Raw genomic sequence first — 72,089 nt, 5'->3', positions numbered from 1 at the left:
TCACGTGAGACCGCCCTTGCTGTAATAAACATGAAGTTTATTGATAGGAACCAGTGCACTGGAGTTGAGACTCATATCCCATGCAGGGGCACAGGAGTTTGACCCCGAGAGGCTGGGAGAAAGGGTATTTAAAGGGAGAAACCACAACCCAAGGGGGCAGGGATAGCGTCATTGGAAAGTGTCGAGAATACCAGTGAAATATCACAAGGAAGAGCTTCCTGTTTCTCAAGATTGTTCTCTAAGGGCCTTATCCTTTTATCTAGTTCCTGGGAGAGCAGGCTCAAGAAATGTGACCTTTTACTTACAGGTAGAGGGCAGGTTCTGGAATTGAGGTATTTAGGGCTTTTTTAAACTTCTGACTTCTTAGCTGCATTTTTTATTCTTTCACCTCCCCTCCCCTCTCTCCATTTTCCCCCATCCCTTCCCTCTTCTCCCTCTAGATATCATGGTTTCCATGAGATAAAGGGCTCTGTCACGATGGTCATAAATCATGGAGACGGTGTGTTATGACATGTAATGTGGCAAGGGGGTCTCTTTGGCAGGCCCATGTGAAGTTATACCCCTGAGAAACTGTACCATGCAAAGATCTGATGCAAAAGGGGTTTATTGGGAGAAGGATAGAGCCAGGCATGCAGTCATGTAGACACACATACAGATGAAAGACCCCCAAAGAAGGGAGACCCTCACTCAAGTCTCCGGATGATGTGACCCCCCCCCAAGAACTCACGTAAGACCATCCTTGCTGTAAAAACACGAGGTTTATTGATAGGAACCAGTGCACTGGAGTCGAGACTCATATCCCACGCAGGGCCAGAGGAGTTCAACCAAGAGTAGCTGGGAGAAGAGGTATTTAAAGGAAGAAACCACAACCCAACCCAAGGGGGTAGGGAGGACGTCATTGGAAAATGTCAAGAATATCAGTGAAAAATCACAAGAAGAAGTTTCCTGTTTCTCAAGATTGTTTAACTTTTATGTTCAACTAGTTCCTGGGAGAAGCTTCCTGTTTCTCAAGATTGTTCTTTAAGATTTTAATCTAACTTTATGATCAGCTAGTTCCTGGGAGAGAGTTGTTGAACTGGCTGGTGTAATAATCAGTTCTGTGGTCAGTCAAGTTCCTGGAACAGAGTCACTGAACTGGCTAACCTACATTTTTGGCTCTACTCTGTTTGCTAGGGCATCTGAATTTTTCCTGATCCTTCACAGACAGGGAACAGCAAAAAAGCCATAGGGCAGAGAGTAGGCAGAGAGGGAAAGAAAGGAGGTAAGCACAGAGAACAGATGGCTGAGCTGGGGTGGCTGGAGGTCCATTTTATCCCAGCATGCACCTGGACCACCTGCCCGTGACAGCAGGTGTTAGAGGCAGGTGATGACCAGGCAATTGCTAGGTCCCTGAGAACAGGCCAGTGGAATTGCCTGTACACTAACACAATGAGCAATAAATGTCCTTCCCTTAAGCCACTTTGGTCACAACAGCAAAAAGTCTAACACATTTGTAAGGAAGTGAGAATTGAGGAGGGTTGCTATAGAAAATGTTGTCTTTGAACTGAAGGGAGAACATAGCAGGACAATCTGAAAAAAGAATGCAGGTAGTTGTGGAAGCAACTAGTGAATTATCCTAAGAGATGTGAAACCTGAAGACCAAGTTTGGAGTTAATGTAGAGGAGGCCAAAAGGGCATAAGAAATGACTACCATCTCCGATGCACTGAACACTTGTTTCCTTGGCCACCATGTTTGTGAGGTACTTCTTATCTGGTCTCCACAGAGAAGGCACTTGAGGCCACTTCCATTCTTTCTCTAGTCCCTCCCTGCTTTAGAAACTTCCTTAGTCCCTGAGGAGCACAGGTTCACAACTGACCAGAACCCAAGGTACAGATTTCATTATTTCTTGTTTCTCTAGTTCCATTCTTGATGGTGTTGATGGATATAGTTTAAGGGTGTAATATTCCAGCTTAGAAAAAACAAGATATCCTAGAACCCAACGAGGCTCACTCAAAGTCTGCTCTTGATGAGCAAACGCTCCAGGTGTCATGAAGTCTGACTGCTTAGGTCAGCATTGCCTAAGTTCCTATTTCCTTCAGAGAGTTCACTTGCAAGGATAAGTAATTATTGGAGTTTCAAGTATTCGTAGGTCCTCTGGCCAAGTCTTTATCAGTAACAAAGACCACTTCAACACTAAATGTCTCTGATTCCTAGCACTTCCTGTCTCGCACTTGCTGTCTCTGTAACTATCTATTGATACAGATATTTTCAGCCCCAGTAGAGTCTTGAATAAAGAACTGCACTTGAGTCTTTTCAAGCACTCTAATTAGGCCCATGGAGGAGTTATTCTCTGAGAGTTCCTAGTCAGTTTATCAGCATCCAAATGGGAACAAAAGATACAAAAACATCTGAATGTGTCTCAGCTATTCAAGACTTAAACATGGTAGAAAAAAAGCACAGGAAGCAGAAGTGATCGGAAAAGGTCAAGTGTGAAGAAAAGTCAAAGTCTCTAACAAGAAAGACAGATAGTAAACTGGCAGTCTTCTTTAACCTTTCAATCTCACCACCCCCTATTCTGGTGAAGTAACCACTTTCAGCTTGGTGAGGAGAATGTTTCTTTCTGTTACAAAGTTAACAGTCTTAGAAAGCTATTTCCTTTCTTCATTCTGCACGCAAATCCATTACAAAGCTTAAGGCCATCTCTCTACTCCAGAGAGAAAGAAAAAGTATTTGGGAAGAAGGCAGAAGGTTGTCTACACAGGCAGACACAGACACAGACACAGACACAGACACAGACACAGACACAGACACACACAGACACACACACACACACACACACACACACACAGACACACAGACACACACACACACACACACAGACACACAGACACACACACAGACACACACACACACACACACACACACACACACACACACCAGAAGACCAATTAAAGCTCTCAATGGGGGAGAGTTTTGTGAGCTTCTTGATGTCAGAAATATAAAAGCTTTGTGCTCCCCTTAGGTTGGGAATAGTCTTGAGACATAGATATAGGAGGGCCGAAGAGCCCATTAGAATTTAGCATCCTGTGACTCTCCTCTGCCCTCATGTTCTAGGACTCAGTCATGAAGGTGCCAGACAGCAACCCAATCAGAGCAGGCAACAAAATATCAGGGAGTGGCACTATTAGGAGGTGTGGCCTTGTTGGAGTAAGTGGGCATCACTGTGGGCGTGGGTTTAAGACCCTCACTCTAGCTGCCTGGAAGTCAGTATTCTCCTAGCAGCCTTCAGATGAAGATGCAGAACTCTCAGCTCTTCCTGCACCATGCTTGCCTGGAGGCTGCCATGTTCCTGCCTTGATGATAGTGGACTGACCCTCTGAACCTGTAAGCCATCCCCAACTAAATGTTGTTCTTAGGAGTTTCCTTAATCATGATGTCTATTCACAGCAGTAAAACCCTAACTAAGACAGAAGTTGGCACGAGGGGCTGAGGTATTGCTATGATAGGCCTGACCATGCCTTTCTCTGAAAGAATGTGGATTTGGGGACTTTGGATTTGGAAAGAAATGGAATGCTTTAAATGGGGTTTAATGGGCTATCCAAGTAGGAGTAAGGAAGTCTTTGTTTCTGAGGATGATTTGAACTGTGGAAGCCTGGTTCTAGAGGTTTCAGAAGAGAAGAATTTTAGTATGTGGCTGAGAGACTGTTCTTGTGATGTTTTGATTAAGAATGTAGATTTTTTTTCCATTGTCTAAAGAATCTGACTGAGGCTAAGGTGAGAAGACTCAGATTAATTGCATGGACAAAGGAAGTCTCATAAACACCCATCATAGGCTTTGTTCTCTGGTTAAGTCTCATGAAGGGCATTTTGAAGAAGCATAGCAAGCTTAAAAAGAAAAAAATATGAAATATATGGTTTGAGTATTAAAGAGGCACCAGGAAGTGAAATGGAGCTGAATTCCGTGTTGTAGGAGATAGCAGATTAAGGGATGGGACTTTGGGGACAAGATCCTACCCAGCTGTCTGCAGATATGAATGTAGAACTCTCAGCTCCTTCCTCAGTATCATGTCTGTCTGTGCTGTCATGCTTCCCACCATGAAGATAATAAACTAAACCTCTGAGCCTGTAACCCTGTCCAATGAAGTGTTCTTTATAAGAGTTGCTGTTATCATGGAATCTCTTCATACCAATAGGAACCAAGACTAAGACTCTCCCACAAATTAGACTCTACAAAACTCATTTACAATAAATTATGAGCCATGAGCTGGGAGCTTCAGCAATGATTCTAGGGCTCTACCACATATCCTCTGGTGATTTCACCTATTCTGACCCACTTCAGCTTTCCCAGTGTCTTCAGTTTCTACCTGCTTCTCTCTGTGTTTCCATTTTTAATTTTGTGCTCACAATTTAATGACCTGCCTTGGAGATGATAGTCTGACTTGAGTTGGTATTTCCTCTCATTTCATCTAGAATTTGATATTTGGTTTTGCCTCTGCAAGTCAAGCTCTAGTTAAGTAATAATTCTGTAAACACACACACACACACACACACACACACACACACACACACCAAAGGTAATTGCATATGAATTATAGGTAGATACTCAGAACAGAGAAATCTTGATAAATCTTCATAACCCATATTTTCCTGATATCTTCCTTACTCTTACCCTACGTAAGCTATACAGTATAAGGAAGTTTTTTATCAAAAGTCTACCAGTACCATCTATCTTGTCTCTGAAATAAAGTCAGGGCATCATTGATGGAAGAGTGGAGATATTTGGTTTTTGCTTTTATTGTTGTTGTTTGCTTGTTTGTTTTTGCTTTTCAAAAAGCAGAAGGAGGAGGAGGAGGAAGAGGAGGAGGAGACTTGGCCCTGCACTGTGCCTGTTTGACAATTAAGAATTGTTGTCAACTGAGAAGTGAGGTTGAAAAAGTGAGATTTTATGTATATCATAAACCAGCTCAAAATAAGTTGGTGCAACAATAGAGAGAGTAAAGTGGGGTTTCCAGGTCAGGTTTTGCCCCACCCCCACCCCCTCTCTCTTCATTTCTCTAGGCCTTAATCTATACTTTGGTGAGTTTACACCAGACTCCAATGTTTTTCTGACATTAAATTTATAGTGAATCTCCTAGACAGGATATCTAAGCTGTGTTGCAGTAGCAAACTGTGAATTGCAATGGTTCAGGGCTTAAAGTTTATTTCTCACTCATAAAAGCCACTGTTGTGGATTCTCTTCTACATTCAGTCTGACAGGGACCTCCCTCCTTTTATAGCTATTCCCACCAGAAGACATGGCCTCAAGGTCTTTGCAGCAAGCAGAAGAGAAATTTAAGGTTCACGCATTCATTTGGAAATGCTGGGTCCCAGGTGTGACGTGCATTATTCCCACCACAGCCTCTTGACAGTTAGTACTGTCTAACTGCAAAAGGGTGGGGCACTCGGGACCTTAGACTAAGGTCATATGCTCACTTCGTGTCTGGTCTGCTTAGGCGAACACAGATTTTCCAGTAACCACAGACAGTGCCTCCAAGAACGAGCTGCCATGTTATGTTGCAGGAATGGCTAACATACTAGAAAGTGAATGGCTCCAAGCAAATAACTACTTAGAAAAAACAACCTGAACACAAAGTCTAATAGCGGGGAAAGTACAGGGCATCTGTCTGGAACTCAACTGGAGGTGGGGTGCAGAAAGACCTTGTATATGGAGCTGATAGTCATATAGTGACTGAAAATGTGTCTCAAGGCTTGTAGTCTACTGTTGAATCATGTACTGGGAGAAAATACATAAAAACAAGTGGCTTAAAGAGTTCATTTTCATTCAACAAGACGTGTCCAGATGCAAACTAACCACACAGGAGACAGGGAAGAGTCTTGAACTTAGCAATGTGTTCCTTGGTTAAATGATAGTTGGCTCAACTCAAATTCAGGAATCAGGGCACACTTCCCCAATAGCCCCCACTGACCTCAAACATATTGATTGTCTTCCATGGATCCTTTGAAACCTTGATGATTTGGGAGATAGAAATCAAAGGATATCATTGCAAAATGATATCCTTTATAGGAGGTAAAAGGCCATTTGGGGTTCTATTACATGGCATCATAGTCTGACAGGGCAAGACAGTGCCCTTGTTTTCTTGCTTAGACTATTTTAGGTTTTACTAAAAGTTGATCTCATTAATGGAGAATCTCATAGAAATTACCCAACTCTACTCTAGAAACCCAAGGTCAAGATGCCATAGCTAACTCAGCTTCTGTTAAACTGCCTGTTTATGTGGAACCCCCTCCAGCTAACCACCTACCTAGAGTAGTGGTAAATATTAGAAATAGAGATCAAGACACCAACCCATGCTATTGCCGGCACCGTTGGGCCCCATGGCATCTGTGAGGTATTTTCATCTCAGTCAGTCAGACTCTGAAGACTCCACCCGACTCGCTAAGTTCCCAATTTCCATCCCACACTGCCACCAGCTACTCTCTAGGCCCTGTGCTGCCATGGCTAGCCCCATCAGCAGCCATCTAACTAGTTCCCAAGGCAGTCGCTGCCAGGCCATTCCCATGCAGAGACCGTCTATCTTGAGGCTCTCTTGCTGAGGACTCTGCTCACATTCCCAGCAACCTGGTAAAATCAAAACTCAATAAGCTTGCAATTTATCAGTTAGACTTATGTCAATAAATTCTCACTCCACAAAATGTTCACACAATAAACTCAGAGCCCATTAATATTGATATAACCTGCCCACCTAGATAAGACAAAATCGATCCCTATAAAAATCCATCCCTTCATATCTGCCCGTGGCTATTTAAAGCCACCCAGGGGTGGGCCATCCTTCTCCTCCTCCATCTTCCTTTCTCCTCTTCCTTCTTCTCTCTCTCCTTTCCAAAACTCTGCACCTGCCTTACTTTTTCACTGCCCATAACAGGCCTTGCTTCATCTTGTGCCTGCCCTCACCTGACAATAATCCACAACCTAGCTTCTGTTAAATTGCTGGCTTACACAATGCTCCTTTTGCAGATACCGAGCAAGATGCCAGAACATGGTTTCTTCCTTTAAAAAAAACCAGTGCTCTGGACACTCGGGGCTCTACTTAGATCCCTGGATACTTGGGTATACTCCCAACCTGCTGGAATAAGGGCTTTCAGCTGGCACTAAACTGTGTCTGGATGGTCATCTCTGATGGGCTTCCTATAACAATAGAAAATGCAGAAGTCTTCCTTCCAAGCCTTGGAATATATTTCACTGGATGCTAACTTCATAATAAGAATAAATTTGATTTCACGAGGCATTAAAAAGTCCAGGAGATGTGAGGAAGAAAGGAAGAAAAATGGAGTGATCTTTCAGGTTGGACTTCAGCCAGCTCTTTATCTTTCAAAATATCCCCTGGAGAATGTTTTCAAAGGGTAAACTCCCTTTGGCTTTACTGAATCCCCATCTTGAAAACTACGTCTCCCCAAATAATACACAGTTTGTCTAGATGACTTCACCTGTAGTTTTTCTGAGGGGAAAAAAAAACCACTTGCAAGGTAGGAGAAAATCTCAACTGTGGGACTCCTCTGAGTGCGTTTGCTGAGACTGTAGGTTCCCAGGTTTTCTCCCTATTCATGCTCTCTGAAAGTCCCTCCACCAATTAAAGCACACCTAAGGTGGGGAAGGCCAGCCAGAGGTTCCCTGAACTCACGAAGAAAGCAATTCTGCTGGGAGGTCATTCATTCTGGGGGGAAAAAGACTCAAGAACAGCTAGCTGCATTCTCAAACAAACCAAAACACAAAAACAAGAAACCCTTAGTGATCAGAGAAGGCTCTGGGTTTATTTTACAGTCACCTGTTATATTTCGTTTCCCACAAAGTAATAAAGCTAATCTTTCCCTAAACAGTTATGTGTTGGTCACTAGTCACTACACTGAGTGTTTTAAATTCTTTTTCTGACTTAATCCTCAGAACTAGTTAAGACTTTCTAAGATGAAGAGTCTTGTGTTCTGGAAGTAACTGGCCTGGGCTCCAGGGTTGGCAATATCAAGGAGTTCTCCCACACAGGAAGAGGTGCAGGAGAACTCAAGTGCAATGTGGCATAAAACAGGCTTCGGGGAAGCTCTGGGCACACCGTTTTACTTGTTATAGTGATTTCCAGACAGAGCATAGATGTCGAAAGGTAGCGGGTGTCTTAAGGGTTCAGCGCAGGAGAGGGATATGGAATGGTGGGGAACATGACTGTGAAATCATTCTCCTTGGGTTTGGTTAATTTACTAATTATCTGTCATCTTAGCTGAAATGCTTAAATAAACCCCTTTGTTCTCAGATTCCCTATCAATAGATTACAATCTGCCTCTGCCTTGTTCAGAGACCAAGCTCTTTCCATTATTCTATATGTTGCAAATTATAAGACAAAATGTAACACAGAAGGGAAGCAAGGTATTGTTTTTAACTTCTCCACAATGCACTTGGACACTTGAGCTCCTAAGTGATGAGATAGAAGAAGAAAGAACCTGAAAGTCACAGTGTTGTCCAAAGGAAAGCAGGTATACTAGGACAGTGCCATGCCTTGCAGAAGCAGACATGTTGATAAACATGAGAAACATTTCTGTTCTCTACCTCCCAAAGCATGTGGGACCTCTTACAGGGTCCTGAATGGGCATCTAGGGCAAACATCCATCAAAGCAAGTTACTATCCCTGTGACGATACCATTAATTCTCCCCACCCCCCCCATTTTAAGTGTGTGCGCCATGGTCATAGTGTCTCTTCACATCAATAAAAATCTAACTAAGATGGGAGCTATAAGCCATAATGACCTCTCCATTAAATTGCTTTTGGTCACTACAGCAACACAAAAAGTAACTTGTACAGGTGCTCAGTTCCACAGACCTGGAAGGAATTACTAAGTTACATATGCCTGTTCCTAGAGATATAGTATGGCTCACAACAGTGTGTACACATACACACTGCATGCACACACACACACACACACACACACACACACACACGTATGCATACACACACAAATATATAGTTCTAAGGATTTGTTTTTAATTTTAATTTTGTGTCTGTGTGGGAGTATGTAAATGTGAATGAAGAAGTTGCCCCAGAAGGCCAGAAGAAGGCATCAGATCCCCGGGAGCTGCAGTTTGGAATTACAATCAGTTATAATCTGTCCTACATGGGTGCTAAGAACTGAACTCAAGTCCTTTGCAAGAGCAGTACTTGCTTTTAACAGCCAAGCATTCTCTCCTGCCCCAGGATACCAGCTAGCTCCTAATAACACGTCAAGCTTACAATTAAAGATCATCCAAAGGTTGGGTGCTTTTGAGCAGTTTTTGGAGTTTTCTGAGCACTCTCCTGTGTAGACAGACAGGCTTTCTCACACCATTCAGTGTGTGGCTAAGGCTCTTATCACACATGTAATTGTGAAGAGAGCGGATGCATGGAGGTTTGGGAGAATGACTGTGTATTAGTGAATGCACTGTCACTTTTGTATTGAGGAGAGTTTTTAATTGGCCATCTTGTGAATGAATTAGGTATCAGCAGAGTCCCCTTACTAATCACATAGCCCACGCTGTGTTGTTTGCCATGTTATCATCGCCATCTCCACTGCATTGTTAGCACAGAGTTCTTTCTCTACTTGAAAATGAGATCAAGTAAGGATTATTTTGTCCCATTTGGGCCTCAGAGAAGAAGGAATCTAATGAGAAATAGCTCTGCAAAGAGACAGACAGCCCCGTTTCACAAGGGGAAGTGATTTGAAGCAAAACGAAAATGGATTTCTGAGCCTCTCCTATGTGTTATGCCTAGATAGAGTTAAAAGGAATAGACGTAGGTGGGAAAAATGCAGCTACAGCATAAGTACAAAATTTAACCTCAGCTTCTTGTGCCCAACTCCATATTGTCTACAGCTCTGTGTGGTATTTCTGCCCTGGCTCTCTAGCCTCCCTAAACCTGTCCCAATTGTTTTACTCGTTGGTTTATTACTCCATTACTCTTCTAGTCCCCTAGGCCGCTAACCTTGGATTCATCTTTGAGTGTTCCTTTCCCCGTAACAATCAATCAATTATCATGTCCCTTAGATTCCACCACTGTCCCCCCATGATTATCATCGTTTAAACCCACATTAATCCTCATCTGAAATATTCTGGCACTTTTCTCTCTCCCATATCACTCTCTGCTAGCCACCGATGAGAATAATTATCCTTCCCTAAGCACAGCTATGACTAGAGATTCCTTCACCGAACCTCCAATAGCTCCCCACTGACTGACAAATTAAGTACAAATCGCTCACCCCAGCATTTAAGGTCTTTTATAACAGAGCACTGTTCTATGTTACCCGGTCCCAACTCTTCCCCCATACCTTGCACATCAATCACACTGGATGACCCCAGGTGCTTCTTCCTCATCATGGTTCTGCTCAGCATTCTCTCTACTTAAAAATCCCAGAATACTTTTTCTAGTTCCTCTGGGTCCATTAGATAAAATCGTATGCACCATCCTTTAATGGCCAGCTTGAACATCTTTCCCTTCCCATGGTCCTTCCTCCAGGTGGGATGCCTGCCCACCCTCTCTGACCTCCCACCACCCATGGTCTGTGCCCTTTGGAGCTTGGCTGCATCTGTCTCATTTGCATTCTTGTCTTCATAGTTGCCGATGTCCAATCCATCATGACAGAGAGCTCATGTCAGCTTCATGGAACTTGTGACATTCTAGAAGTGTCAATACTATAGAATATAAGGATATTCCTAAAAGCTCTATGTTAAAACACAGACGAGAGATCTGGATCCAAGATGCCATAATGACTTCTCATTTTAAGGTTTAGTGTAATCTAAAAGGAAAGGAAAATAGTTTTATAAAAAGTTTTTCTTACAAAATGAAACTATAAAAACAACAGCCAGGTGTTTCAATTGTATCATTTCCTCTAATCCTCACTAAACACCTTTTGCTGGTTGTTGGAGATTGGTTCTAATGCTTTGATTCAACAGGAATCTGCATGCCCAATCACTAATGGTCCTTGTCCCTAACTGGTTTTTGATCGATCAATAAAGATGCCACAATGGCTAGACAAAGTTGCCACTGACCACTTTCTCAGTTGGGCCTAGGGTAGCAGGTGGAGCATTAGAACTGCCCAGCCATTGAGGGCATATTAAAAATAAATGTTTGTGTGTGTGTGTGTGTGTGTGTGTGTGTGTGTGTGTGTGTGTGTGTATGCATGCCCAGGGAGCTGCTGGGCAGATAGCTGGAGGAGCATGACCTGTAGGGAGAATAAAGCAATGTAGCTGAAAACTCATGTTACAGCTGGTGAAGAATCTCTAAGCACAAAACATTTTATCCAAGCATCCTGCCAAAGACTATAGATAATCAGTGCATGGAAACAATTATGTATACCTGTTTCATAGTCCATGTTCTTAACCACTACATCTCTATCTTTATCCATTTCATGAAAACAAGGTAGTCTCCTCTCCCAGAACTGTGTTGAATGCCTATGGTACATGCCACCCTTCAGTATGCAAGCTTTTATCCAAGAACTCCTCGTAACAAGTGAAGCAATGTCCCCATAGTTTTCTTAGAGCCTTTTTCAGACCCTGTAGCACTGGAGAGATCATCCGAGGCTCTACATGGGTTTCTCCAAGTATGGACCCAGAGCTCTGACCAAAGAATAGACACAATAGGGTATATGGCTTAAGTGCTCTGAGAAAACATCCCCCAAGTTTAAATTTACAGCAGGTAGCTAGCTGCCTAGCAGGCTCTATTTCTGAGAACCTGCTTCTCTCCAATTCCTCTCCTCCAGATCCCAGTTCATAATCTGGTTCACTTTTAGTGCCTTGTGAGAAGAGAAACTATGGCAGGGCAGGGTATACATATGCTATGGGCAGAAGCCCTGCTATATTCATCTCTAGGAATCATACAAGCTCCCGTTTTATGGAAGGCACTACTCTAAGACCTTTTCAATGTAATAGGTACCAGTCTCAGTAGAGTTAGTGTACTCGCTCTGCCCCTGCAATCCTTCCCATAGACACACATGAGAAACCCTGAGACACAGAAAGGTGCAGTGACCTTTGCAAGATTATACAGCTAGGCAGTGGAACGGCCAGGATTCCATCCAGAGTCCTTGCTCTCAAGCACCACTCCATACCATCTATTTTGTCCCAGCTAGGACATTGGTGACAGACAAAACACAATTCTACCCAAGTCTACCTTGGTGAACTGATGAGTTCATTGGGTCTATTTACAGGACTATGGATGACTCAAGTCAGCTCACCGAAGCACCTGCCTCAACAGGGTGATAACTCACAAAAGCTGGGAGTTATCATTTGGAGCTCCATGCTCAGCTTGTGAGCATTGTGATGAAGAATCTCCTGGGCTCCTGAGAGTAACCCTCTCACCCTCACTCCTTTAAGTAACCCAATAGACCTAGACATAGATGGAATCAGTTCTTCAATCTGTCCTCAATGCCTAGCTGGCACAAACAGATGTTTGCTCATCTCCCCAGGAGAAGCCGTACAACAGAATCTGTCAACCTGAACATGGGAGCTCTAAGAAATACAGAAAATGTATCAGGACACTGACTTATTAAATAAGTTAGATGTATTTGTTTAAAACCAAGCATGCACCCCTGCAGGGCAGTAATTTAATTTAGAAACTCTGCTTTTCTCATTTTCATATTTCACACAATTTTATCCAAGCTTCTCACACATAGCATCTATGATTCATGCCTTCACATCCCTGAAGCCCCATGGAGTGTCATCTGCAAAAGTTTCTGGAACATGTCAGCAGCAATAACTAGTTTTTCCATACCTGCATTGCATGGTTGCTAAGAATTTTGTCCCCATTACACAGGCACCCACAGAAAAGCATCGGGACAGTCAGTTGTTCATGTGAGGATTAAGCAAGAGCAGTACCTGGCTTATCCCTCGTTCACTTCAAACTTCTACGTGTATGTATCTTGCTCTAATCATATTAGATATTCTAGATCTTCTTCTGCCTGTGGCCATCGTTAGGAAAATGCAGCAAAGGTGGCTCCTGTCAAGGTTTGCTGCTAAGAAATAACACCACGCAACAGATCTACTGTAAGAGGTTGATGGGAGGAGAAGCAGGGAGAGCAAAAGGCCATCTTGGAGTAAGGATAGGAGACAGAGAGGATGAACATTATGGAGAACAAGGAAGAGACAGAATGGGGGAGAGAGAATGAATAAATCAGGGGGAGAGAGATGGAGAGAGAGAGAGAGAGAGAGAGAGAGAGAGAGAGAGAGAGAGAGCGAGCGCATCAGGTGGTCCGGATGATGAAGACTAAGCTGCTGCTAGGTCCCTGAGGACAGGCCCATGGAAATGCCTGATTCCTAACAGTCATGTTCCTGAGTTTCACAACCTACAACCTCTTGCTAGAGTGCTGCCTTTAAGGATCTTAAAAGTGGAGTTAGAAGATTGTATCAAGGTTCCTGAGTAAAACTGCCTGAAGAAGAACTTCGCTGGTCGTGTCTTCCTTGCTGGTCGAGGTTGGGCGCGACATATTTGTATCAAGACACAGGCCCACAGGAACAGCTGAAGACCTGTAGAGAGGAAAAACTACACGCCCGAAAGCAGAACACTCTGTCCCCATAACTGGCTGAAAGAAAACAGGAAAACAGGTCTACAGCACTCCTGACACACAGGCTTATAGGACAGTCTAGCCACTGTCAGAAATAGCAGAACAAAGTAACACTAGAGATAATCTGATGGCGAGAGGCAAGCGCAGGAACCCAAGCAACAGAAACCAAGACTACATGGCATCATTGGAGCCCAATTCTCCCACCAAAATAAACATGGAATATCCAAACACACCAGAAAAGCAAGATCTAGTTTCAAAATCATATTTGATCATGATGCTGGAGGACTTCAAGAAAGACGTGGAGAACTCCCTTAGAGAACAAGTAGAAGCCTACAGAGAGGAATCGCAAAAATGCCTGAAAGAATTCCAGGAAAACATAAATAAACAAGTAGAAACCCATAGAGAGGAGACACAAAAATCCCTGAAAGAATTCCAGGAAAACACAATCAAACAGTTGAAGGAATTAAAAATGGAAATAGAAGCAATCAAGAAAGAACACATGGAAACAACCCTGGATATAGAAAACCAAAAGAAGAGACAAGGAGCTGTAGATACAAGCTTCACCAACAGAATACAAGAGATGGAAGAGAGAATCTCAGGAGCAGAAGATTCCATAGAAATCATTGACTCAACTGTCAAAGATAATGTAAAGTGGAAAAAGCTACTGGTCCAAAACATACAGGAAATCCAGGACTCAATGAGAAGATCAAACCTAAGGATAATAGGTATAAAAGAGAGTGAAGACTCCCAGCTCAAAGGACCAGTAAATATCTTCAACAAAATCATAGAAGAAAACTTCCCTAACCTAAAAAAAGAGATACCCATAGGCATAAAAGAAGCCTACAGAAGTCCAAATAGATTGGACCAGAAAAGAAACACCTCCCGTCACATAATAGTCAAAACACCAAACGCACAAAATAAAGAAAGAATATTAAAAGCAGTAAGGGAAAAAGGTCAAGTATCATATAAAGGCAGACCTATCAGAATCACACCAGACTTTTCGCCAGAAACTATGAAGGCCAGAAGATCCTGGACTGATGTCATACAGACCCTAAGAGAACACAAATGCCAGCCCAGGTTACTGTACCCTGCAAAACTCTCAATCAACATAGATGGAGAAACCAAGATATTCCATGACAAAACCAAATTTACACAATATCTTTCTACAAATCCAGCACTACAAAGGATAATAAAGGGTAAAGCCCAACATAAGGAGGCAAGCTATACCCTAGAAGAAGTAAGAAACTAATCGTCTTGGCAACAAAACAAAGAGAAGAAAAGCACACAAACATAACCTCACATCCAAATATGAATATAACAGGAAGCAATAATCACTATTCCTTAATATCTCTCAACATCAATGGCCTCAACTCCCCAATAAAAAGACATAGATTAACAAACTGGATACGCAACGAGGACCCTGCATTCTGCTGCCTACAGGAAACACACCTCAGAGACAAAGACAGACACTACCTCAGAGTGAAAGGCTGGAAAACAACTTTCCAAGCAAATGGTCAGAAGAAGCAAGCTGGAGTAGCCATTCTAATATCAAATAAAATCAATTTTCAATTAAAAGTCATCAAAAAAGATAAGGAAGGACACTTCATATTCATCAAAGGAAAAATCCACCAAGATGAACTCTCAATCCTAAATATCTATGCCCCAAATACAAGGGCACCTACATACGTAAAAGAAACCTTACTAAAGCTCAAAACACACATTGCACCTCACACAATAATAGTGGGAGATTTCAACACCCCGCTCTCATCAATGGACAGATCATGGAAACAGAAATTAAACAGAGACGTAGACAGACTAAGAGAAGTCATGAGCCAAATGGACTTAACAGATATTTATAGAACATTCTATCCTAAAGCAAAAGGATATACCTTCTTCTCAGCTCCTCATGCTACTTTCTCCAAAATTGACCATATAGTTGGTCAAAAAACGGGCCTCAACAGGTACAGAAAGATAGAAATAATCCCATGCGTGCTATCAGACCACCACGGCCTAAAACCGGTCTTCAATAACAATAAGGGAAGAATGCCCACATATACGTGGAAATTGAACAATGCTCTACTCAATGACAACCTGGTCAAGGAAGAAATAAAGAAAGAAATTAGAAACTTTTTAGAATTTAATGAAAATGAAGGTACAACATACCAAAACTTATGGGACACAATGAAAGCTGTGAGGAAAACTCATAGTGCTGTGTGCCTGCAGAAAGAAACAGGAAAGAGCATATGTCAGCAGATGACAGCACACCTAAAAGCTCTAGAACAAAAAGAAGCAAATACACCCAGGAGGAGTAGAAGGCAGGAAATAATCAAACTCAGAGCTGAAATCAACCAAGTAGAAACAAAAAGGACCATAGAAAGAATCAACAGAACCAAAAGTTGGTTCTTTGAGAAAATCAACAAGATAGATAAACCCTTAGCCAGACTAACGAGAGGACCCAGAGAGTGTGTCCAAATTAACAAAATCAGAAATGAAAAGGGAGACATAACTACAGATTCAGAGGAAATTAAAAAAATCATCAGATCTTACTATAAAAGCCTATATTCAACAAAACTTGAAAATCTACAGGAAATGGACAATTTCCTAGACAAATACCAGGTACCGAAGTTAAATCAGGAACAGATAAACCAGTTAAACAACCCCATAACTCCTAAGGAAATAGAAGCAGTCATTAAAGGTCTCCCAACCAAAAAGAGCCCAGGTCCAGACGGGTTTAGTGCAGAATTCTATCAAACCTTCATAGAAGACCTCATACCAATATTATCCAAACTATTCCACAAAATTGAAACAGATGGATCACTACCGAATTCCTTCTATGAAGCCACAATTACTCTTATACCTAAACCACACAAAGACCCAACAAAGAAAGAGAACTTCAGACCAATTTCCCTTATGAATATCAACGCAAAAATACTCAATAAAATTCTGGCAAACTGAATCCAAGAGCACATCAAAACAATCATCCACCATGATCAAGTAGGCTTCATCCCAGGCATGCAGGGATGGTTTAATATACGGAAAACCATCAACGTGATCCATTATATAAACAAACTGAAAGAACAAAACCACATGATCATTTCATTAGATGCTGAGAAAGCATTTGACAAAATTCAACACCCCTTCATGATAAAAGTCCTGAAAAGAATAGGAATTCAAGGCCCATACCTAAACATAGTAAAAGCCATATACAGCAAACCAGTTGCTAACATTAAACTAAATGGAGAGAAACTTGAAGCAATCCCACTAAAATCAGGGACTAGACAAGGCTGCCCACTCTCTCCCTACTTATTCAATATAGTTCTTGAAGTTCTAGCCAGAGCAATCAGACAACAAAAGGAGGTCAAGGGGATACAGATCGGAAAAGAAGAAGTCAAAATATCACTATTTGCAGATGATATGATAGTTTATTTAAGTGATCCCAAAAGTTCCACCAGAGAACTACTAAAGCTGATAAACAACTTCAGCAAAGTGGCTGGGTATAAAATTAACTCAAATACATCAGTAGCCTTCCTCTACACAAAAGAGAAACAAGCCGAGAAAGAAATTAGGGAAACGACACCCTTCATAATAGACCCAAATAATATAAAGTACCTCGGTGTGACTTTAACCAAGCAAGTAAAAGAGTTGTACAATAAGAACTTCAAGACACTGAAGAAAGAAATTGAAGAAGACCTCAGAAGATGGAAAGATCTCCCATGCTCATGGATTGGCAGGATTAATATATTAAAAATGGCCATTTTACCAAAAGCGATCTAGCGATTCAATGCAATCCCCATGAAAATACCGATCCAATTCTTCAAAGAGTTAGACAGAACAATTTGCAAATTCATCTGGAATAACAAAAAACCCAGGATAGCTAAAACTATCCTCAACAATAAAAGGACTTCAGGGGGAATCACTATCCCTGAACTCAAGCAGTATTACAGAGCAATAGTGATAAAAACTGCATGGTATCGGTACAGAGACAGACAGATAGACCAATGGAATAGAATTGAAGACCCAGAAATGAACCCACACACCTATGGTCACTTGATTTTTGACAAAGGAGCCAAAACCATCCAATGGAAAAAAGATAGCATTTTCAGCAAATGGTGCTGGTTCAACTGGAGGTCAATATGTAGAAAAATGCCAATTGATCCATGCTTATCACCCTGTACAAAGCTTAAGTCCAAGTGGATCAAGGACCTCCACATCAAACCAGAGACACTCAAACTAATAGAAGAAAAACTAGGGAAGCATCTGGAACACATGGGCACTGGAAAAAATTTCCTGAACAAAACACCGATGGCTTATGCTCTAAGATCAAAAATCGACAAATGGGATCTCATAAAACTGCAAAGCTTCTGTAAGGCAAAGGACACTATGGTTAGGACAAATCGGCAACCAACAGATTTGGAAAAGATCTTTACCAATCCTACAACAGATAGAGGCCTTATATCCAAAATATACAAAGAACTCAAGAAGTTAGACCGCAGGGAGACAAATAACCCTATTAAAAAATGGGGTTCAGAGCTAAACAAAGAATTCACAGCTGAGGAATGCCGAATGGCTCAGAAACACCTAAAGAAATGTTCAACATCTTTAGTCATAAAGGAAATGCAAATCAAAACAACCCTGAGATTTCACCTCACACCAGTGAGAATGGCTAAGATCAAAAACTCAGGTGACAGCAGATGCTGGCGAGGATGCGGAGAAAGAGGACCACTCCTCCATTGTTGGTGGGATTGCAGACTGGTACAACCATTCTGGAAATCAGTCTGGAGGTTCCTCAGAAAATTGGACATTGAACTGCCTGAGGATCCAGCTATACCTCTCTTGGGCATATACCCAAAAGATGCCCCAACATATAAAAAAGACACGTGCTCCACTATGTTCATTGCAGCCTTATTTATAATAGCCAGAAGCTGGAAAGAACCCAGATGCCCTTCAACAGAGGAATGGATACAGAAAATGGGGTACATCTACACAATGGAATATTCCTCAGCTATCAAAAACAACGGCTTGGGGTTGGGGATTTAGCTCAGTGGTAGAGCACTTGCCTAGCAAGCGCAAGGCCCTGGGTTCAGTCCCCAGCTCTGAAAAAAAGAAAAAAAAAAGAAGCATAACTACAAAAAAAAAAACGGCTTTATGAAATTCGTAGGCAAATCGTTGGAACTGGAAAATATCATCCTGAGTGAGCTAACCCAATCACAGAAAGACATACATGGTATGCACTCACTGATAAGTGGCTATTAGCCCAAATGCTTGAATTACCCTAGATGCCTAGAACAAATGAAACTCAAGACGGATGATCAAAATGTGAATGCTTCACTCCTTCTTTAAAAGGGGAACAAGAAAATCCTTGGCAGGGAAGAGAGAGGCAAAGATTAAAACAGAGACTGAAGGAACACCCATTCAGAGCCTGCCCCACATGTGGCCCATACATATACAGCCACCCAATTAGACAAGATGGATGAAGCAAAGAAGTGCAGACCGACAGGAGCTGGATGTAGATCGCTCCTGAGAGACACAGCCAGAATACAGCAAATACAGAGGCTAATGCCAGCAGCAAACCACTGAACTGAGAATAGGACCCCCGTTGATGGAATCAGAGAAAGAACTGGAAGAGCTTGAAGGGGCTCGAGACCCCATATGTACAACAATGTCAAGCAACCAGAGCTTCCAGGGACGAAGCCACTACCTAAAGACTATACATGGACTGACCCTGGACTCTGACCCCATAGGTAGCAATGAATATCCTAGTAAGAGCACCAGTGGAAGGGGAAGCCCTGGGTCCTGCTAAGACTGAACCCCCAGTGAACTAGACTGTTGGGGGGAGGGCGGCAATGGGGGGAGGGTTGGGAGGGGAACACCCATAAGGAAGGGGAGGGGGGAGGGGGATGTTTGCCCGGAAACAAAAAAACAAACAAACAAAAAAAAAAATGTGGCTTAGTTATAACAGTGGCCACACATATGAGGTCACACACTGAGCACTAATTATTAAAACTGTATTGGTTTTCTTTCCCTCTTGTTTCTTTTTCCAGTGCTACCCACGTGATTTATCCTGTTGTTCTGGGTGGTGTCTCCCACATTCTGGTTTCAACCAGATGTGTCTGCTGTCACAGAACAGCACATAAAGGATTCCATTACAAGGAGACTGGCTCTTTCAAAGGGGATTCTGAGGGGGCGCAGGGGAATCTGCTTTCGTCCACGCTTAGACCCCTTAGACTCGTCACTAAATGACGGGGAGGTATCCTTACTTCCATGCTTACCCAGGACAGCCCGAGCACAGTGTCCTGCCCTTGTGAGGTCCCTTTGCGTCTCTTTGGCTTCTTTTGTGAGACTGCAGAGCTTTCTGTCACCATCACAGCTTTGCCCTTCCTCCGCTCTGTCCCCGCCAGGTGTCTGTCTCTGCCAGCTCCCCAGTGGGACCAGGATGCGTGATTCAACTAAGCTGCCTGGGAAGATTATTTGAACAGGGCTGAGATGAGGCTCCTGAAGCTGCTTATTCTAAGTTGAGGATTGTGCCTTCTAGTCAATTGATACTGAAAAGAATTGCCTCTTAGAATCTTCGAAAATCAAATGTGTAAAGAGAAATTAAAATCCAATTAAATGGATGTAGGCAGCTCCGTCTGAACTTAAAACTCTTAAGCCTCTGCTGTTTGTCAAAGGTTATGTTATCTCACTGGCCCTGGGCCCTTGAGCTCCCCTTGGCTCCAAGCCCAACACTCACTGTCAACAACATCCTTTGGTCCTTCCTGTTGTGTGCCCAGTGACCTCATAGTTCCTGGGGTAGAGCATTCAAGCATTTTCAAACTATGTAAATGCTTATAGGTTGCTGAAGGGATTCCTGCAGAAGATGGCTTCTCTGTAGTCTTAAAGTTTCAAGCCAGTGTTTCCCAACAGGGTTGCTTCAAGGCCTGTGGCCAGACAAGTATGAACATCTCTGGCAAGGAACAGGGGGCATTCCCACACTGACTTTGAGAGAGCTACCACTTTGTACCAACTCTAATCAGAAAGACACAGCATTCAGAAGACTGGTGAAGCAGGCAGTAAACCAATTTAGCAAGGCACGGACAGATGAAGACTGGATTTATTGAAATACACTGCAAGGAAGAAGCAGGTAAGTTTCTAGAAAGGGGGTCACGCTGCTAAGAGAGGGCTGGGGTTCTTTTCTAGCAGTTGAAGTGGGGAGTCACTGTGTCTTGTAGTCATGGGTCTCCTGTGCAGAATCCAAATCTGGATAGACATGTACATACCGTGCTATTTTGTTGAGAAATACTTTTTGAAAATTTTATAGTGTAAAGGACCGTGTGTGTGTGTGTGTGTGTGTGTGTGTGTGTGTGTGTGTGTGTGTGTGTGTGTGTGTATGTGTGTGTGTGTGTGTTGAAACTAGCCATTAGTGAAAAGTACAATATCATGAGAGGTTAGTTTTCAGATGTTTACAGTATCATGGGTAATCAAGGGTCTGGCTTCTTCAGTCTTGGCTTTTTTGATTGTTGTTGTTGTTGTTCTTAAAGATCTATCTATCTATCTATCTATCTATCTATCTATCTATCTATCTATCTATCTAATGCATATGAGTACATTGTGACTGTCTTCAAACATACTAGAAGAGGGCATCGGATCCCATTACAGATGACTGTGGTTACTGGGAACTGAACTCAGGACCTCTGGAAGAGCAGTCAGTGCTCTTAACTGCTGAGCTCCAGTGAAGAAATTTTGCTTTTATTTTTGGCTTTTTGTCTCTATTAGTGGTAATGATGTACTCCAATGTGACTACTTCCTAGATGAATGTTACCTGACATGTGGCCTGTAGACAGGTCCAGCCTATGGCGTGTGACTAGTCTGTTTTGAGAGTCCTAAGTGACTGGACATGTTGTAGCAATTTGACCTTGCCACTTGCATTTTAGTAATTAGAAAAGCCAGTGTTTAATGGATCGGAAGGGCTGAAAATGAACCTTCACCACAGATCGTTTGAGAAGTTCTGTCTCAGGACGCCACCCCACCACTTAGCCTATTCTGAAACCTGCTCATCCTCTACATGCTTGTGAACGGGGTCTTTTATCCTGGTGCTTCAATGTGTTTTTTTTTTCTTTCTGACTTTGTTACATCATGCTTCCCTCCCCTGGTCACGTTCTCTCACAGAGACATTTTGGATGTCATTCAGGTTGCTGGGAGGATCGGTATAGTCAGGGGGTGGTCACTGTGAAGGAAGCTGGATGTATCTGTGAGAGCTGACAGGATCCAGGGGATGTGAGACCAGGGAAGCCACCACTGTCTTTACATCTTCCCAGGGCCACCCGTCTCCTCCACCTCCTGAATCCCATTGCTTTCCCCACCCCACCACCCAGCACTGTGCCTCTGGTGTGTGTTCTGCTTTGCCATGTCCTGCCTCTGCTCCACCATAACTTTGTCCAGCCTCATCTTCAGCCATGCTGCAGTAGCTTGGGATGGGTGATTTCCTCAAAGATGTCCTGGAATCAGTCTGTCTAAAATGCTCCCACTTCGTTCTGTTTTACCTCCCCTAGATGCTGTCATACAATCTGGCTGACTCCCCAGCCCACGCTGGTCCTCTCAGGGGACGTCACAGCAGGTATTAGATTGCTTCGGGGACTTTCCGTATCACATTCTGCAGCACCCATGAAATGCACAGTGTAGACATTTCTCCCCTTGAAGCCAACCCAGTGCTGAGGCTTAGCTCGAGAAGGGTGTTAAGAGTTTGCTGGAGGCCTTCCCTTCCCCTCTTCCCAGCCGCAGAGTGTTAGATCGCTCCATGGGGGTTAATTGGTTTTTGGCTGATGAATTCACAGCAGAGTTATCCATTGTTGAAGCTCTTCAACAACCTAACAGTTATTACTCTCTGGGCACGTTCCCATTTCCTTCTGAGCCGTTTCATTTCCTCAGTCTTGTCAGAAATGAGCATTCTCATCAGCATGTTGGTGCCCCCCACCTTGTAGAGATACAATAATGTTATTGTTTTCACACTGCTGTTGGGAGCAAATGCCACAGAAACTGCCACACATGCATCTTGGCTCACTGGCCCAGTCCTCCCTGGACCCTAGGAATCACGTGGTATGGTTATGTGGAGAAGCCATTCTGCACTGCACAGACCCTCTCTAGTACCAGTAGTGGACCTCTAGGCTAGTGTGGGTGCTCTTGACCCCATGATCAATCACTAGGACATTAGATCTCCCCCTGTGTCCATCTTTTGGATCATGGGTAAAGTGTTTGGACAAGACGGAGAACAAGCCACAGCTCCTTCTACACAGTTGAAGATCATTCTGGCTCTTAGGGAGAGCTCAATACTTCCTCAATCAACTTCTAGAGAAGGCTTCATGTTCCTAGACCCAAGACAGAATCTAGAATGCACTTTGTGCCTAGGGTAAAGATAAAACAAAAGAATCCTTGTAATGTGCTTGGTCTTGGCCACGGGAATCAGCAAAAAGCTTGGACCACCACTCAAGCACCTTGGCTTCATTCCCTGCACATCTCTGCCTCAGGAGTTGGATTCCTTTGGGTAAAGAAGATCCCTTTTGATTCATTCCCACCAGAACAAAATTACTCCTGAGATGTAATCTTTAGTGACTACTGTGTTGGCCAACTTTTTCATCATTGTGACAAAATATCTTATATATATATATATATATATATATATATATATTTAGAAAGAGAGAGAGAGAGAGAGAGAGAGAGAGAGAGAGAGAGAGAGAGAGAGAGAGAGAGATTTTTATTTTGGCTCACGGTTTGACAGGGTCCAGTCCGTGTTTTGTTTGGCTCCATTGTAAGGGACTGTGGCAAGACAGAAGATCATGATGATTATCCAGTATAGCAGAAAGAGCTGCTAAGCTAAATTTTAGCCATGAAACAGAAAGAAGAGAAGAATTCAGGAGCAAGACAGAGCCTTTAAAGAATCCTAATAAACCATTCATCTAACCAGGCCCACCTCCCAGTCCTTTAACCATGAACCCATTGTCAGATTAACTCATGGAAACCTCCCAATCCAAACACAACTCTAAAGCCCCACCTTTAAACACTGTGTTAGGGACTAAGCCTTCTATACATGACAGTTAGGGAGACATTTCATATCCAAATCATAACAGCTGTCACCTCCCCAAGCCACTGTCCTATGAGAGTCAATGCCCAATTGCCACCCAATAGTCTGTAGCTTCTTTGATGCTCTCTGAAATAGGCACTAAAGGATGGCTGAAGGGTTGCTTTCTCTGTGAACTCCTCTAAAATGAGGTCACTTTGGTAAATCCTCTACAACAGAAATGAAAAGGAGAAAGGGGGGATGAGGATCCAGGATCACTGCTACAGATCCTTAGTCTTGGCATCAAGCAGCTGCTTTTTCCTTTCATACTTTGGGGGTCTCATGCAACCCCTCACACAAGTCAGTGCTGTACAAGAAAGGCATTTAGATTTAGGGTCTGAGAGCCAGTGCTGAAAGGACCCTGGGATAGGTGTACTAGTACTTAGCAGTACCTGCTATTCAGAATCATACAAAGAGATAGGAAAGGTAAAACGCTTGGCTGGGGACCTATCTCCAGGGACAATAACTCATCAAGGGCACCAGGATCAGCTAATCTCTTCCCTCCAGGCTGCCCACAACAGTGACTGATCACTCCACGGATTATGAATGCACGTCTAAATCTGATACTATCACCCAATACATTATTTATGACCCCAAATATGAATAATTCAGTGTCCGGTTTTAGCAGGTTTCTGCTTTAAAAACCAGCTCTGACCTGGTTCTTGACTCCTGACATTGATCCAGGTAGGACTGGCCGAGAAGCAGCTCAGATCAGGTTCTGTGCAGAGAGGCAGTGGGTACTCACCACGGGGGTGGGCATGTGTGTTTTAGGCCAGGACCTGCTTAGACATGGGACATTCATTGAGTATCTTCTCCATCTTATTCCGCCATGTAATGAAGACAGTGACCCTAGACGATTGCCGTAACTCATTCCCTGAGCATCAATGAAGCGTTGGCATTCTGAAGAGGATGAGAAAAGAGACTAAGAAAAGTTGGAGGAGCTAGAAAGATGGCTCAGCGGTTCCAACCATGTATTGACCTTGCAGAGGATCCAAGGTCGGTTCCTAGCATTCGTATCAGGTGGCTTACAATTGTTTGTAACTACAGCTTCAGGGGGTCCAGGGCCCTCTTTTGGATGCTGTGGGCACCTGAACTCACATCCCAATACCCACATGTAATTTTGTATTCATAATTAAAAATAAAATAAGTCTCAGCCAGGCAGAGTGGCACATGCCTTTAGGCAAGCATTTGGAAGGCAAAGCCAGGATACTTTCAGCACTAGCTCTTGATCCTCTGTGAGTTTGAAGCCAGCTAGATCTACCCAGGGAGTTCTAGGTCAATCAGGGATACACAATGAGATCCTGTCCCCAAACTAAAGATTTAAAAAGTTAGAGGAGATGTGCTATCCAAGGTTTGAAATGGGTTGTGTTCAACTGCCCAAGTTCTAAGGGACAAAACTGGGATCTCCTGATGTCCTATATCTTTAGATGTGACTGTGTGCTGGCGTCAGACGTGGCCCTAGCTGTCTAAAATGTCCCTGAAGAAGAGGCTTATTGGTCTTTGAGTTTACTGCAGCACTCACCATAGTGCCCAGTACCCAGCGAGGTCCCTCTATATTTTGCTAAGTGTGGGAATTAAAGTGCAGGGATGAGGCGGAGATAATCTTAGTTCTTTATCAATTTGGCCCATCTATGTGCTAAGTGTTAGGAAGTGCAGGTTCACAAGACTCATCCAGAAGGCTTGTTCCCAGCTGGTGACACAACTGAGAGATGCCAGGATTATTAGTGTGCTTAATTCATTGAGGATTAATCCCCTGGTGAGTTGGTAGTGAATGGGCTATTCAGAGGCAAAGCCCAGTTAAAGGAACTAGATCTCTAGGGGCCCAGCTGTGGTGCGTGTCTCTTGCCTCGGGTTCCCAATCTCTTCATGGCTTCCATGCAGAGAGCAGGTTTCTTTTCCCTTGCTCTTTCTCCATGTGCCTCCAGCCCAGAGCAACAGAGACAGCTATCCATGGCTGAGCTCTCTGAAAGCCAGAGCAAAAGTGACCCTCCCTCCCTTGGCTTGCTTCTGTTAGGTGTTTTTGTTTCAGAGATTAAAGCCCACTAATCAGTGAGAAAGGTGTGGTTTCCCAGAAGCTCAGAACTCTGACCTTTACTCAGCTAAGGTCATTTAAGTTTTTACTTTAAATCCAGCCAGTTTGTGAAAAGCTAAGAGCCTGTGGCTCCATAAAACTTATGACTGGAGTCTAACTGTGCAGCAGTCTTTCCAAGCCTCCTCCCCCATTGCCTGGTTCTCTGTCTAATGTCACAGGAGCGGGTAGAGTACCTGAGGTAGCAGCAGGAGCTGGCCGTGCTGTGGTCTTGGATGGCCAATTCCCAAGCTGTGTTCGTATGCAAATGCAAGGGCCAGACGCAGATTTGTGTGGGAATTTTTAGTGCAAAAGTTTTCAGTAGCTTTGAGTTTCATGGCACTGGGAGAATGACAAGTGGCATTTGTCCATCATGAGTTTGAAGAGCAACAACGATGTGCGCCAACTACCTGGTCACAGGGCCTGGGTCCAGCAGACAGCAGTCCAGATCTGTACTCATTATCCGAGAAGCCATCGAGTAGCTGCTAAATCACACCTGCTCCTATAAAAATAACTCCCTGTGTGCGCCTGCTGGGGGGAGGGGGGGCTAAAAGCACCACTTGGGGTGATGTATAAGCTCCAGGCGAGAGCCAGCCTTCAGCTATCAGTGGAGGGAGCTAAAGCTGGAATTCTCCTAGTTCAGCCAAATGTCCCTGAGTGCACCTGTTCTTAGATCATGTCTGAGAAATGGAGAATTCTTCTACTTTCAATGATACGAGCCAATGGAGGCTCAATTACCTCTTTCAGGAGCCTATTCTGGCTGGCGATCACAGGCACAGCTTTCTTCTAATTGAACTTTTCTTGATGAGGCCCATTTCTTCCTCTTCTTTAATCTTTTGAGTTGATGGAGAGGCTCCAGCTAGGGTTAGAAACCGAGTTCCAATCCCCGTTCCCGCGCTTTTGCATTGCTTCTTTTATTTAACAGCCTTCCGAATAAGATCTGTGCTTTCTCCAGGAGGAAGTGCCCTGTAACATTAGGGTGAGAAGCTGCACTGCTAACCCAGTCTCCATTTCAGTTGCTATGCCTTCTTTTTCAAATGCAGGGCCCAAGAGTAAGTGCCATCACACACACACACACACACACACACACACACACACACACACACACACACACACACCATACTATAATTTTCTCTTCCTCAGCCCCTGCCCATTCCATGTCTGCTTTTAAATTCTGTAACTTCTGACTTTATTCAGCTGCTGGTTCAGTGAGTCTCGGGTCATTTCCCCCATAAAGTGCCTGTTTTCACTGCATTGCACTCAGTTTATTTGCGTGGTCCAGATTGATACTGAAACATGGTCAGCGGTGATAACAGTGAAGACCACAGTCAAATGAGAAACATTGATGGGATGATTTTGATGAGAAGGAACAGTATACAGAAGACTTCAGAGACTTGTCAGCCAGGGTTCGGTAGCTAGGGCAAGCTATAGATCAGCAGCCGCGTGGCATTTAGCCTTGTGCTGTGACATCTAACCGGCCTGGTCCCGGCTGTTTCTACTCTCCTGGAGTGTCAATGTTAATGTTATTTGAATGCATCTGTGATAAAGGAAAAGATGTGCTTATCAGGAGTTGCGAACAACACTGCTATAATTTAAACCTAGAACTTCTTGATTTGTCTCAGACTGGGAGGAAGAGGAGTGGAGGATGACAGGAGTGGAAGGAACCCTTACTGAAAGCCTTCGTTGTTTAATTTAAGCCAGAACTCTGCAGCACGGAGGCCACTCCTGCTTCAGCCTCCCAATGCAATGGGCTTCTTTAACTTGCTGCAGGTGATAGAATTAGAAACTCAGGGTCAAGACTCCTGGCTGGTCCAGGCCTCAGTTTCTCCATATGTGCAAAAGAAACCATGCCATTCACAGAAGCTATTCCTCTTCAAGTGTCTGGGTTGTGGGCAGCTGGTTTTGCTACAGACACTGCTGATGCCCTCTGTAGTCTCTTGAATAGTTAGTTCAGTGTTGAGTGAATGCCTGCTGGCCCTCACTATGCACTCTGCTAGGTGCCAGAGGGGTCCATGAGGTCAAAGTTCCTGCCCTGGTTTTAGAGAAGAGGGAGAGGAGGAAAAGAGGTCAGAGACACCTGAATAGCAAGGACTTTTGCTAAGATTCATGAGCAAACAGAGTCCTGTAGGTTAATAGAGCAGAGGAAGGTTGCCTTCAATCTGAGGAGGGTATGTTTGGATTAGGCAGCAGAGATCTCCTTTCTTTTTTATTATCATAAGTGCATTGAAATATATCCAAAAGTGTGTGTGTGTGACCTGTGCTGCCACCGAGGTGTCCATGATTCTTCTGTGGTGGTGGAGGGGGAGTCATATCCATGGTCCATGCTGTAGACAAGGGTGTGTTGATGTCCCTGGTCTGTGCTGCCACCAGAGACCATGCTGAGGTCTGTGGTCCTGGCTGCCACCAGAGGCCACGTGGATAATCGTGGTCCGTGATGTCTCTAGAAGCCATGTGGGTGTCCCTGATCCGTGCTGCCACTGACTGGAAAAGGCAAGGAAGCTCCTTTTGCAGTGCTGTCAATGACCGCAGACTCACGGCTGAGAGTGAGAGACATAGACGGCTTCTGTGGTGCCCTCCAAACAAGAAACAGTCTAGTCAGGAAGTCACTGAAGAGAACTCTTTAAAACTGTGATAAAAACCCTGAAATGCAGCTCTTAATAGTCAATGGCTTCTGGCCAAAGGGTCTGGGGTGGGGAGCATGACACTCAGTTATCATTAAAGTGCTGACCAGTGGGAGTTTGATCATGCTCCACTGAGTATATGGGCAACATATATTCGACTTCGACTCCTCCTCCTTCTCTACTCTTTCTTCATTTTGGGGAGAGGTCATAAAGTTGGGGGTGTGGACCTAGGAAGACTGGGAAGTGAATGAGATCAGGTTGCATTATGTGAAACTACCAAATAATCAATAAAATATTATGTTGGAAAAGAAGCAAAGATATCCAAATGGATGAAGAATACTTTACTGGACCTCCATGTACGTGTCACTCAGCAGCTCTTAAATCTCAATGCAAGGTCTGGCTTCATTGAAAGCCCCATCCAATCCCCCTATGCCTAACCCCACTGTCTTAGTCAGGGTCTCACTGCTGTGAGCAGACACCGTGACCAATGCAAGTCTTATAAATGACAACATTTAACTGGGGCAGGCTTATAGGTTCAGAGATTCAGTCCATTATCATCAAGGCGGGAGCATGACAGCATCCAGGCAGGCATGGTGCAGGAGGAGCTGAGTTCTACATCCTCACCCGAAGAAGCCAGGAACAGACTGAGCATCCTCAGGCAGTTAGGAGGAGGGTCTCCAAGCCCACCCCCACAGTGACACACTTCCTCCAACAAGGCCACACCTTCTAGCAATGCTAGTCCCTGGGTGCAAACCATCACACCCACCACGGATCATTTCCGTGGAAACCCCAGAAAACATACCGTTCACAGGAATATACTTTATTGTGTCGCTAAGAGAAGACGATGATTTTAATATAAGCACAATACAATTATTACATCACAGACAATTTGTTTAACATCACCAAATATCCAGTTAGTATTGAGTTGTCTCATAGCTACTTTCCTCATGCCAGGATAACCAGGGGGTCGTTAGGTTTCTCAAGCAGCTGTCTCCTTCCCATCTTCCTTGCAACCCGTTATTTTTGAAGGGGTGATATCATCTGTCCTGTAACCACCACCACCCCAAGAATGTCCTTTCCGGGTTACATATCTCGATCACTTACTTAAAGTGTTCCTCTGCTTATCATATTTCGTATACACTGATAGTTTCACCTAGAGCCCAGAGCCCTTGGTTTCTGGGAGACCTTTGTGAATGGGGTTGAGCACTTCTGTCAGGGTTGTTTCTCCTCTGAGGGACAGGATGCTGAGAACCATTGTCTAGATACAGTGCTGTTGCTGGCCCCGGGAGGTCATGACACAGATGTTGTTGCTCTAGAACTATTCTACAATGGAACATGCACATCTTGTGGAATTTCCAGTGTGTCCTATATCACATAAAGATGTTTTAAAAGGAAGAATGTGAGCATTTTATGAGGCTTCAGGGATCTCCTGGAGGCTTTGTGGTGGGGAGTCAAATCCATGGGATAAACAAAGTACTCAATAAATTAAAGTGAGACCTTAACAACTAAAGTCCTAATTTTCAAAATCTAGAGGCCAATTAAGTTAGTAGTTTTATAAAAGCGCATACTCATAAGTCTTCCCTTTGGGGTGCTCCTGTCTTCTCCCAGAAGGTGCCAAACTACCCTGGTCATGAGATCTATGAAACAACCTTTATCTATGTTTATATCAACCTAGAGAGTATTTATCTATTATGGTTAGTGTTTCTCACAGTTATGTATAAATGAACTTCAGGCAGAAAAGTTCCCATAGTTTGGTCAATTAATATGAAGCCTTAGGGAGAAGTCCAGATATAAGGGAAGGCAGAACGACCTAAATCAAAACCCTAGGCACTGCACATAAACTGAGTCACCAAGGACAGGTTACTAAACCTGATCAACACTTAGGTTTTGCGCCTAATAAATAGAAATAATGGTACCCATTGCCTAATGTCACTTTGATGTCCGAATGATGTTTGAACAGCAGCAATGCGTACTAAAGAACCAGTAACCAATCAATTATTATTAGCACCTGATTCCTCTGACATTTGCTTCCACAGCCACAAAACAGCCAATTTTAGGAAATGTTAACTAATAAAGACAATATTAAAAATTTGGGCAGGCAGTAAGAAAATAGCTCTGAGGATAAGCACTTGCCACGCATGTAAAAGGACCTCAGATTGAATCAGAACCCATGAAATGTCAGATGCAATAGTGTGTAAGGATCTACAATGCTGGGGTGCCCACCGTGAGGCTCAGTGCGGAGATGGGAATTCCGGGAGCTCAAAGACTGCTAATTAAGAGGCTCATCATGTTACACAACAGTGACTGTCTCTGTTAACAAGATGGAAGGTCAGAAGTGGTCCCTGTGTGTCCCCTAACCATCACACACAGGCGATGACAAGTACATAACCTGAATCCTACATGCAAAGATAACACATACACACACACACACACACACACACACACACAAACACACACACACACACACACACAGAGAGAGAGAGAGAGAGAGAGAGAGAGAGAGAGAGAGAGAGAGGAGAGAGAGAGAGAGAAATAAGGTATATGTGGTGATGATGGTGTGCAGTGGTGGTGGTGTGTGGTTGCAGTGATGTGTGGTGGTGTGTGGTTGTGTGTGGCAGTGGTGGTTGTGTGTGGCAGTGGTGGTGGTGTGTGGTGGTGGCAGCGGCAGCTGTGGTGGCGGAGGCGGTGATAGTAGGTAATTCATGGAAAACATAGCTTGATGGAAGTCTCAAGTTCAAGTCCCAGCTCCAGCAAAAAGAAGAGAAGAGGAGGGAGGTGGCCCCCATGTGCATGGAACGCCTTCCTTCTTTTCCTGTCCTTTTTTATAGTTAGAAGGTTTTGTCCACTCAGGAAGCCAGAAGTTTATGAGTCTGGACAGGATGAATTATGATTATCACATTGATTGCCAGCTTGTTCCTTTGACCCTTTGCCAGAACACCCCCCACTGTCTCCATGAGAACCATAATGTCATTAGGAATGAAGATATAATTAACATCCAAACTAGGCAGGAAGACGAGTTATCAAACTTTGTGATCTACACATGATGGAGAGGCTAAAACCACTGAAGAGAAAATTAAAACAGCAAAAGTCAAATTTGCCGGACTTGTTCTTTGCTTTGGTTTAATGAGCGCTGGCTTCAAACTCCCTGACAGGGAAGGGCAGCACACTGCCTGAGGCTCTCTCTGAAGTGTGGTCCCTCTTTCTGTTCAGAAATGATCTGCAGATAAAATATCTTCTAGAACTCTTATCACTGGTGTGTGGTCAGACACAGGGTGAAGCTCTGGAGAGCTAGTCATCAATCAGACAGACCAGAGCCTGGCCTTAGGACACTTGCATTCTAGGGGTAAAAACAAGACACTGTGAGCAGTTATAATAGGATGAGCAGTGATTTAAGAGAGCCAAGTCTATAAGCCACTACCTAAATACTATACATGGACTGACCCTGGACTCTGACCCCATAGGTAGCAATGAATATCCTAGTAAGAGCACCAGTGGAAGGGGAAGCCCTGGGTCCTGCTAAGTCTGAACCCCCAGTGAACTAGACTATGGGGGGAGGGCGGCAATGGGGGGAGGGTTGGAAGGGGAACACCCATAAGGAAGGGGAGGGGGGAGGGGGATGTTTGCCCGGAAACCGGGAAAGGGAATAACACTTGAAATGTATATAAGAAATACTCAAGTTAATTAAAAAAAAAAAAAAAGAGAGAGAGAGAAAAGAGAGAGAGCCAAGTCTAATGAAAAATGTCCAAAAAGGTGTTCAGAAGTCACTAGCCTGGGCTTTTAGGATATAAATTATCTTGGTCAATTATTGTCTGCTGTTTGCACTTGTGAAAAGCATACTCTGGGAGTGAGAAGGATCCCTTGTCCTAGACATGGGAAGTGTTTATTTCAAGTATCCTCTGAAATCCTCTGTTCTGGGTCAGCCTGTCTCCCTGGGTCTATAACAAGGGAAACAGAATAACAAACAGTTAAGGCAGTGGTTCTCAACCTGTGGGTCGTGACTCCTTGGGGAGGAGGGGGGAGTCAAACAGATGCCTTGTATATCAGATATTTACATTGCGATATAACGGTAACAAAATTATAGTTAAGGAGCAGTGAAAATAATTTTATCGTTGAGGGTCACCACGATGTGAGGAATTGTATTAAAGGGTCGCACTGTTAGGAAGGTTGAGAACCTCTAAGCTAAGGACATTACAAACATGTGCCCCCTTAGGAACAGCTAGTTAGTAGGTAAGTGATTTCCAACTGAAATTTTGTTGTGTATTCCCTGGTATAAAAAAAAAATTCCTTCTGTGGGAACAGGAAGCTGGAAGTTCATCCAGGGACTGAGTGTTGTGATCTGCCTGAGACGCAGTCAGGAACCCCAGCAGGTTCCAGTAGGGCTTCCTTGGTTCCCTTTTATGGGTGTTTGCCAGCCCCTGGGTTGATGATGTTACTGTCCCTTGCTCTCTCAATCCAGCGCCTCCAGTGGTCTCTGCTGGATGTTGTAGCCAGCTGACCTGATAGTGTTTTACTCTCCATTCTGCTTGCTATTGGTCCTCTTGTGTTTGCTTGCTAAATAAACTCACCCAGAGGACGGCTGTTATACACCATTCTCAATCTGGGAACAAAGCATGAATGGCACCATTTCTACCCCTAGTGCTGTTTTAGTTGAGTTTCTCGCCACTTAATACTTACACTCTTAAAACCTCTTCCTTCTGGAAGCTTCCTTTCCCAGGAAGCGATTTTTATAGCCCCAGATCCATGTTATAGAAAAATACAATTTAAAAATTAAAAAAATTTAAAAACTCTCATTGCTGACAAGATTTGGTTTAAATTCTTTAAGGCTAGATCTTAAAACTTGAAAGCATTTTTGCAAGTATGTAAGGGAAGTGGGGCCAGGGCAGCTGACTTTGCTGCAAAAGGCTGGAGTGGGGGTGTGTCTGGAAGGGATAGTGCCAAAGAAGCAGGTGTGATCCGTGACTTTTCTTCCCATTCTGCTTTCTGCAGCTGAGCTCCTGGAGTCCTCCTGGCTTCTGTCCCCACCTCTGAGAGCCCAGGGGGACCTGAACTATGCCAGAAACCCCAGCATTGAGGCTGATTCTTCTTCATTTCAGAAGTCACAGATCAGACAAATATCAAAATCCCCAAGAACTTGCATGTTTGGGCTAAGCAAGAATAGTGAGTTTAGTTAATGGAAGTCCTCTGGAGGCTCAACTAACACATGACGCTAAGATGGCCAAGGAAAGAAAGTGTAACAAGCCAGGTTGAGTCTGCTCCATGCAGAGCGGGGGTCTCTATAATCTCAATGGTTTCTCCATGTTGGAGGGTAGTGCTCCGAACTTAATGTTAAATATCAGGTCACCCATCACATTGCGTTTTTTTTTTTTTATTAACTTGAGTATTTCTTATATACATTTCGAGTGTTATTCCCTTTCCCGGTTTCCGGGCAAACATCCCCCTCCCCCCTCCCCTTCCTTATGGGTGTTCCCCTCCCAACCCTCCCCCCATTACCGCCCTCCCCCCATAGACTAGTTCACTGGGGGTTCAGTCTTAGCAGGACCCAGGGCTTCCCCTTCCACTGGTGCTCTTACTAGGATATTCATTGCTACCTATGGGGTCAGAGTCCAGGGTCAGTCCATGTATAGTCTTTAGGTAGTGGCTTAGTCCCTGGAAGCTCTGGTTGCTTGGCATTGTTGTACTTTTGGGGTCTCGAGCCCCTTCAAGCTCTTCCAGTTCTTTCTCTGATTCCTTCAATAGGGGACCTATTCTCAGTTCAGTGGTTTGCTGCTGGCATTCGCCTCTGTATTTGCTGTATTCTGGCTGTGTCTCTCAGGAGCGATCTACATCCGGCTCCTGTCGGTCTGCACTTCTTTGCTTCATCCATTGCGTTTTAACTACGTATCTACTTACCGTCTCTTTGCTCTGCCTGATTGTGGCCTCTTTAAGAACCACCTTATTCAAGCAAGGCACAGAGCAGAAAGCCTAGTACACAATAGACACTCAAGAAACTGTAAGCGAATTCTGTCCCATTGCCTCACCAAGCCTATTCTGAGAACCTGGGGTAATTTGTCTTTTTTTCTGGTTTCGAGGTCTTGATCTGTCTTATACATATATTGCCATGAATTGCTTTATGAGTTTTAAATGAATTCTAAAAGTTCACAGGGATATTCTGTTCACAGAAAAAGAAAAGAAAAGCTAAAAGCAGGGTAGCTGCTGAGCTGACTCGTGGAGTAGGTTTTAAAGCCTCAGGTTCAGTGCAGCAGACAGGTTACTGTTCCCAGGGGAGGCCCTAGAAGTGCAACAGTGGCCAGGCCTTGTCCTTCAGAAGGTGACAGTTCCTGGGCCTGGTGGCTCACTGAATTTGGGAGAGTCAGAACGGAAGATCAATAATTTGAAGCCAGCCTGGGCTACCTATCAAGAGATGTATAACAATTAATTAATTCACGGTCAGAGAGAGCAGACAGATGATTGTAACATAACAGCTTAGGCAAACCCATGCAATACTTTGAAAGGTAAATTAGAGTTTACTCAGGTTAGAGTCTGGATATCAAGGATAGAAAGTGACTGAGAAGGAGGAGTGGGTATGCTGCTGGGGAGGGAGGGAAGGAGGGAAGGAGGGAGGGAGGGAATGAGGGTGAGAGGGAGGGAGGGAAGGAGGGAAGGAGGGTGAGAGGGAGAGAGGGAGGGAGGGAAGGAGGGAGAGAGGGAGGGAGGGAGGGAGGGAGGGAGGGAGGGAGGGAGGGATCTCAAGCCTTTAAGATACTAAAGAGCTTCCGCTTTATCCTCTATAGACAGGAAGGTGTATGTGTGGAGGTGTGCGCCTTGGCAGATGACTAGTCAGAGAGCATAGGTTGGAGCTCTGACACTAGAGACAAAAGCTGGTCAGAAGGTACTGCATGGTCCTGGTGAGCCAGTGAAAGGCTAGAGTCGAGGTCATCCAGGCCTCCCTAACCCTTTCCTGACTGTCCCACTTGTCTTTTTCTCCACATCTATACTCCCAAAAGAGCAGGCAGTGGCTGTAGGCTTTAATGTGTTTATGTGCGTGTGTAGGGAATTAAGTAATGCTGACCCCCTGTCTGAGTCTTATCTGACAAGAATGCCGAACTATTAGAAGCCAAGTGCTACACCTTGTATGTCCCACCCATTATCCTCCCATTCAGCCTGTAGTGTAGCGGCCAGTGTTACATCTAAACCAAAAAAGATGAGTGAAATTAGATCTGTTGTCACATACATATCCTACATGTATGTTCTCTTAGAAGGAGGGTCATTATCATGTGAACATCTTGCTCTCTGTAGGCATGTTGTATACACAGATTCTAGTTAAACCATTAGCAATTCTAATCCAGCAGCTGCTGTGGTATGAAATCACAGAATGAGATTAGCTTGAGCTTGGTCCTCATTCTCCATCCTTTCTGTTACCTGTGCATGGGATGTGGTGGTTTAAACAACATTTTAGAGCTCAATTAGTTGAATAGTCACCAGAGAGGGGGACTCTTTGGTGGCCTTATTGGAAGAAGTATGTCACACCACTGGGGGTGAGATTAGAGGTTTCAAAAGCCCATGCACACCCAGAGTCTTTCTCTCAGCCTGCAGACTAGGATGGAGCTATTGCTCCAACACCGTGTGTGCCACCACACTTCCTGCCATGATGATAATGAGCTAAACCTCTGAAACTAAGCCAGATCCCCTATTAAATTCTTCTCTTATAATAATTGCCTTGGTCATGCTGTCTCTTCACAGCAATAGAACATTGACTAAGATGTGGGCTTAACTTCAGCCAGTTGTGGTGGCACAGGCTCTTAGGACATACTCAGGAGGTAGAGATAGAAGGGTCAGAAGTTCAAGGCCAACCTGGACTAAACTTTAGACAAAGGACTACAGAGATGTACCAATGGGTAGAACACTTACCCATGAGGAAAGAGGACCCAAGAGTAATAGATCTTAGCACTCACATAAGAACTGGGTGTGGCACCTGGATCTATGCATCCAGTGGGAGGTGAGGTGAAGGGTTAGGAACATCCTAGAAGGTCACTGGCCAGCCAGTTTAACTGAAATGGTGAGCTCAAGGTTCAGTGAGAATCTGTCTCAAATAGTAAGATAGAGAACAGTGGAGACAAACACACAAGGTTGTTTGCTGTTCAGGGTTTTTTTATGCTTAAGTTCTTTATATGAAATTTCTAGATTCATTCATGCTTGTCTAGAGATATCCAAAATTCTGCTTTTCCTGTCTGTCTGTCTGTGTGCCTGTCTGTCTGTCTGTCTGTCTGTCTGTCTATCTATCTATCTATCTATCTATCTATCTATCTAAATTGATTATTTGGGAATCTCACATCATGCACCCCAATTGCACTCACCTCCAAGTCTTCTCATGTCTGACTCTCTCCTTGGTGACTTCCCTGCACCCAGTAAAGGAAAAAGCAAATCCATTTGTGTTCACCATATACTCACTGGAGCATAGTCAAATTCCTGGTAGCCAATAACCAGCCCCACCCCCCAGCGCCCCAGGAAACAATCTTTCTCTACCTGCATCTGCTCCAGAATCCATCAACTGAAGCTAGCCTTATGGTGAGGGTTGGGGGGCAGTGCTCCCATTCCCATTCCTACTCCCACCCCATTGCCTGCCACCGCCATGGCCAGTTCTCCCACGAGGGGCAAGGCCAGCTCTCCCACATTCCTGAATACTAACATGTCCCAGAGTATGAACATCTGCATGGCCTTCAGTGGTCACACCAGCCACAGTCATCAACAGGGTCCCTGGCTGTCTCAGGGCCACTGACAACTCATGGCCCTCAGCAGCTGTACCACTCCATTTGTCTTTCTTTCTCACTTCCTTCACACATCTGTTTATTGAGATGGCACTTGTCCACTCCTGGCCTCCCAGATTTTTCTTTATAAATAAATAAATGCTCTCTTGATGAGAGTAAGTGTGATGACCTTGAACCCCCTGCAGCGCTAGCAACTTAAAGTTGCACGAATGGAGTTCACTGGTTGATGGACAGTGCGGGTGTCTAAACTCTTTCTTATTCTTTTAATTCTCATTTTTTTTAGTAGGAATGTGCCTTAGGCACCAAAGTGTAAACCAAAGACATAGTAGGAAGAAAACTGCCCCACAAGTCAAACAGATATAGCTCTGGGCTTCCTTCTGTAATAAGAGATAAAGTGCTGGGCCTTTTAAAGCCTTAGTGATGTCTTAATAAAATGGAGTAGGACGGTTTGAATATTTTTGGCCCAGGAGTAGCACTATTAGGAGGTGTGATCTTGTTGGAGGAAGTGTGTCATTGACGGAATGGGCTTTAAGACCCTCATCCTAGCTCCCTGGAAACCATTCTTCTGTTTGCCTTTGGAACACAATGTAGAACTCTCAGCTCCTCCTGCACCATGCCTGCCTGGATGCTGTCATGCTCCTACCTTGATGATAATGGACTGAACCTCTGAACCTGCAAACAAGCCCCAATTAAATGTTGTCATTAATAAGAGTTGCCTTGGTCATGGTGTCTCTTCATAGCAATGGAAACCTTAACTAAGACATGGAGCCAATGAAACACTCTCCCTGCCTTAATGATCTGGATTTCCCTGGAGTCCTTTATAAATGGTCTCTTTACATCTCTAATGTCATGTATCTGAGTCTTCTATCCCTTTTGGTTTGGTCAGAGCTTTGTAAATCTTGAGACTATTTTTAAAGACCACACCCACTATTCCTAAGTCCTCAGCCAGTGAAAGACAGACAGTCAACCTCCAGCAGCAGAGAGGGATTCAGACCCAGTTTTCATCTTTGGGACACAATGAAGGCTAGTGAGGCATGCCATGGAAATGGCCTTGTGCAGCGCTCATCTCACAGGTTGTCCATGTAAAGTGGGATCTCCTGCTTTGTAAGGAATCTCAAAATGCACAGGGGAATAGGGACAGAAAACAGATAGAAAATTACCTGAAAGCAGGGATCACACCGCATTCATTTGCAGCAAACGGCTCAGCATCAAACAAAGGGGGCTGCAGCTGTTTGGCAAGATGCCGCTCAGAGACCCGAGGTAATTTTTTTCAAAGATCCATTCTAAACAAGTATTGGTGTAAACTCAGCTTTGCTGGGCTTTGGCTCTGTGGCACTTAAGAAATCCCTAATATTAGAAGCAAATTAAATAGTGGCAATGACTAGGCACTGGAGGTGTTTAGTGAGCAATTTCACAGGTGAAGACTCAAGGCTTCTTGTCTAATAGGAATTCACAGTTTCCCAGGGTGGAGGAACTGAGTCCCTTCCCACTCCTGTAAGTGAAACCTTGAGTGAGAGGCTAAGAATATGCCACGGGAAGGCCACTGCACAAAGATGGATCCCTTTTTCCTGGCCTTTCTTCAGCAAGTGAACAGACTCTCTCCACCACAGAATTTAGATCAGGAAATTTGGGTTAGTTTTTCAGTCCCTCTAAAGTTCTGGAAATGCAGGTCGCCCTGTTGCTCCCCAGCATTCAAGGGCCTCTTAGTTACCCCCTAATTCTCTCCCACCTGTTCCTCTTCACACAGCCTCCTCCTTTACTGGTGTTTTGGCTGTTGTTATGCAAGAGATCTATTTCGCATATGTGTCAGAGGAAGCAAAGTTCCTGAGTCTGTAGCCATGAACGACAGACAGACAATCTCCAGCAGCAGAGGGAGATTCAGACCCAGTTTTCTACATAACCTTCTTGTCTTTGCATCTTCTAGGTGGAACTTGGCAGAGGCCAAAGCCCTTCTGGGTTATCAAACAGACACTGGGCATCAATCGGACTCGGTCCTTGTCCAAGGGACAGAGTAAAACTGGGTTGTCTGTCATCCATTCTGAAGAAAGAGTCAGAGACCCAAAGCCTGAGACAGAGTAGATCAAAACCAAACTGAACTGGCCTGGATCTAGAGGGCAGACCCAAACCATGCAGACAAAGACAGCTTGGTAAAGAGAAAGGGCCCATGTCCATAGGAGACTCAGCTGGGGCAGCTTTGAAAAATTGCCGCTGAGCCAGATGTAAGGATGATTGCTCTAGTGGCATCTTAAACCAGCTTCTGCCACATCTGTACGAGCTGGACCAAGTGTGCCTGTAACTCACAGGAGTCCACTCAGTACTTATGAACAAGCTTAGGGTTTAGAGTTCATAGGCAACTGCCACCCATTAGAATGTTCAACCTATTAAAACCCATGGTTAGTTAGTCTCTATCTAATAACTAGGGGTTAGATTGGGGAGCCTTGACTGGAACCCACGGCTTCCTCCATGCAGAACCTAGGGTCTTGGTTGTTGTTATGTGGCTAAACAAAAGAGAAAGATTTGTGAGCTCAGAAAGCTAAGGAAACTTAAGAGATTCAGGAAACTCAGGAAGTTATAAGACTCATGAGGCTCTCCTCAAGGTGATGGGAGCAGCCAGTGATTTCTGAGGGAGAGAGGGCTGTTCAGTGGAACTTCCTATAAGTACAGGGAACTCCAGGGATGCAAGCTTCATTGAGTTGTCAATGGGGTGGGATTTTCTGCAATGCCTTTGGGTCACCCATACTTTTGTGAGTAGCTCAGACCCAGGCATGCATAAGTAAGCATAGTAAATTCACTGATTGGTTAACCAAGTTAGAGTTGGTCTCTTATTGATACTCCACCTGGGGTGAAGAGATATGTCTGCTCACATCCTTCGGGAAATACAATTGTATTCACAACTTCTTTTAGTCAATCTAGTCAGATGGAAAACCAGAACTATTTATGCTGGTTCACAGACTGAATGACAGTCTTGCCGAGTGACAAGCTAAGTAGCTAGTACCATTTGCGATGTACCTGCCCAGATCTAGAAATTCACAGCAGCCTTAAGAACAAAGTGTAGTGTAGGGGGCAGTTCTGATGCTGGGGTCCTGCTCCCCAATTGGTTCTTGATCTGTCAGTAAAGAAAGCCAGGAGTCTATTGCTGGGAGCAAGGGACAGGTGGGACTTCTGAGTCCCTGGAGAAAAAAGCAGACACAAGAGGGGCAGTGCCTTGCTTTGAAGGGAGATCTCAGGGGGAGCTGGGGCCTGTGGCCACCACTACAGGCAGGTGGCCAGGGATGTTTGGCAGGGTCTAGGTGGGACCAGCCACTGAGATTTGGGGCAGGTGGGAGGAGTGGAGATAAAAATATTATTAAGGGCACACTTTTCCAGGTGGGAGATAGGAACGTCCAGTAATTATGTCTTAAGGCAAGGAACAAACTCTGTGTGTGTGTGTGTGTGTGTGTGTGTGTGTGTGTGTGTGTGTGTGTGTGTGTTTTGTCCAAGGATTCAAGAGAAATCAGGTGGGGGCTGGTAGCCAAGTCACTTCCCTGAGCTAAAGGAGGCAGAGTGAAACTATTCACAACAGTGTCGCTCATCCTGGCTACATCTCTACTGCAGGTGCAAGTGGTGACCCTTGCCTTTCTTTCCTAAACATCAGAATCTCATTTTCTTTAAGTCTTATGACTGAACTTTATCATAAGAGTTCATTTTGTATTTGGTATTGCTTGGCTCTTAGACGAATCACGACACAAATTTTACAACTCTCTCATTATTACCTAATCATCACCTGGATGAAATTTCACCAAATAGAGGTACCAGTCAATGTATAACTGATTTATATAAAACAACAAGTCCCGTGAAAATCAAACATTGCAACAGACATGGTTGGTTGGCTAAATGTCAGAGCCATTTATTTGTAAGTACATTCTTCGTGGAGTTGTCTTGGACTTGAATACATTTTTTATTAACTAGCTGGTATTTAACAGAAATTAATTGTTTGCTACACATGATCAGTCGCATCCCCTGGAAATGAGACCTACAGTTACCTTGGAAGAGCTATGAACATGGAGGTGCTTTCTGGGTAGTTATTCCAGACTCACCCTATTCCTTCACCTCCCTGATTCTCTTCTCTCTTCCATATCCCCAAACCTGGTATTTTAATAAATGAGGCTACTAATTGACCTACAACTTTCCAAAGTATTCCATAACTTCTGCCTTTAAAATAATTATTGTATAAAATATTTTGCTAATGTCCTCCTGGGCATACCAGTATCATGAGAGGATGGACTTATGGGATAATTTTTGGTCCAGAGTGGAATAGAGAACTATACAGCTCTGATCCAAACAGTTCATGTTAGAGTGTAGGGACCTCTGTTTTTGAAAAAATAATAAGAACATTTCTACCTACCTGCTCCATTTGTATTAGTTGAGATTCTTTTATGTAGCAGAAGCAAAAAAAAATTCTACTAAAATAATGGAAATAAATCAATGACATTTATTGCATCGTATCAGAGAGCCCAATGGAATTCAGACATGGCTCGATTTAAGTACCTTTATGACTTACCCTGTTTCTACAGATCTGAATCAATTTCTTGGGGCTACAATTACAGAGTAATAGCAAAGTAAAGACCTGGTAGCTTGAAGCAATAAAATATTCTCATATCAGTGTGAATGTACAGTTAAAAAGGTAAATTTCATATTGTGTTTATTTTATCAAAATATTAAAAATAAAAACTCAAACCCAGGTTTCACCCTCTCAGAGTTGTGCAAGTTTAAAATCAAGGCATCAGTAGAGTCTTCGTCTCCCTGGAGGCTCAGAGTAGGATCTTTCTTTGATGTCTTCCTTGTCAGCATTCCAGCCATAGCTTCTGTCCTCCAATGACATCCTTCCTTAGTGCATCACCCTGCATTCCTTCATTGAATTAGGGCCTACTCCAGTCCAGTATGACTTCATCATAACAAATCACGTCTGCAGTAATTCTGTTTACAGCTAAGGCTGCTTTCTGAGGTTCCATGACTGTGGATTTTTCTATCACCATCCATCCCAGTTTAATCTCTTAACCCATTTGCTTCTTTGTCTTATTTCCATGAGCTTTCCTCTAAGTGGAAGTGATTTCAGAAAACCCTAGCAGTCTCAGAAAAGGGCAGGGATCTTCCTCATTAGCATCCATAGCTGGATTTTGATTAGCTCTGCTTAAATCGGAAGCTCACTCTTGGACCAATCACCATCTGAATGACAGAGTCAGACTACTTCTGAAGCAGGGGAAGTCAGGCAAGGTGACTGACACACAGTATTTCCAGAACATTATGAAGATATAGGGTAGAGTCAGAGAGCAAATGTTTCTTTAATATCTTATACTTTTCTGTTGTTTGAGAAAGGGCCTTGTGGTGGTTTGAATAAGAATAGACTCACATATTTGAATGATCAGTCACTGGAGTGACACTGTTTGAAAAGATTAGAAGGATTAGGAGGTGTGGTCTTGATGGATGAAGTGTATCACTGGGGTAGGAAATTTCAAGCCTAAGCTAGGCCCCATGGTTTCTTTTCCTGATACCTGTGGGTCTGGATATAAAACTCTCAACTACTTCTTCAGTACCATATCTGCTTGTGTGCTAGCATCCCCTCACCTCCATCATGATGATAATGGACTAAGCTTCTGAAACTGTAAGCAAGCCTCAACAAAATGCTTTCTTTTATAATAATTGCTGTGGTTATGGTGTCTCTTCTAACTAAAACAAACCCTCTCATTTTATATACTATTTCTACGTATATAAACTTTATCATTAAACTGTGCTGGTAAATAAATGGATAGAAGAATATATATATATGTGTATAATATGTATGTATATAATACATACACAGATACAGATGATGGGTAGACAGATATAGTCACAGATGTAGATATAAATACATAGCTATGGATTCAATGTAGTTTGTTCTTCTAAGGTTCAGAAGTCAGAAACTAGGTCCTTGGTTTGGTGGATTGATATAGCATGGAGCCTTTAAGAGACAAGACTAGTGAGAGGTGCCCAGGTCATTGGGAAGGGTCCTAAAAATAGACAGTGAAACTCTAGCTCCTCTAGTCTCCTGTTAGGTCCTTGACAGAAGCCAAACTGATGGGAACCACTTGATCTTGGATTTTGAACATCTGGAACTGTGTGCTAAATAAACCTGTTTTCTTTATAAAGTAGCCTGCTACGGTGGCTTGAAATAGAAATGTCCTCCAAAGGCACATGTCTGTGAATACTTGGTCCTGGTTGGTACCACTGTTTAGGGACGTTACGCAAGGTGTAGGAGGTGTACCTTCAATAGACGAAGCACCTCAGTCAGCTTAGCTTTGAGAACTTAGAGCTTTGTCCCACTTCTAGTTTGCCCCACTCTGCTTCCTGCTTGTGGTGAAAGTTGTGATCTTTCAGTTTCTTATTCCACCTGCTGCCGCCTCCCCTACCTATAAACTCTCTCTTGGAACCATAAGCCAAGCTAAAATCTTTCTTCCCTACGTTTCCTTCGGTCATGGTGTTTTATCACAGCATGAAAAAGTAACTAATTCTTTTACCTAGAGTATCTGCTACAGAGATAGGAAACTGACTAATACATGTATATGAAAAGGAGTAGATTCAACCAGGAACTACTGAGTCCAAAATTAATAAAATGAAAGTTATTTTCCTTTTCATTCATGAATGAAAGCCAGAAATGAGAGGGAAAGGCCTTCCAAAATGACCGGTGGCCCCAGGCTTGATGGGGTTTTCTCAGTGTGACTAATTTATTAATGAAAACCTTCACTCCCAACCTGTCTCAGTCCCATTTTTTTACTCTTTTCAAGGAGTCACAGCAGAGCCACAATTGGAACTGCCTCTTCTAAACCTAGACTTGCCAGAGAAACTTACAGTCCTGCAGATCCCTGGGCCTGACCAACATTTCCTCTCCTGTTCATCAACAGTAATGTCAGATGTAATTAGGTGACAGACAATTTACTCTGTCTTACTTGAAAGGTAGGATGTAAGGTTAAAGAGGTTTCAGGCCCTCCAGGGTATGGCCTTCAAGGAAGAAGCTAACGTGTTCTCTGGCGTTTCTCATCTTGAATGGTTTGCTAAGTGCTTGCTTGTGCTCAGATCTCAGCAAGGAGATTTATCTGGACAGACATGCCTGCTGTTGTTTCTTTAATTTGCTTAGTCAGCACATGGTTCCTGCTAGGCCATCAGTTACATCAGGCAGAAGCTAAGTATCCTCCGTGGGGCCTCCTTTGCCTGGCCATGCTTCTGCATCTGTTAACAGTCTGTTTCTCCAGAGCCCTGACAGCGTGAATGATGGCCCAGGCTTAAGTACCACAAACAGAGACCCTGTTCCCCATCCCTGCCTCACCTCACTTTCCTGGGCTCATCAGAGCTGGCAGTGGTTTTGATGGGTCCCAAAGTAATTTACTTGCAAGATCCTCAGCAGTGACCAAGCTGCCCAGAGATGCCCTTCATTCAACAACCCTCAATCCAGATGGTGTCAAAGGGTGGTGTCTGAGACTGGTGGTCAGACAGGAAAATTGAAAGCAAGAGAAGAGGGGGAAGGGGAGATGGCAGGGCAGAAAGAAATAGTAAACACTTGATGTGATACGGTCAAGAGAAAAGGGAGGACAAACTGGCTGGCAACACCAGTAATGGCGTAACTGAATCACATAGGTTTGCCCAGGATTTTCCAAGTTTTGAAGCTGAAAGAATTATGTTCTAGAACCTTCCTTGTCCTGGGCAAAGTGGGACAGCTGGTAGACATAGGCAGGTTTTAATCATGTCATGTAGATCGGATGAGAAAAGCCTAACAATCACTCTGACATCACACTGAACCCAATCACCTCAAATTTGAAACTGAGTCCTTTGATCCTGTAGCACTGGGCCTAGGAAACATGCACAGACACAGACTGGACTGTGTACCCCCCTTGAAGGCTATCATCTGGGGAGCGTACACTTCTCTGAAGTCCCAGTGAAAAGCCACAGACACCGAGAGTGTAACATATCTACTTCCCAGCATGTGCTACAGAGTTGTATGGATTAAAAAAAAAAGACATATCCACTTAGCTTTCTTTTCCTAGATTATTTAAAGCTCTAAGTAACAAAGCAATACTTCTAGGAGAGCAGGGACATGGGCATGAGGCTGGTGCTAAAAGCAAATAATAAAATAGCTGTAGGCAACAGACGCAGAAACTTTCCCCTGTGGTCAACTAGGGGCAAGCACACTTGCAAGCGAGTGTGAGCCCTTGCAGGACTCATTGGCGTAGGCAGCCATTGGTCCAGTAGACTGCCCTGTGTATCCCAGGTATGGGTGGAACTGTAGGACCTTCACATTCCAGTCTGTTTGAAGCCTTAGACTGCTGCTTGTGCTGTCAGCACTGGCCTCACTGGAGTGGGTCTCTCATGTCACCACTGTGCCTTCAATGGCTTACAGTACTCAATGACCTAAGGTTTGACCCACTCCTTCCTCCTTACTGTCATCACCTTGGTTTCTGGCATTCACAGCTCTGTTGGACTCAGGAGGACTTAGTCCAGACAACACCAAAGTATCCACCAATCAAGTGACTCTCCTGAGGTTGTCCATTCTGCTGACTGCCTGTGGAAAAGTGTGGAATAGACTAGATCAAACCATATACTCTTTCAGAAGGGAGAGGTAATGTCCATCATTGATTACACACACACACACACACACACACACACACACACACTGAGAGAGAGAGAGAGAGAGAGAGAGAGAGAGAGGGAGGAGGGAGAGAGAGAGACTGGTACATCCAGCATTGGTGCACACGTGTACTTTGGACATAGCAGAGACAAAACAATAAGGATCATTGATCATGGTAAGAGGGAAAGAGGAGAATGACTAGAAAGTAAAGAAATGTGCAGTAACATTTCAAAGGGTAATAGTCTACCTGGGGAAGAATTTTACCGTTATGAACCTTCCACCCAGAGTGTATCCTACCAACTCCCCAGGAAAGGCACAGAGCCGCCTTCTATTGGCCACCACAGGCAGAACATACTGTGTTCTCCTGAGGCTGCCTCCCAGTCTCTGAAGCTCACAGACTCAGTAGGCTGGGCCGCCTTTCCAGAGACTCTGCTATAGTCTGAGTACCTCAGGAGAGTGGGGCTTCTGTAACTGAACCTCTCTCAGTGAACTTCCTAGGCTTCAGTGCTAGCCTATCCCTGTCCTTTGCCATTACCTGGGGCTGGTCCAAGAACTGCTAAGTGCTTCCCCATCCAAAGCCTTTCCTGGTCCCAGGCAGTATGTGTCATGGCTGCATGCATTATACATGCCATGTGGCCATTGTCAAGTCAGATTTGTCTATTCAGAGTGCAGCTTCTGAGACATAGACAGAGATAGGGCTCCCAATATTTGTTAAATATATGCATTTTTAAAAAAAGGTATGTCTAAAACTGAGCAGGCCAGACTGGATCTGATAAATCTCCCCCCTCCCCAACCTGGTTCACAGCCTATCCCAGAAGTCTGCAACAAAATGCAAGGTAAACTTGTTTTCTCACAAATCTTATCATGCACAAACAAAGAATTGGAAGGGTGTCCCTAGGGTGGTGAGATTGGCTCTCCCAGAGGCCAGGAGCATACAGCTGTTTTTCATCAAAGCCACACACAACTCCCCACCAACTCCCCCATCCCCCTGCATCAGAGGACTCCTCTTGAAGCATTTATTGATCTTTAAGAAGAGTATAACATAGCAAACATGCTGCTTGCAGTCTCTTGCCTTATTCCTTGAGCTCCCTCCAAGTATTTCCAACTGTAATGTGAAGTTCAGTGGTGTGTCAGCAGATTCTAGTGAGCTCCCAGCTCGTCCACAGGCTTGCCGGGAGACAGCTGTTTTCACAAGATGTTGGCTCTGACAAGCAGCTCAGGCCCCCTGACTACGCTCTAGTGTGGGCATCTATGGAGGTTAACCCCAGTGAGCCCTGACTTTTCACCTAAGATTGTTGGCATCTCCTACAGACTCTGTCTGATGAGTTGAGCGTCAGGCTTCAAGGATTGTTAAGGAATAACAGAAATATCAGAGTCAACTCTGTGGTTAAGTGTTCTCTCTGCTGAGGCCAGTAAGAAATGGTCACAGGTCTCGGGAATTGAAGGAGAATTTACAGCAATCCTTCAGAAACCTCTTCTTCTTTATTTTGGCCTGGGTGCTCTGAGAGAAGGCCAGAATCAAGGGTCCAGTCTGCTGAAATGTAACCTCTATTCTCTTCCTGTTGAGGGAAATGGATTTTTGCTTACTTCTACTTTGGTTAATAGAAAAAGACAGCTCTAACAGGGCAAGAGTGCTGGCTTGCTAGGTGGGCTGCATCGCGAACACACTTTACAAACTTTAAAATGCAGTAACAATACCAGACAGTATTTGGATGGACCACCCATAAATGACTAATTTGGGAGATAACTATGCAGAATATCATTCAGCATTCCCTAAATGTTTCACAGAAGCCACATAATTTGAACTTGACTTGCTACAGTCCTGGTTGGAGTTCCTCAGCTCCTGAGCACATCCCTGGGGAGTAGGCTGCCTGGATGGCGATAGCAGATCTCACCACCAGGTGGCACTACTGATGAGATTTCTTCCTCTTGATTAACCGAGGTGGGGCAAGTCAAGAGTCCGCGAAGGGACCTAGTCTAACATATAATTAATTGTTTAACAGTTAAATCAAATCTAATGCCCAAGGACAGCAGGATACATTCCCTTGAGAAACAGGTCTTCCTAGTGAAAGGAAAAGATGGGTGAAAGTTTAGAGTATTCGGATTCTCGTGGGGAGAGTAGAACCCCCCCCCCCAGCCCTTCTCATGCCGTGAGGGCTTTCAAGCTTCCCTACTCTACCCTATTCCTGTACTGTTGGTCAAAAAGCTGGTAGGATTTCTGTGTTCATGCAGGGACTTAGTAAGCTCTGGAGACCCAGTGTGTGGTCTGATCTTGTGGTAAAGGGTCAGATAGTAACCGCTGTGTGTACAATACAGTCTCTGGTCACAGCTATTCACCTTTGCCACTGTCGCATAGAGCACCTGATGACAGTCCAGACGTGAATGTGGCCACATCTCAGTATACCCTTCTGCACAAAAGTAAGTAAGTTAGACTTCAGTCTAGAGTTTGCTGACGTCTGATTTAGAAAATGGATCTGGAGCTGCCAAATATCATCCAGAACACCAGACTCAACTTGAATTCTGGATGACTCAAAGCACTTGGATATAAATCTCTCCCAAACAACGAACGGGACATATTTAAGAAGTGAGTGATTGTTTATCTGACATTCAGATTGAAATGTGCATCAAGTATTTTCTTTTTTTTTTCTAAATCTGTCCACTGGGAGGGGAGCTGTGTCCCCTGTGAATGCTTCACCCCATTAGGAGGACCAAGGTTGGAGCCGGGTTTCCAAAGCTTAGGCGTGAAGGCAAAGCCATGCCTTCTCAGGTCTAAGGGCAGTGCTGGCTTTTAAGAGACAGTTTTTAGCCCTCACAAAGAATAAAGTGTGTGTGTGTGTGTGTGTGTGTGTGTGTGTGTGTGTGTGTGTGTGTGTGTAGCATTTAATATAAATTAAACATATTGGAAGGTCCCTGAAGACATGAACAGTATCAGGGAAGACCCAGGAACCAGAAGGCACCAGCGCTGAGGCTTGGCCTGAGGTAGACGCAGCTGTGGCAGGTGCTAAGCGAAGCCTGAGAGGAAAGGATCCAGGCAAAGGGAACTTCCTGAGTGAAGACCTAGAGACTGAACCACAGAGAGGCCAGAGGTGAGCAGAGGTGAGAACTACAGGCTTGTGTGATGGCCGGCCTGTGAGCAGCTTGCCAAAAAACTACGTGACTGGAGAGTCCTAATACATGGACGTGTCCGTGTTGAAGGGAATGCTAACCACTGCAAGTGTATACACACATCAGATTAGCACACTGTACTCCAGAAACCACTGTTACGTGTCCATTAAAAAGCTTATAAATGCGGCAGGAAGCCCCTGCAGGTTTTAAGTGTGGAGGGAGTATAATCCTGTGTTCATTTTAAGGCTCTCACTTGCTGATTTCTCTTGCAGAGCAGATGGAGCAAAGGGCGAGCCAGTGAGAAGAGACTCGGTGAGCAGCCACAGTGGGAGTTCTGGCTGGAACGTTGGAGTGCATCTCCCTGTGGAGAAGCTGGATGCAGGTGCTGGGTGGGAGGGAAGGGGAGAGGACACAGAGAGAAAGGCCCAAGGTGCCTCCTGGACGCTGGCTTTGCAGAGGTGAGTGGAGGTAGAGGACATGGTTTGGCATGAAGAGGACATACCTGGTTTTGCTGTTGGCTCCATCCCTTTCGGACCCTTAGCACACCCCAGAGGTTCGTGTCATAAGCTTGTTCCCCAGTTCATAGTGTTAGTGGGATGTACTTTAACCTTAAAGAGGCAGGCCTAAGGGAAAACTTTAGGTGACGGGAGGCGTCCTCAGAAGACTTTTAGAGACCCCAGCTCCCCTCTTTCTCTTTCTTTCCTTCCAGCCACCATAGTAAGAGAAGGCTCCTCTGTACATGGTGGCCATGTGCATATGTGTACACACACACGTGTGTGTATGTAGTCACATATGTGTGTGTGCATACGTGTGCAGAGGCCAGAGGTAGATGTCAGATGTCTTATTTTATTAATTGATCTTCACCTTACTCTTTGAGATAGGGTCTCTCAGTGAACCTAGAGCTCACTATTGGCTAGACCAGTGACAGCCAGCTCCAAGGAATCTGCCTGTTCTGAACATCCTTCCCCAGCATTGGGATTCCTGGTTCATGCCATCCCAGTGCTGGGATTTGAACTTAAGTCTTCACGCACAGCAAGTGTGTTAACCACTGAGCCATCTGCCCAGGCCCCAGAGAGGTTTCACTCACCACTTTGGAGGTTTCAGACCACGATCATTTGGGCCCATTGCTTTGGAACCTGTGACCAAGCAGCAGACCATGGCTAGCTAAGCTCCCCATTGCTCTACTGGGAGGGAAATCACGGAGTTTGGGACTCACGTTAGTGACATTTCTTAGTTCCTCACAAACACCCTTGTGCTTTGACCTGTAGCAATGTGAAATGCTAACAAAGCTGGGAGGAAATTAAAATCTCTTGATGTGGTTTGGAAGCTGTCTAGGAAGATCCTGTCCAGGTGACAAAGGTCTGCTAGACGTGGGGAGGAACAAAGGAACTAAAAGGTTACAGAGGAAACAGCTGTGTGGTGAAATGCCAGAGTACAAGAGTTTATCTAGACCACAGAGATACCCTTTGCATAAAGAATTCCAGGCCACAGGTCAGTAAGACCCAGCAATATAGGTTAGATGGAAGCTGGTGGTTTAAGAAGACCTAGCTTGGTATCCCTGCGTTACCGCTGAATCTCACCTTCAAAAGTAGATGAGTAGATAGTCCCCAAATATGAGATCCAAAATAGTCCCGCAGTCCGAAATGAGGTGAACCCCGGCATGGCCCTATGGGTGGATCATTTACACAGACCTCACGTGGCAGTCAGCATGTAGGCACTGGACCCTTAGAGACAAAGGCCAAAGCTTAAAGCAAATGTCATATCCTTTAATAATCAGATCACGGCTGTTTGCAGCCTGATCCAATGCTTTGCTTTTTTTTTTTCATTGATCAGATATCGGACAAGAGCAGCTTAATGAGAGGTCTGGTTTTTTGGCTTAGGGTTTAAAAAGAACACCATCCCTGACATGGGGAAGGCATGGTGGCAGGAACGTGAGACAGCCTTGTAGTCACATCGCGGCCACAGTCCAGAAGCGGAGGAAGATAAACGCTTGGGCCCCGCTCACCTTCTCCTCTTGAACAGAAGCCATCAGTTACGATGGCAGTGCAGAATCCCAGAACAGGTGTGGTGTGAAAAGCTCACATTTTCTGACACAAGCGGAGGCCGGGCTATTACTGCAAGGCAGCAAGGAGGCGGCATCAATATCAATTTGTTGCTGCTTGTTACCATGCGTGGTGGGGAGAGAGAGCACAGCCAGGCTGTGCTGCAGTGCAGTCCCCTACAGGGTCTGTGGAGCCGGATAGAGGCAATTACGCTTTGTCAAATAGCTTGGCCGTCTCTCTCGGGCTCCTTTATGGAAATCTATCAAGGAATTAAGACTGAAATTCCACTAAATTCTGCCCCACCAAGCCAGGCTGTGGCATAGAAAGGTGATATAAGGAAGACACCAAGGCCAGCCGAGATGTCTGTGCAGCACAGGGACCTAAGGATACGGCCCTAAACTCTTCAGGGACAGGTCAAGCTTGAGGCACGGTGAGCTCTGGGCTGTCCTCCTTTAGGAATCCCAGTGCAGCAAGCATAGCCATGCAAATAACATTGAGACCAGGCCAACTAGAAGCCCCTCTACAGACAAATAAGCCTCAGAATCAATAAGAAAATCACAGAAAGCCACAGGAAGACAGGCAAAATGCCTGAACAGGCATAGTCCACGACAGATTATCTAAACAGTACATAAGCCTAGAAATCAGTACTTAATGTTGGCATATCAGGGAAATGGCAGCTACATGACAAATGTGAAACGTCCTACCCCTGTCTGACCACGGATACCACTGGGTGTGGAGTTACCAGAAGTCTCAAATACCATTATTCACAGGAACCAGACCAGACGTTGCCCAAACACCCATCAATGGTACACCAGATAAACAATGATATCAGGCAATTAAATACTGCACAATGATGAAAATGAATAAACCACACTGGCTCTTATCAATATAACATTGAACAAAAGAAGGCAGACACAAAGGAGTTCGTGCTGTGGATTGTACTCCCACGAAGCTCCAACTTGAATAAGGACAAAGGCCGGCGTGCTTGAAGGCCTCCTGCTGTGCCATGAGGCGTTCACATTCTGTTCCCTGGGTTGAACGATGGTTATGAGAGTGCGTTTTGTCCATGAGTATTCTTTAAGTCTATATTTATGTTTTAGAGTGTGTTTATGCTTTTATCATACATAGAATTCATATATGCACATATCTATCTACTTATATATTCTTTTTAAAATTTCAACAAAAGTTTCTAATTCTGAGCCTGCTTCTGCCGTTGTCCTATAAAACATGCAATTTGGGAAGTTTTCTCAGTGGAAAAAAGGTTTCTCTCTCTCTCTCTCTCTCTCTCTCTCTCACGCACGCACGCACGCACGCACGCACGCACACACACACACACACACCACCTCCTGTTACATGTCCTGTTTGGGTAGAATTTTTCTTCTTTTCCCTTCTACTTTATTTACTTCTAAATTTAGCTCTTTGCTCTTAGAAGGTCTGATCAGAGGGAAGCCTCAAGACTGACACCATGTTGGAAGCCCACGTCTATGTAGGAAGGCTGCTGGCTTGCATGACATTTTAAAAATTAGATTGCAAAAGCAAGAAGCTGTGCTTAAAGCCAGATGCTGTAGAATGCACCTTTAATCCCAGCACTGATGACACCGATACAATTATGATTTTGAGATCCAGGCTTGCCTGTGTTACATAGTGAAACATTGTCTATAGACACAAAAACAAACAAAACAGAGTTAAGTCCCAGAAGTCCCTTGGGACATTGGCACTTACTGTGTCCCATAGCAGGGACACATTCACATCTTAGACAAGAACAACAACAAGCTAAAGTCAAAATTAAAATTAGAGCCAGGAGTTCAAGTTAGGATCCTCTTTTAATGAGTGTGTGTGTGTGTGTGTGTGTGTGTGTGTGTGTGTGTGTGTGCGTGCGCGCGTGGGCGGAGGTATATCTTATCTTAACATTAGGGCTTAATTGTTTCCCTGTGGGCTGATCAGGGATCCTACAGGGACCCAAGAAGGTGGAGGTGACCCACCAGGGATAGCAGGAAAGCCAGAGCCAGGTGGAGAGAGAAGGCACCTGGTAATTAACCACAGCCAGGGGAGTCTGCCATATCCCGGCACCACCCGATAGCTTCCAGGGTTTAGTTTCCTCTGTGATTCCTAAAGCCAGCTTTGATAATTTAAAAATCACATTTTGTTTTTCTAGAGCAGTTTTTTTTAACTCCTTAAGCAAACATTGATTTATTTCCTCCTTTCTGGAAGAAATTCCTGGAGTTGTGCTGCTCTGACTGAAACAACTCGTGTCTGTGTGTGTGTGTGTGTGTGTGTGTGTGTGTGTGTGTGTGTGTGTGTGTGTGTGTGTATGTGTGTGTGTGTGTGTGTATGTGTGTGTGTGTGTGTTTGACTTGAGGAAGAGGTTTTGGGGCTCTTGCAGCTGCAGACAGGAAGAGAAGGCGAAGAGAGAAGGCTATACGCCCACTTCTCCCAGTTCATAACCATTACAACCCAGAGCTCAGATTGTATAAACAGAGACAGTGACATCACACACAGAAAAAAAGCACTGGGTACTCTGAACTTAAAACATCTAATTTGTGATTATCCAAGTCAATAAACCGTATCAAGGTCAAAACACAGGACTTCGAAGGTATGGGAGCATCACACCGCTGATGGCAGGCCTCTTCCGGCATAGGAGAGCAGGCGTTTCTGTGCCTGGAGATCCGAGACCTGGGAAATTCCTGAGAGAAAAGAGACCAGGAGCCAGACTTGGGTATAGATCTGAAGGGGCTCTTGAAGCATTGCAGCCCACAGCACGACTTCCTTCCGCAAGGCTGCCACAGCCCTGCAGAGGGCGCATGGGAGCAGCTTGGAGACTTAACAGACCTGCGTACACAGAAAGCTGAACTGGTCTCTCCTATTCTCTATGCAAAAAAAAAAAAAAAAAAAAAAAAAAAAAAAAAAAAAAAATGGTGAAGTGACACAAGAGTCCCAAGCCTCCCCTCAAGTCTGTATTTCTCTTTAAGTAGTTTAAAGGCATCCCTTTATTCTGGCTCTTGTACATACTTGTCGGCAGAGGGATGCGTAAGCGTTGGAGCAAAGGAGAGTAGACCCGACTCCCCTGGAGGCTGTTAGATTGCCCTGCTGTCAGGGATCCCACTGCGCTTGGCATTCAGAGACCCTCAGGGGTTACTCTCAACTGTAGACAGAGTACTGTGGTGGGCTCCAATGTACAAGATGAGGAGTCACTGGTACCTTCACAGAGCCAGAAGGACAAACATAGGCTTCGAAATCAAATTCCAGGGCTCGAGGAAATTAACCGGTCGAAGTGCTTGCTGCAAAAGCAGGAGAACCCGAATTTGAATCCCCAGAACCCAGGTAAAAGCCAGGAGAGGTTGTATTCTCACAGGTAACTCCAGGGCTATAGGGAGCAGAGACAGGACCAATGCAATGTGGAAGGTCCAGAACTAATTACCTTCTCTGGGGCTAATTCTAGCTCTCTGGATCAGCCATTCCTTGCCCCTTGATTGTGTCAGAACTAGCATCTTGTGATGAATAGATAAATAACCTTTTGGAGTCTATTAGCTTAGCAAAGCTTCCATCAACCCAAAAGCTAAGGATGCCATCAGAGAGCATCTCCGACGTACAAAAAACTTCGCGGCCATCACCTCTCTGGTGTACCCACTGATGTATTTTAAACTTGACGCATGACTTTCTTTGTTCGGTAAAACCATAAAACTTCATGAAACTGCTCCCACGTTGGGACATGGGATTTGGAGGTAACCTAAATCTGTGTTCCCATGGCCACCCAAAATGGCGCCAGAATAAACAACCTCCTGCTTCCTTTAAAGTAAGAATGTGCTTTTTACATACACAGAACTACAAAGGAGTTCTATTACAAAGTACCTGTGTGGCTTTAGGCAAATCCTTTCACAAACTCAAGTCCAAGTCTCTGGGCCTCTCAGAAAGCTAAATAGAGGACCACAGATATGAAGTCTGGTGGGCGAGTAGATGCTCCGCTATTGGCTTGTCTCCCACGCACATAATTGTTCAATACTCGTCTTCCAGAGAGAAGCCGCAAAGTGCTGTGTCATCACTTGACTGTTTGATCTGCATAAGTGCTACTCAGAGAAAAGCTGAGCTCGTCTCTGTGGAAGGAGTGAGGCCGGGTAGGCTAGCAGGAAGAGGCTCTCCCGGGCTCTCTGTTGAATTAATAAGCTGGATAATTTTCAATTGAGAGAAAACATCTGGGTCTTGGAGAGTAAGCAGCTTGCTAACTCAAGAGGAGAGCATCCAAGTGAGAACAAGTAAGCACAGAGCCAAACTGAAGTTCTGTAGGGTGCTCCCCGTCAGATGTCGATAGCTTGGAGTCTGCCGCTCTCAGGGTCACAACACACAGGAGGCCAGGGTTAAGGGTAGTCCGACATCCTGCCGTGCTACTTTGATTAAAGATTTGGGTGAAATAACCTCACAGTTATTAAATGAACTGAGCATTATGTTATGCAATAAAGGGCAAAGTCGGGATGAATATTTAAGGTAAGGGATTATTGTGCATACGAGGTTTGGATCACAGACCCTGGGGTCTTGGTCTGTTTCATCTGTTACTGAGCTGCTCTGGATGAAGGAAGAGGAAGCCTGGATTACACATAACAGAGAGGCCACGTGATGAGGAGCTGCCCAGGGTATGTGAATGCCTGGGAGCTGAGCTTCAGATGTAGCACAGAGTCTTTACGGCCTCCCCAAATGAGTCAGCTATGCTGCTGAAGATCTGTGACGGCCTTGCTGTGCACCCTGGCTGTGTGGCTAGCAGGACTGAGGGCAGTGCTGTTTAGTCAGTCTCTTACCAAGATCCTCAGTGGCCCCTCACATCTGCTGAGCCAAGTCCAAACGACAAACCTGAGTTACGGAAGCTGCTCTGAGACTGGACTGCCAGCCAGCGAGGCAGGAGGTGAGGCTAAGCTTGGAACTCTCTCAGAGGTCACAGAAGTTACGACTAATGCTTCTTGTGATTTGAATCGTACGTTGTCTCTCAAAGGCCATGTGTTGGTTGCTAATGTGAGGACCTATAGGGAGATGTTTTTAAAAAATTATATCTAATGGAAAGGAATTAGGTCATTGACCTTCAAAGGAACACATCTTGCCTCGGTTTCTGGCTACCATGAACTGAAGACCTCCTCCACCACATACATTTATTTATTTATTTATTTATTTATTTATTTATTTATTTATTTATTTATTTATTTTTGTGTATGTGTGGGTGGTGCATGCGAGGATGCAGGTATATGTGCCTGTGTGTATTCACATAGAGGCCTGTAGAGGATGTCAGGTAATTTCTTTTATCTCTGTCCACCTTACTGCCTTGAGACAGGGTCTCTCACTGAATCAAAAACATCATTTTGGCCATGTCGGGGCATTAGGTGCTTGGGATCTGCCTGCCTCTGTCCCCCAATCCAAAGTTACAGGCACAGGGCATCCATGGCCAGCCAGCCTTTTACGTGGGTGGTGTGGATTCAGACTCAGGTCTGCATGGTTGGACAGCACCGTCTTACCCCAGTCCCCCTCTTCCTCCTTTTAGGAATCATCTTGGACATTTTGCTACAGTAACAGGAAACTGACTGACACGATGCCCTTCATCTCGACTCTTCCTTCCTGCCATCCCTCAGTCACCCACTCAGCAGATCCTTTTGTCGACTTCTCTCCCTGCGTGGCCATCTGTGCCTCGAGCGTCTGTCATTTCCGTGTTTAGTCTCCAGCCCTGTTGTCCTCAAAGCCATTCTTTACATTGAAGCCTGGGTGTGATGATTCTAAGACTCAGAACTGGGCAGGAATTGTCTCTGTGCAAAGCCGTGCAATGCTCCCCTTTCCCTCGGAGGCCATACCTATCAAGCCTCCTGTATAGCCAAGGGCAGTGAAGCTGTGAATGAAGCTAAACCTGATCCAGGAAATCCAAGCTCTTCAGGCTGCTCCCGAGGTAGGACGGCCATTTTCATCCCCTTAACTGAATTAGGAAATTCCTGCAGTTTCAGTGTGGCTCGGGTCTGGGTGTAACCGTGAGGGCATTTGTAAAGAGAATGGGAGAGGGAAGACCCATCCTGAGTGTAGGTAGTACCACCCTTTGGGCTGAAAAGAAGACTAAGTAAACATTTCCAGCATCCCCTGTTTCTGCTTCCCGACCCACCTAGATGTGAACCAGCAGCCACAGGCCCTTGCTATTATAGCCAGAGCTTCTACTCCCACTGTGGAACCCTCCCCATTGTGGTGGACTGCCTACACCCCCAACCGTGAGCCCAAATCAGCCCTTCCTCCTTTCAGTTGCTTCCTGCCCATTGATCTGCCACATCATTAAAGGTAACCAAAACACAAGCTCTCCAGGATCCTTGGGTAGCCCTCCTTGTTTTCCAGGTCATTTATGCCTCTGATTCCCCTGATCCCAGCATTCTCCATCTGCACTGAGCCCCTTATCTCTGGGACACAGCCCGTTCTTTCTCATTCCCCATCCCCTCTGCACAGGCTGGTCCTTCTGTAAGAGTAGCCTTTTCCCTGCTTACCTTCCCTGCCACTTGGCTCAATTTCTATCCATCTTCCTAGTCTCGGCCTAAAGGTCACCCCCTCCACAGAGTCCTCCTTAACCTCCAAAGCCAGTAGGTGGCTTGCAGTATGACACTTAGAATCCCTTGTGCTTTCTGTGCCCTCCTAGAAGGCAGAGAGCGTGTTTTGCATTTACTTTATAGAGCTCTGATTCCCAAGGACAGATAGCACAGTGCTGGAGGCCTCTCTACAGTTTGTTGACCAAGCTGAATAATTGAAATAGCCAGCCCAGGCTGTGTGGCTGAGATATACTCTGGTATAACTCACTCCCCAGGCAGCTCCTCGAGGAGCTTCAGAAGGACCAAGGATGGGAAGAAAAGAGAGAGAAAGAGAGATCAAGGAAACCGCTGCCTGCTGCCTCGCTCCTACTTTTCCTTCTTGCCCTAGGCACTGTGGGAACCATTGTTCAGTTCACTCTGAGTCTGACTGGAATGCCTGCCTCAGTTCTCCATCATGCAGCCTTTAGGAGATATTCTTCTTGCTAGCTTCTCACACACTTTTCACAGAAATTTATGGCCAGTGAGAAAGCCTGGGGGAGATTGGGGTTGGGGGCGTGTCACCCTGTCTGCAGACAGAGAATGCAGGCAGTGTGGGATGAGGCATCCCTGAGTCATATCTGGAAAGCCAGTGTCCTTCAGCTTTTCATCCCAGTAAGCATTTTTCAGGTCTGTTTGGTTTTGGCACCTATCAGCAAGGCTATTTTAAAGCTAAATCTGAAAATAAATGGAGTGGGGCTATGGCAGAGGAAGGCTGATTTGGCAAGCATTGCAACTGGGAAGGAGCTTATAGGAAGCTGAGACTGGAGACAAAAGATCCAGGCGTGTGTGTGTGTGTGTGTGTGTGTGTGTGTGTGTGTGTGTATGTGTGTGTGTATGTGTGTGTGTATGTGTGTGTATGTATGTGTGTGTGTGCATCTGTGTGTATCTATATGTGTGTCTGTGTAGCTATGTGTGAATGTGTATATGTTATTTATGTGTGTGTCTATGTGTGTCAGTGTGCATCTGTGTCTGTATATGTATGTGTCTCTGTGTGTATGTATGTGCGCATCTGTGTCTGTGTGTCTATGTGTGTATCTGTGTGTCTATGCATGTGTCTGTGTGTGTCCATGTGTGTATCTGTGTCTGTGTGTGTATGTGTCTCTCTCTCTGTGTGTGTGTGTGTGTGTGTGTGTGTGTGTGTTTCTCTCTCTGTGTGTAGGGTACACCCACACCATCAGGCCTCCTCACCAGCTGGAAAAGATTCACCGGATAGGCCATCTGGAGAGGCAAGGCCTTGATCAGGAGGACCTCTCACTTGTCTGGCAATGCTGTCTAGTCCACCTAGAGTCCTTCTGTTATTCCTAGAACCTGGAGGAAAATGGCTGCATGGAGAGAGGCACTCGATACTCATGCTCACAGGCTACCTAGTACTTGTCCTTGCCAGGGCCCCAGCTGTGCCTGCAAAGCCACAAGGCATCCCCCTACCTTCGGTGTCTTCATGTTGACCCAAGTGGCCAGTGTGAGCTCCTGATAGTCTTTACCCTCAGCTGCATTCTTCTCCGCATTCCTGGCTCTGGTTCACCCTGGAAGCTGACCTCAGACCCTTCAGAGTTCATGCATGTTACTTCTCATCTAGGGTTGGCTTTTGTTCCTCTTCTCAGAGATTATCTACACTTGTATCCTAGATGCCATGTTTTAGGGTGCTGGAATTCTTCCTGAAAGAGGAACATCTGTGCCAGCTCCCTGGGCTCAGGACCCACTTTTGGAGTTCACTTGCTGGGTGCTGGATGCCCATGACGGGTGAGTTGCTGGCTCTTCCTCAGTCTTCATGATTCTTCTGTAAAATGGGAATCCTAACAACGCAGGCTTGACGAGGAGACTTCACTGCACTCATTTACAGGATACAGGAGTCAATTGCTTAACCTAGAATCACGGAAGGAGGAGGAGGAGGAGGAGGAGGAGGGGGAGGAGGAGGAGGAGGAAGAGGAGGAGGAGGAGGAGAAGTAAAAGCTGGGGAGAGGCTTAGTCAATGAAGTGCTTACCTTGCAATTTGAGGACATGAACTGGATCCCCAGAAATCATGTTAAAAAAATTGCTGAGTATGGTAGCATATGTAGGTAATCTCAGAGCAGGAGAGGTGGAGGCATATAGGTTCCCCAGGCTCACTGGTCAACCAGTCTGGCCTATTTGATGAGTTCTGGGCCATTCATTGAGAGACCCACTCTCAGAAAGAAAGAGAAAGGAAGGAAGGGAGGGAGGGAGGGAGGGAGGGAGGGAGGGAGGGAGGGAGGGAGGGAGGGAGGGAAAAGGAGAAGTCAATGAAGGAAGGAAGGGAAAAGGAGAAGGCAATGGCTAAGAATGCTGCTCCCTCTAACCACATGCACACATAAGCATCCCGGCAATGCCTGTACATGCAAATAAAATAAAACAAGAACACAAGAACGATTCCTCCAGACTGGACTGCTCTTGGTGAGTTAGAAATGGATACTTGGCAGTCCTACCCCACAAATCCAATGTAGAAACAGTTACAATAGTATCTGTTTCCCTGCTCTGGATAACTAGAATCAGAAGCAGGGGGCCTATGACCCGAGGATGGGTGGGGCCTAAGGGATGAGAAGTGTTGATTGGGCAGAGGTTGTAAGTAGAGATCTAGAGGGCAGCGGTCCAAGAGGCAGGTCTGTGACCTCCCCCCAAAACCCAGACCAATACAGATTACAAAGGGACCCACCCAGTACCCCAGGACTGCAGATCTCTAGGAGGTCCAGGACCACTCTGTACCTGACAAAATCCTGGGCAGCAGGTCCTGGCAAACTCTGAGGAGGCAGAGGAACATTTTCAATGGCACCTGCCAGGACAACGCAGGACCAGGAGTTGTTCTTTCCCCCTTCAGTTGAACTAAAGTTCAAGTTGGCTCTGGGGTGGCAAACACACGGCCTGTAAGTCTGTGCCCCTTTCTGGGAGTCCTCCCTTCCCTTGACCTCCAAACTCAGCAACCATGGAAACGCTATGACCTTCTTCCATCGGTCCCCAGGGAAGACCAGTTCACTTACCTCAGGGAGGCACAATCATTAGTGTCATCTCATTAAACTGCAAACTGCTGCTGACTCAGACTGGAGCTTGGAAAGGGCATCTGCCTCCTGGCTGCTGAATGGTTTCTCCAGAGGCTTCATGAGGTGGGATGAAAATGCGTAGACGGATGGCAGAGATCATGTGCGCCTGCCGGCCACTGGGCTATGACAATTGCAGCGCCAAATGAGGCTGTCCTTGGGGATAGAGGGCTGCCCCTGCGCACGTAGATACTAAGTACAGGGGCTTCAGCAGGAGAAGTTACTTCTCTGACACCCTCAAAGTCTGAACCTGCATGGAATTCCAAGTGTTGGAGACCCAGCTCTCTCTCTTGGTGCTTCACTACACCCAGGTCAAATCCCCTCACCTGTGGTCAGGGAGACAGATTGCCACCACATCTGTAGTCCAGTCAGCCGGAGGAAGAATGGAAAGAACAGAGTTTCTGAAGGCTGCCTTCCACATGTGACTGCCATTCCCTTAGCCAGTGCAGGGCCTATCTAGGGCAACCATATGCCTAAGTAAAATTCAGGTACCCTTTAAAGCAGAAAACAGATGTAGGAACAAATGCATAGTCCCTAGCACCAAGTCGGGGACAGAGCCCTGCTGTAGGAACTCAGCATGAAGGTAAAGTACCACCAAGCACGATATATTATATATTAGGATACAATATAAAATCACTGTTCATCAAGGAACTTACAATAAGGACCATGGTGCTGGAATAAAGGTAAAAGTATACCCCCCTTCCCTTACTGGGCTACAGTAGGGATGGGTGATCTTCAAATGTAATGGTTACTATACATGAAATTTGTTTGTTCATTATGTCCCTGCTATGTGCCTGCCAATACACCTATTCTAGGGCCAGCATGGTAGAAAACACAGCCTTTTAGATATGGAGGGAGACACCTGTACAGCCCACCACGAGGATGAAATGGTACCCGGAACACACTGAGCCTGTCACCCTCAACAAGTCCAAGAGCTACCTAATGCTTTGAAGCCAAGAGAGGCTCTAGAACCCTGGTCTGCTGTGAAATAGGAGCAGATCCTAGCAATGAAGAGTCAGATTGGAAAAGGATTCTTTAAAGAATACAGAAATGAGATCTGTCTTGCGCACAAGGCTATGTTCTAAGCCTCCCCCTGAAATATATATTCCTCTAGAAAAGCATGGATCCAGGAGACAGAATGCAGGAGGACGCCCAGGAGCAGGATGTGGGTTTGGAAACGGCAGCCTGAGCATTCTAGAGCTTGGAATTACTCCTGCCTGCTGAGAATGTATGCTATTGGTGGTGAAGTCAACGCTATAGCTGCCCTAGGATCTTAGCCTTCAGCCTCCAGAAAGCGTGCTCTGAGTCTAATTTTTTATGTCCGTGGTCAACAACTGAAGTCACCCTTGCTTTTTAAATCCCATTTTCTTTTATTTGGACTTTGATACTGTTTATCCCCCTAAACTGTGAGTAAATGCCTTTCAGACTACGAAGAGTCATAGAAAGATCAAGTGCTATGCATTCCTTTCCTCAGAGCTATGCTGACACAGTAAGTTTGGCAGGAACTACCTCGGACAGAACAGTCTTAGTCCATGCCAGGAATTGTACTGGGCATCGTACATATACAAACCCACCACCAGGTAAGCATGGTCTTATTCATTTTATACCTACAAAACTGAAGTCCAGAGAGGTCAAGGACAAACACCTATAGCCATATATTGCAAACATTGGCTAGTTTGCAACAGAACCCTGACTGGAACTCAAACCCAGATAACTCTTCCCCATCTTCCACAAGCCTAGGTAGTTATACTTAGACAGTCCAGATGCTTTTCTTCCATAGGCTAAGCGTCTCCTATCCTACTTAATTCTATTCTTTTTTCCTCTATGGTAGGGACTTCTTATAAACACCATACAATTCAAAAAATATATCAAGCTATATTCTTGGTGTACTCAAATAGGTCCAGTGAGTTTATGAGTTTATCCCAAGTGAGTATATAAATCTCAAAATTCTTCTAGTACTGGAGGCTTAGAACAGTTATGGTCAATTATGGCATAAAACTCTAGGCGGTGTGTGAGTCCCTTAAACAGGGTAAAGACTCACACCTGTCAATGTAAATTTCTAAGCCTTGTGATTTAAAAAAAGTGACTAATAGCTCCTGAAAGGTTTAAAGTGATTGTGTAACGGAGTTACACAAAGATAGCAGGGACGGTGGCAGGCAACATAAAACTTGTCCCTCCATCTCTGTTCACCTACTTAGCAATTAGATTATTATGTTCAAGACCAACTCTGTGTGAATGTGTGAGCACTGTGTGTATGCATGTGTATGTATGTGTGTGCATGTGTGTACATGTGTATGTATGTATGTATGTACATGCGTGCGCATGTGTGTATGTGCGTGTATGTATGTATGTGCATGTGCATGCATGTGTATGTATGTACACATGTGTGCATGTGTGTGCATGTGTCCATGTATCATTTGTGTGTGTTGGTATGCCACACACACACAAGGGAGAATTATTACAAATATTTGTTACACATGACTAATCTTGGCTCCTTGGCTTAGTTGCACCAACTTTAAGTTGTTCTTTTTTTTTTGTTGTTTAATCATAAGAAAAACATCAGAAAAATCCCAGTAGCATTCAACATTCCTGACCAATTCCTCAGAGCAAGGCAAGCCTAGACACCATCACAAGCTATGGGAGCCTAAGGAGGTCTACGGAGTAAATGTGGTGTCCTGGTCAGATCCTGGAGCAGAAAAGGGGAGAGAGTTCAGAATTAAGGAGACCTAAGTAAAGTAAGAGCCTGAGCAAACAATAATGGCTTCCTTTAATCACGCACTAGTTTCAGCTGGTTAATTATGTCACCTTTTATCAAGGCTGCAGAACTGAAGCCAAGGAGATCACAGTGAGATCCAGGATGTGCCCAAGCCTAAGGCAGTCCTGGCTCTGCTCTGGCATTACCTCGGCCCTCAGGCCGCCATCTCTACAAGCAAGGCCTGTGCCCTCTGACTACGCATCCTCGGTTCTTGATCACACTGGGCTCCTACAGTAGCAAACCATCTCAAGCCGCTTGTTTTAAGCCATTTGATCTCTCCCTCACCACCTGCCGAATGGCCATTTATTTTGTTTGGTACCCATTGAAACAATCCTCATTACCCCATCAAAGAAATCGGGTGGCAGAGGAATGCCCTTAGTGGGAGCGTGCTCTCTGCAGCAAGTTTCCCTGCCTGGCCCCTTACAGACATTCGGGTAAAACCTCCTTGGGCCCAACAGTCGCTCAAAGCATGACTATTCCTCAGGGATTACAGTGCTCTGTGCTGAGAGGCAGCTGGGCGTGACAATCGGTGACTACTTTCCATGCTTGTGGGACTCTTCTCTTCACAAGATGGCGGCTACAGAAACCCAGAAGTGCCATCTTTGGGGGAAGCAAGGATTGCCTTTGTGTAAACTCCCTCAGTCCTGCTTGGTTCTCCAGAGCAAGACAATAACCACAGTTACTCCAGGCCTTTTTGTACTTCTTTCCTGCGTTCTCCACCTGATGCAGATCTGAGCAGCACTTCAGGGAGGAAAAGTCCGCTTTATGAGATAATTGTGGAACGCCAGGCTTTATGTGTATGTGATGGTTGTATGCCAAGAAGTCGTAAACAATCAAGTCTTGTTAGCTTAGGTTTCGAGGCATTTGGAATCGCTGATCACTTGGATAGGGTGTGGATTTTACAGTTCATCTTCTCTCAAGCAGAGCATCCCCTAAGGGACGGTGTCATTCAATATTGTTAACAAAACGGCAGGGGCTCGGGCTGAAGATATTTCGGAGGATTAGCTTTTCCAATGTCATCTGTCATCCATGCCCTTTCGAAGCTCCCAGTTATACACGAAGAACCAGTGCGGCTCCTCCAAATCCTTTTCGAGGCTGAGAGCTGAGAGCCCCAGCCTAACCCTGGTGCGGCGCTTTTCCCAGCTGTGAGTACAGCTTGCCTTCTTAGGCAGTTTTATTTGGGTTTGCTTTCTCTATAAAGTAGGAACGTGGCCTTGCAGAAGTGCTGCAGGCGTAGACGAAGGCAGAGATAGGATACTGACTTCCAAACACAGAAACTGCCATGCCTAGGTACTGCTTCGTATGTGACGAGTGCATTATAAAGGTGTAGCCTTTCCAGGTATAGGCAAGGCCTTGAGACCCACCTCTAGCACCATGGGCAAACAAAAGGAAACACAAAAGCCAGATTACATTTTACACACTTAGGTTTACTAGCTATGTTACTGGAAGTCAACCAAACTAATTCTGAAGGGCTCATCAGCACTGACAGGTCGACTACATGCCCGTTCAATAACAATCACCTCTGAAAAGGCTGCCTTCTTTTACATGAAAATAAGCAAGATGCCACTGGTTCTGTTCTGTGAACTTGAGCCCTTAAGGCCTGGCAGAGTAAGAACTGTTTGAAACTATGCTCATTTGGGTATGGAGGCCTCTTTTGGAGCCATCCAAGGCATGAATGTCATGAATGAATACCCATGGAGCTCAGCGCTGAGAAGCATCCAAAGGCAGAGGTGTGCCTCTAAAAACAATGCAGTTCATTCTGAGGGTCCAGCTGTCGTTTTTCTGTAAAAGAAAACTAAATGGCCTAATTGGCTAGGTAGAGCTTTGGATCCACGAGGCCACCACCCTCCTGCAGGAAGTGCCTGAGGTTCCCCTGGTCACCCGCACCCTCATCTGATTTTTAATCCATGCCTACATGCATGAAGTCCTCTAGCAAGCAAGCCACCCAGAAACTTCGCCTGCTGGCCCGGTTGAGTGACATCATAGTATGGACGTGGGCAGGTTGCCGTGAAGTACATAGCACACGCGTGCGCGCACACACACACACACACACACACACACACACACACATCACCACCCTCAGAGAAGCACTGCATTAAGCATCTCCACCCTATCCTTTGGTTTCCCCAAGTACTGAGCTGTCTTATCTGGAGTCCAATAACAATTCTCATTACACAAAATGCATGCCAGTGTCTGGACCTAAAGACCTGTCCCAGGGCAGACAGCTCATAATCAGGATTACTCTGTTTTCAGCCCCCATCCGCCACCACCTATTCATCCCATTTTAAACAATTCGATGAGCAATATTGCATATATTCTCTGTGCCACTCTTTCCTCGTGGTCCAGGAGAAATGAAAGTAAGGCTGTCAGACAACCTCTGGAAATACAGAGTGGGCTGGAAATAACTGTCTCTTTAAATGAAAGAGAACATGAAAACGAATGATTCCGATCTAAGCGTGAACCGTGCTTTATCCTGGAAGACTTATTAGAAAGAGAGGGACATATATTTCTGTTGACATTGTATATTAAATGGACTTTGGAAACCCTATTTGTCTGTATTAAGTAAATATGATCGGTTTCCAGCTATATCTTCTATTTCTTCTGCTTTTTAAATCAAAGGGATTAAGACTCCTAATTAAGACACTGGAGGAAGGCCTGATCAGTTTTTACCAGTGCAAATTAGTTCAGAGGCCCAGAGCTGCTCTGTTCTGTTTGCTGGTATGGGAGCCTTGTTTGATTTAACATGATTGAGGAAATGAAATATCCGTAAGACAAAGAGCCAACATCGTGCTTCTGGAGAGTGGCTGCAGGGAAGTTGGAAACAAATGCACATCAGCGGTGATCCAAAATGCAACCCGAGGAGAAATGATATTTAGAAAGAAAGAGATGGGACTGGACTCATCCTCTGAAGTAGATTGTAGCCTCTTCTTCCTTTGTTCATTTGTTTAACGAAGATAAAATGGGATCTCAGTTGCCTAACAAGGACCAAGAAGCTTGGAATATTGTCTTTTCTTTCTTTGATGCATGTGAGGGCGGTACGTGCCTTAGCTTGTTAGTAGCCCCAACAGTTCTGTTTAGGGACAATCACCATCACCCCTATTGCAGAGTTTAAGAATCCAAGGCTCTGAATGTGTAAACTGATAGCAGGCCCCATGTAACTCTCAGTTATGGTCCCCTGTTGATTAATAGCCTTTAGCAGGGATGAGGGTCCAGAGCTCTGAGAAGGAACAGGGTAGACCTGGCTACTTTGGGGTGGTGTACAGTTTGGCTCGATCCCTGCTCACAAGACCCTGTCAGAACTGGCTGACTCTCTGTATTGGCAAGATGCACACAGCACTCTAGCATCTGGTACCCTGAGATAAGAAGCACTTCCTGGAAGGGCTGCCTTTCCCCATAGCACTAGGTTTGTCTGCAGACCACCTAGCTTCTCTCCCCTCTCTCTTGTGTGGGTATAGTCTTCACTAAATCAAACCCTTGGAGAGACACCTTGACGACTTTCGTAGTAAGCAAACTCAACTGTTTATCGTTGGTGTTAAGTATGGTCACTAAAAATGACAGTCTTTAGGTTGGAGAGATGGCTTAGTGGTTAAGAATGCTTACTGAGCAACCATGAGGAAATGTGCTCAACTCCCCAGCACCCATGGCGAATGCTGGGTATGCTACATATGCCTGTAACCCCAGCAATATAAGGGATAGGGACAGGAGGATTGATAGAGCTTGCCGGCTGCCAGCTTAGCTCTATGTTCAGTAAGAGGCCCTACCTTGAAGGAATTAGCAAAGAGTATTACAGGAAGATACCTGATGTCTTCCTTTGGTCTTTGCACTCGTGCATGGACACGTGTATCTCCATACACACATATGTGTACACAATACACACGTATACTACATACACTCATATGCTACGCCCCATATGAATAAACCACACACACACACATAGACACCACATACCACATCACATATACACACCACACCACACACACACCACATCACACATACACACCACACCACACACCACACACACACATACCACAACACACATACACACACCATAACACACCACACACACTCATACACACACCATAGCACACCACACACACACACACACACACACACACACACACAAATCCATATTAAAAATAAAAACAAAAACAAAAACAAAAACACCAAACCAGGTAGGTCTTAAGTGCTAGCCAGACAGGGTTAGCATTCTCCTGTGCAGTTGTGTGCCGTGTGTTCAAGTGATCAGGACCAGAGCTGTGTGTTCTCCCTAACTCCTCCACAGTGGATCCTGTTTTATGTTTGAGGTGCCTTGTCAGAATTCAAGGCTGAGGGGATGAACATGTATTGTTGTGATTCTGCCAGGTTACATGCTGTTTGTTGTACAGTACGAAACCAAACACCCAGTTCTTACTTCCTGAGATGTCCTTGACCAAAGAGACAAAAATGAGGCAAAGTACATAAACACACATGTTTCTAAGCAGATGAAACACAGTTTCAGAACCCCGTTCTCCATGGAAACCCACCATGGAGTAGAAATGTGTTTCCTAACTGTCCTGTGGGGAAGAGTCTGGTGGTTTCAACAGCTGTCCTTTGTTCCTGCTGAGGTCTTTGCAGCCACGTGACTTCTCTCAGTGTATCCGGTCGGGGCTTGAGGAGCTTCCAGGAGTCCCGTGCTTTAAAGGCAACCATGAAGTGTTTTCATCAGCTTTGGCAAGACACACGGGCACAGATGACTGTGGTGAAGGAATAACATGGGTTGACTCCCAGGTCCCAGGAGGTGAGGGAGGCAGAGTCTGCAGTGCGTGAATGTGATAAACACGTGGATAAGCACTAGCGGGTTCAGAGGGAAGGGAGGTGCAGGACCAGGGAAGTAGGTTTATGATGACCTAATTTAAATAATTTTGGCAGGTCAGACTTTGAGGTACTCATGTCCTTAGTTGGTTGGTCCCCTGGCCATAGGCTAGGGAGCTAGCATTGAATCCAAAAGGCCAGTAAATAAGAAGGTCGGGTGTGGGCTCTCTTTTGGTTGGTTTGCATATTGAAGACAGACTCTTAGGGTATCTGTTTGTTTTCCCTAGGGATTGGCCAGCTCTGGATGCAGTCTTGGTACCTCCGTGCTATTTTACATATCAATGTGCCACCCCTTTAATGTGTGAATAACACCCCTTCATATAGATAAACATTTTGTCTGTCCATCTCTAATTTATGAACAGTTGTATTATGTTCCCATTTTGGCTGCCGTGAGCAAGGCGGCTACAAACATTCATGTCCAATATTGATGTAGGCGTCTGCTTTTACTGTTGCTGTGTACGTGCATGTTTTCTTTACGCAGAATAATGAGGAAAATTAAAAAAAAATAAGTCAATTGAATTAATCTACTTTCCACTGTTTCAATAAAATATGTAAAGCTGGGTACTTTTTTTAAGAAAAAGAAATTTATTGAGTTCATTGAGTATTGATCTCCAATATTGAGTATTAAAGTCCAAACAGCATGGTGCAGGGACTCTTGACAAATGACATCACGGTTGGAGGGTTTGGGAGAGGAAGAGATCCCAGACAAGACAGGAAGCCGAAGAAGAGAGACCAGGCTTTCTCTTCCATACTGACTCAAGGACCAACTCAGGATAACACCAGGAGTACTGAGGATAGCACCCTCAATACCTTACTGCCTCCCACTAGGAACTACATCTTGAAAGTCTACCACCTTCCAACACCACCACAAGGAGGGCCACTCTCCGGATGCAGAAACTCTTAGGGGACACATTCAAACCACATCTATACCATAGCAGCAATAAAAATTGTTCTTAACTTTATAAGTCAAATACATTTATGAATAATAGCTTTATATTCCTTTTAAGCTTTTCTAAGAAATACTATAAACATTATGCTGCAGGTACCATTTTATAACTTCATTTTTAAATTTAATATATACCATTAACATATTTCTAATTTCATACATATTTTGTATGATATCATCTTATATGTCTGCATATTATTTACCTGAATGTATTCATGGGGTTCAGTTGCCTGGCTTTGATGGATGGAGATTGTTTCAGTCTGTGCTCAAGTGAATTTGGACACTAGCACCCATATAGTTGAGTCTTTATATAAATATCTTCTTAGTCCCTCAGTATGGATTGCCAGAGTGGAGCTTCTAAATCCAGCAATACATAAAACCTTAAGGGCTTTTTGATGTGTGTTAGCGAAGCACTGCAAAATTCTGTGCTCCGCTGAGTTCACTTTCTGGTCCACCTCAAATTTGAGGCCGGGGCTGAAGATGCTCATTGGTTAGAGACTGGGAACAATAAAGGCAATGGCTTCTTGTCTGCCTGAGAAGCCGTCTGTTCTCCCGTACAACCAGCATACAGATAGTGTTCAAGACACTGCACAGACATCATTGTACAGACACTAAGAAGTCACCAGAAGCAGAGAACACGGCTGCAATGGCTATTCTTAGTTGTCAAGCTGACCACGTGTAGAATTAAATAAACCCAAGAGGGACATCTGTGGGGACATTTTCTTAGTTAAATCATTTGAAATGGACCCACCTTTCATACAAATTTTTTTTCTTTGAGATGGGGAGCTCGGTCTTTAATCTAGCGGCAGCCTATATAAAGAACATGGAAGAAGGAACTGTGTGCATAGCCTGCTTGTCTTCAGTTCCACTGCCGAGTTCACTCCCTGGCATCAGAGCCTACTTCCTCAGGGTTTCAGCCTATGAAGACCAGCCGAGACATCCAGCCCTGCGACTGAACAACTACTGAACTTTTGGACTTTGTATCAGAAGACAATCATTGTTGGATTGGTCAAACCATAACCTCTAAGCTGTTCTAATAAATCGTGTGTGTGTGTGTGTGTGTGTGTGTGTGTGTGTGTGTGTGTGTGTGTGTGTATTTCTTGAAAAAAACCTGATTAATACAGGTTTTGGTACAGGAATTTGTTCTTACTACAACCGATACTTACTCTGGTTAAAGATTTGCCTTTCCTACTTGTAATGCTTCTGCCAAAACGACTGTCCATGGTCTTACAGAATGCTTCATCCACCAACATGGAATTCCATACCATTCCTTCTGACCAAGGAACTCACTTTATAGCTGGAGAAGTGCAACAGTGTAGCTCATGGACGGAATCCACTGGTCTTCCCATGTTCCCCACCACCCTGAAATAACTGGCTTCATAGGAAGACGGAATGGCCTTTTGAAGACATAGTTATAGCACCAATTAGGTGGTGGCAGCCTAGAGGGCTGGGGCAGCAACCTCCAGAAGGCAGCATGTGCTTTGAATCAGTGTCTAATATATGGGACAGTTTCTCCCACAGTCAGGATCCATGAGTCCGGGAATCAAAGGAAAAAGGAATAGTTCCACTCACTATCACCCTAGACCCAGTAGGAAGATTTTTTGTTTCCTGTTCCCTTGACCTTAAATTCTGCTGCTCTCTAAGTTTTGGTTCCAGAAAGGAAAATGCCAGGAGCCACGATAAACACCACACTGAACGGGAAGCTTAGACTACTCCTGGCCTCTTTTGGCTTCTGATGCCCATAAGCCAACAGGCTAATAAATTAATAACTGTGTAAGGAGTGGTGATTGACAGAGAAAATTGATTGCTTATCCACAATGGAAGTAAGAAAGATTAAGTCTGGAGTACAGGAGATCCTTAAGGGTGGCTTTGGTGCTACCATGTCCTGTGATCATAGTCAGTGGGAAACTACAGCAGTCTAATCCAGACAAAACAACAAAGGGCACACAGCCTTTTGGTATGGGTCATTCTTCCAGGAAAAGAGCCAAGATCCACTGAGGTGCTTGCTGAGGGTAGAAGACATACAGACTGGATAGTAAAGGAAGTTATAAATACCAGCTAAGGCCACGTGACAATGTGCAGAAATGAGGACTGCAATAGGCGTGAGTGTTTCTGCTGTGTTTAGTTAAGGACGTGCCTGTGGAGATATTTGTGTTCCCCTTACTAGATTCATTTATTTTCTTGTTTTCTTTTTTTTCTTCCTGTCTTTCTTCCTTCCTTTTGTTTGTCTGTTTGTTTACTTGTTTGTTTTTTTCAAGACAGGGTTTCTCTATGTAGTCCTAGCTGTCCTGGAACTCCCTCTGTAGACCAGGCTGACCTTGAACTCACAGAGATCCACCTGCCTCTGCTTTCTGAGAGCTAGGATTAAAAACATACACAACCACCACCTTTGATTTCTTTATCATGTAATGTAACATCAATTGAGAGGGTATTAGTGGCTGCCATCTTAAAGTTTTGAGATAAGAAAAGAATGTTCCTCAAGGAACATTTTCACATATTCCAAAATAAATCCTGTGTTTGGGGTGGTACGTAGGTCAGTAATTGTGACCTGGCCATTGTTTTCATTTGGAAATTGACATAAGGAGGCATGATTGTGCGACAAGTTGGCAAGGGTACACTTGTGATAGCTTTTCTTCGATGTCAACTTGACTACATCAGGAATTAACTAAAACCTAGTTGGCTGGGTGCAGCTATGAAGGACTTTTCTTAATTGAATCATTTGAAATAGGAGGGCTCACCCCACCCCTCTTACTTTCTCATACAGTGTATCCCGATTACAGTCTCTCCTCCCTCTAGTCTTCCCAGTTCCTCCTCACCTCCCCTCCCACCCTGACTCCCTCCCTTTCTGTCTCACATAGAAAAGAATAGACTTCCAAAAGATAACAAAATAAAATATAGTAAGATTAAAAGTACACACATCGAAGTTGAGCAAGGCAAGCAAACAATTGAAAAAGAGCCACAGAGAAGGCACAAGAACCAGAGACCAACTTGTTCACACACTCATAATCCCATAAAAAAACTAAACTGAAAGCTTTAATATATGATATATATGCAGAGGACCTTGTGCAGA

The 72,089-nt window shown here is 44.6% G+C and overlaps 1 long non-coding RNA gene across 11 annotated transcripts; it reads left to right on the top strand.

Moving 5' to 3' along the window:
* Positions 1-19,658: 19,658 nt before the first annotated feature.
* Positions 19,659-68,634, top strand: LOC148005330 (uncharacterized). Of its 11 annotated transcripts, XR_015622472.1 has the most exons (8): positions 20,333-20,666; positions 49,082-49,267; positions 56,370-56,765; positions 56,977-57,142; positions 59,046-59,160; positions 61,582-62,047; positions 63,020-63,202; positions 63,284-66,214. It is a non-coding gene; the product is annotated as an uncharacterized LOC148005330 (long non-coding RNA). The 11 variants fall into 11 exon arrangements; XR_015622465.1 differs by lacking the exon at positions 56,977-57,142 and having other exon boundaries at positions 19,659-20,666; positions 49,087-49,267; XR_015622471.1 differs by lacking the exons at positions 56,977-57,142; positions 63,020-63,202; positions 63,284-66,214 and adding exons at positions 67,827-67,999; positions 68,301-68,634 and having other exon boundaries at positions 20,324-20,666; positions 49,082-49,121; positions 61,942-62,047.
* Positions 68,635-72,089: the final 3,455 nt, after the last annotated feature.

This window comes from Rattus norvegicus, chromosome 6, assembly GCF_021556685.1.
Source record: "Rattus norvegicus strain SHRSP/BbbUtx chromosome 6, alternate assembly SHRSP_T2T, whole genome shotgun sequence".
Classification (NCBI taxonomy): domain Eukaryota; kingdom Metazoa; phylum Chordata; class Mammalia; order Rodentia; family Muridae; genus Rattus; species Rattus norvegicus.
This window is presented reverse-complemented; position numbering and strand designations above follow the sequence as displayed.